Here is a 72,089-nt window from a genome sequence, read left to right on the forward strand (position 1 = left end):
ATATCAGTTATTATGGGAAACTGAAGTAACCGACTTGATTGTCACGGAGTACCATTATTCGCCACTTCACCGGAGTAACAAACTAAAGCACACAAACAGAAAAACAAATTAAAACACACAAAGAAAATTAAAATCGTCCTCTTATTGAATTTACCTCAAGCTCCAACTGGATGTCGCAAACACTTCTCTCAATGTCTCTGAGTTGGCTTTCTAAACCCTCAACATAGGCTACTAACTCTGGTGGTTGTAGAGCCCAAATGCGATGTGTTTTACAAAATTGAATCTGCCTTTTGAGATGAGTTTTGACACGTTGAAGTGGTTTAAGAATGTTCAGGAGGAACGGTCTAAGTAAGGTACTCATGATTAAAAACGATAAAAGATTAATAGTTAAACAAACACACTTATGCAAAAATAATTTCAATTACCAGAAGAATAATATAAAGAAAGAAAAAAAAATCAAATCAACGAAAAGAAAAAAAAATCAATTCAAATCTGGTGGGTCACTCAAATTTATTTCGGTGTCCTCTCCATGTGGTTGGTATTCTAGATATGGCTTTAATCTTTGACCAATAACTTTAAACGCGACACCATTCTTCGGGTCCTTAATTTCAATTGCCTCATGTGGAAAAACAGTATGAACAATAAATGGGCCAGACCAACGAGAGCGTAACTTACCTGGGAATAGGTGCAAGCGAGAATTGAATAAAAGCACTTTCTGACCTAGAGTGAATGATTTTCTCATAATTTGCTTATCATGGAAGACTTTCATTCGTTGCTTGTAAATCTTGGCATTTTCGTATGCATCATTGCGAATTTCTTCAAGTTCTGCCAGCTGTAATCTTCTTTCTGAGCTGGCTTGCTGCATGTCAAAATTAAATTTCTTGATGGCCCAATATGCACGATGCTCGAGTTCCACAGGTAGGTGGCAAGCTTTTCCATACACTAGCCTGTAGGGTGACATCCCAATCAAGGTCTTGAAAGCCGTTCTATATGCCCATAAGGCATCATCAAGTCTTAATGACCAATCTTTTCTGTCCGGCCTCACCGTCTTTTCTAATTTGTGCTTTATTTCTCGATTGGAGATCTCAACTTGGCCACTGGTTTGGGGATGATACGGGGTCGCCACTTTGTGTGTGATTGAATACTTTGTCAAAAGAGCTTTGAATGCTTTGTTACAAAAGTGGGCACCACCATCACTAATTATTGCTCGAGGGAATCCAAAGCGTGAAACAATGTTGCTTTTCAAAAATCCTATCACCACCTTGTGATCATTGGTCCTACATGGAATTGCTTCTACCCATTTCGATACGTAGTCAACAGCAACCAATATGTATTGATGGCCAAAAGAAGGAGGAAAGGGTCCCATGAAGTCGATACCCCATACGTCAAAAATTTCAACCACTAAAATTGGATTTAATGGCATCATGTTCCTTCGTGTAATGCTCTCCATTCGTTGACACCTATCACATGAAGAACAAAAAGTGTAAGCATCTCGAAATATAGTTGGCCAATAGAAACCACATTGTAAAACTTTAGTCGCTGTTTTCTTAGCGCTGAAATGGCCTCCACAAGCTTGTTCATGGCAGAATGAAAGGATATTCGGAATTTCACTTTCTGGGACGCATCGTCTAACAATTTGGTCTGCACAATACTTGAACAAATACGGGTCATCCCAAAAGAAATTCTTTTTTTCTGCAAAGAATTTAGCCTTGTCTTGCTCGGTCCAATGCTCTGGAAGTTTACCTGTAACAAGATAATTAACTATATCAGCATACCAAGGTAATACTTCCACATTCATTAATTGTTCATCTGGAAATGACTCATTCAATGGTAATGATTCTGTAATTGTGTCAAAATGGAGACGAGAGAGGTGGTCCGCCACAACATTCTTTGTGCCTTTCTTATCTTTGAATTCTAAGTCAAACTCCTGCAAAAGTAACACCCAACGAATTAGTCTGGCTTTTGCATCTTTCTTTGTGAGAAGATATTTAAGAGCAGCATGATCCGTGAATATAATTATTTTACAACCAATGAGATATGATCAAAATTTTTTCAATGCAAACACTACTGCTAGCATTTCTTTTTCAGTAGTTGAATAGTTCAACTGTGCATCATTTAATGTCATACTAGCATAGTAAATAACGTGGGGAATTCGATCAACTCTTTCTCCTAATACTGCTCCTACTGTATAATCAGATGCATCACACATTAGCTCAAATGGTAAGCTCCAGTTTGGGGCCTGAATGATGGGTGATGATGTCAACAACTGTTTTAATTTTTCAAACGCCATAAGACATGAATCACTAAAGATAAAAGGTACATCCTTAGCAAGTAAATTGCATAAGGGTCTAGAAACTTTGCTAAAATCTTTAATGAAACGTCTATACAAACCAGCATGCCCAAGGAAAGATCTTACTTCTCTGACTGTTTTGGGTGGAGGAAGATTAGAAATGAGATCCACCTTGGCTTTGTCAACCTCAATACCTTGGCTCGAAATGATGTGACCGAGAACAATACCTTGTTTTACCATAAAATGACATTTCTCCCAATTTAAGATCAAGTTCTTCTCGATACATCTCTGCAGAACTAGTGTTAGATGATGTAAACATTGATCAAACGAGTCACCAAAGACAGAAAAGTCATCCATAAAGACTTCAAGGAATCGTTCAACCATATTAGAAAAAATGCTCAACATGCATCGTTGAAATGTAGCAGGTGCATTGCATAATCCAAATGGCATTCTCCTATATGCAAATATGCCAAAAGGGCAAGTGAAAGTAGTTTTCTCCTGATCTTTTGGTGCTATGGGGATCTGATTGTATCCTGAGTAGTCATCTAGAAAGCAATAAAATTCATGACCTGCTAATCTATCAAACATTTGATCAATAAATGGTAAAGGAAAATAGTCTTTACGTGTGACAGAATTCAACTTCCTATAATCAATGTATACACGCCATCCTGTAGTCACTCTAGTGGGTATCAATTCATTATCGGCATTGGTAACTACTGTGATTCCTGACTTTTTGGGGACGACTTGTACAAGACTGACCCATGAACTATCAGAAATTGGGTAAATGATACCTGCATCTAATAGCTTAAGGACTTCTGTTCTAACAACTTCTTTCATGTTAGGATTTAACCGACGTTGCATCTCCCTAGTAGTTTTAGCATTTTCATCAAGGTGAATGTAATGCATGCAGTCTACTAGGTTTATACCTTTAATGTCTGCTATGGTCCATCCTAATGCCCCTTTGTGCTCTTTCAAAACATCCAACAACTTACTTTTTTGTTCGTCATTTAGGGATGATGAGATGATTACCGGCAGAGTACTTTCTTCTCCCAAAAATGCATATTCCAGAGTGTTGGGTAATAGTTTGAGCTCGAGTTTCGGTGGTGATTCTGATGATGGGATGAGTTTCTTCTCTGATGGTGCTAGTTGCTCAACTCTTGACTTCCATTTATTAGTGTCCATAAATGGTGCTGAGTCAAGCAGGGCGTTGACCTCATCGACCGATCTGTCAATATCAAAATTCAAACCAAAGTGAGTTAAACATGTTTATAAAGGATCATCACTAAGGTTTGAAACAAAAGTATCATCAACTAATGCTTCAATTAAATCCACATCAACAATTCCATCATCTGCACTGTGAGGTTGTTTGGCAATGTTGAAGATGTTCAGCTCCATAGTCATGTTGCCGAAAGACAACTGCATATTTCCAGTCCTGCATTGAATGTGAGCATTCGCAGTTGCCAAGAAAGGTCGGCCTAGAATAATGGGGATGTGCTTCCTTGAATCCTGTATTGGTTGAGTGTCAATTACAATGAAATCAACAGGAAAATAAAACTTGTCTACCTGGATAAGCACGTCCTCCACAATGCCACGAGGTATTTTCGTGGACCGATCTGCAAGTTGTAACACCACTGGAGTTGGGTGTAATTCTCCAAGTCCAAGTTTCACAAATACTGAATAAGGCAACAAATTTACACTAGCTCCTAAATCCAACAAAGCATTCTCAATTGTGTGGTTCCCTATGCTACATGAAATAGTAGGGGAGCCTGGGTCTTTGCATTTTAAAGGAATTTTATGTTGGAGGATAGAACTAACATTTTCTGTTAAAAATGCCTTCTTTTGAACATGCATATTTCTCTTTTTAGTACAAAGGTCTTTAAGAAACTTGGCATAAGATGGAACTTATTTAATAGCATCAAGTAAAGGGATGTTAACACTTACCTATTTAAAGATTTCAAGAATCTCACCTGTGGATTTTCCCTTCTTTCCTTTCGCTAACCTCTGAGGAAATGGAGCTTTCAGAATGTATTCTTGTGGGTTGGTTTCTTCTTTCTCCTCCGGTGATGAGTCGTCAACCTTTACAGGTACAATTTGATTTTCTTTTGTCACCGGCATCTCCACTTTGTTGTCGACTTCTTTTCCTTTTCGCAAGGTCATGATTGCTTTGACCTTTCCATACTGCTGTGGTGAACTAGTACTTGCTTCATGTACTCTTTTAGGATTAGGCACTAGTTGACTTGGAAATTTGCCTTTCTCAACAGTCATTGCCAAGGTTTGAACTGAAGAGGCAAGTTGTCCCACCATCTTCTCGAGGCTTGAAACTGATTGGGCTTGTGAATTGAAGCCTGCTCTCAACTCATTTCGTAGTCCATCAATGGTGTGGTTTTGTTGCTCAATTGTGGAGTGAGTAACATTCTTGAGATTCTGGAATGCATCCTCCCATGGTCTGGGTTGAGAGTAGTTCTGATTCTGATTGAATGGTCTAAATGGGGGCTGAGAGGCTTGAGGAATTTGTTGCATTGGTGGAGCTGGAGCTGTTGGTCCATTCTGTTGGAATCCTTGAGACCATGAAAAATTGGGGTGGTCTCTCCATCCAGGGTTATATGTGTTGGAGTATGGGTTGTAGTTTGATGGCTTTCTCATTATACCTATGGCATTGGCTTGGTCTGGATATGAGTCATGGTCATGTGGTTCTGTTGATTTTGCAGTCGATAACGATGTTATTTGTCGAGCAAGACCTTCAACCATCTCCTTAACTTCTTTAATTCCCGAAGTTGACTCGCCAATTTGAACCTCATTCACTCCTTTAATTCTTCTAGTAGTCCTGAGTGATCGACTCCATTGTTGGGAATTATCTGCTTGTCGCTAGAAGAATTCCCAAATCTCTGATGCACTTTTTGACATTAGCTCTCCTCCACTCGTTGCCATTAGCCATTCTTGCACATTCGGCAATAATCCCTCCAAAAAGTATTGGCATTGGTGCCATTTCTCGTACCCATAATGTGGACACTTCAAGAGTAGCCCATTGAATCGCTCCCATGTTTCGAAAAATTGCTCGTCCTCTCTCTGGGTAAACTCCGAGATTTCCCTGCGAATAGCATTGGTCTTATGCACTGGGAAATATTTATTCAAAAATTTAGTTACCATTTGTTCCCATGATGAAATGCTATTAGCAGGTAATGTATTAAGCCATGAGCGAGCTCTATCCTTTAAAGAGAATGGGAATAGTCTAAGTTTAACATCATCGTCTGAAAAATTCTCGTATTTAAAAGTTTGATAAATAGCATGAAAATCATTCAGATGATTATATGGATCCTCATTTTCTAGGCCATAGAATGTTGGGAGACAATTTAGCACACTAGGTTTTAATTCAAAACTCCTAGCAGCTACATTTGGGTATCTTATGCATGATGTGCTCAAATTAGCTAAAGGACTGAAATAATCCTTAAATGGCCTCTCTTGTGGTGCTTGTAAATCCATTCCAAATTTATTTTTAATGTGCTTTTGTGTGCGAAGTGTTTTTTCTAGTTCAAGGTCTATAGGTTCAAGATTAGGAAATAATGACCTACGACCATGCATGCAAAACAAATAAAATAAAAATAAAGATGGGAACAAAATAAATAAAAATAAAGAAGAGGGAGAAATTACGATACTAACCTTATTGCGCTATTAAAACCTTTCTATAAAAATACACAAAAACAAATATGTGAAATAAATTAACTAAAAATAAATTAATAAGATAAACAAAAAAAAATTCCAAAGAAAAATAAATTGAAAATTAAATTACAGAATTTTAAAGAAGAGAAAAAGAAAAGAAATACTAACCTTTAAATATAGATTCACTTTTTTTCTTTTTTTTTTAAATAAAAAAATACAAGAAAACAATTAAATGGAAATATTCACAAAAATTAATTCTATGAATTAAAATTACTTACCTCCCCAGCAACGGCGCCAAAAACTTGTTGTGCAAATTTAATGTACTCGCAAGCGCACAAATCTATTGTAGTATAGATCAATGGTGACGAGTGTCGATCCCACGAGGAGGTGGATTTTAATTATATGTAGAATTAATTTTATAAATGGGTGGTTGAAATTGTGGTGGAAGTGATTTAAATTATCCTAAAATTGGAATTGAGATTCTAAAATTAGAATTGCAATGGCGAGAATAAATTGAAGCGAAATCTATTGAAATGACGTACTTGGGTATCTGGATCCGTATCAACATGCATCATGGGCTAAATAATCCGTATTAATGCCAATTAAATCATGAGGGGGGAATCCACACCTCATGAACCACGCTCTAATCAATATGGTGCTAAGGGCTTATCGTGCCAAATAATAATAACCTTGTACTAGAGGGCCGGTGAAACCAAGGCGGTACTAGACAAGATTAGTATTATTTGTCGACGAGAAGTCAAAACATCCACAAAAACTAGAGAGGAAGAGAAAATAAATTTACCAAATAAAGCCCATGACACATGTTGAGACTTCACCTTCAACCCAAGCTTGAAAGAAAATTAGCCACTCATAATTGAACTAGGGGCAAAATGGGAATTTATTAAAATACGAAGAAAATACAAGATGGAGAGGGAATTACAGAAAATGGATCCCAAAAATGGATTCAGAGATATCAAATTAGGGGGGGAGGCCCCCTTTTTATAGATACATAGAGTAAATCATGGCAATCGGATTAAAAACAGTTTGGACGCTCAGGATTGCGCCACGTCATCAGTCAACAGTCCACGGTTTGACCACGCGGATGAACAGTAACGCGGTTTGACTCGGATGAACAGTAATGCGGTTTGACTCAGATGAACAGTAACGCAGTTTGGTTGAAAATAATCATGTGTGATGCATGTACCTTACGCGAGATTTTTCATCCACTGATATGCTGCCACGTCACCATCAACAGTACATAAGAATTTTAGCCCAACAGGATCGTGACACCTCATCAGTCAATGCCACATCATCAGTCAATGCCACGTCATCGATCCGTCTATGTGAACAGTGTTGTGAATAGTAACGTAGATAGTACCATACACGTGAATAGTACCGTACATATGAATAGTGCCATTTTTCCTTTTATGCTCCTCCTAAGGTTTTCGACCGTCCTGAGTTCAAAAGTGATGTCCGTTTTGCCGTCTGATCTCTCCTTTATTGTGAAATGACTATAATGCCCGTAAAATACATAAAATACTTAATTAAAATAAAACACATGTAATTAAATCACAAGAAGGTTAAATACATAAAAGTAAGGGTTGTTAGTAAGACTTGAAATATAAAATGACGGTTTTCTCCTTTATAAATATGCATTTTCTAACACTCAACACCTATGATAGTTGTGACATTAGGTTTAGTATTAGCAGCCTTTAACTTGTTGTCATCTTCATCACTATTAGTTTGACTAAAAACATTATCCTATGAGTCATTATCTGGAGGTATTGTTGCATTGGTGATAGGAATATAATTAGTATTTGAGGAATTGAGCAAAAGATTAAAAGCTAGATACAATTATGATTTTAGGTTAGGTTCTGTATTGTTGGTTTTGATGGCATTCCAAGTAGGATGGGAGATGAATAAGGCTACTTTTGATGGATTGCCACATGCTCAATCAAAATTGGAGAAATGTCATGAGACAGAACAAAGTTTTACTTTTTTTATCATTTTAAGTATGGCATTGTTATACAAATCTCCATCATCAATAACATAAGTTCAAGTGTGTCTATTGTAGTGATATAGTTAGATGAGTTTTGCTAACAAGTTGGAGTTCTAAAGTAGCTATCAAGGAAATCCTCAAATAAATCACAATTGGTTGTATTATGGTTCTTAATGCTGGGGTTTTGAGTATGGTTCGAAGCTTCAACTTTAACTATTGTTGACTATTATTTGGTGTAACCAATTTCACAATGATGGTAATGTTGGCATTTAAGTGTAGTATCAGTTTGTAAAAGGGTATGTATAGCAGGGTTTGATTTGTTTTATAATGGCAGGTGGTGGTAGTGCAATAGGGTTATTGAGATTTACGGTACTTGGGATGGTGGGTTATGGGTTAGCAAATATGTTTAGTTCTGAAGTGTCTGAAGACTCGAATAAGGCTCTCTTTTTTTTTTAATGATTCATATGATGTGTTAGTTGATCAAGATGGAACTGCATATAGTGGAATATCAACTTGTGATGCTCTTTCAATTGGAAAAATAGATCTTTGTTATCAAAGATTTCAACATTTGTAATCACCAAGGCACTCAAACAGTGAGTTGAAACTGCTCATCAAACTTCATCTTTCTTCCATACAGTCTCACAAGTACTTTGTTGATTAAGGATACCCTATTGAATCTATCTGGATATAGAACACCAAGATTATGTGTGGTGTTCTTAAAAGTGAAATACACGATTGTATCATCTTCATCATTCATTTTCGCTAGAACTATATATTTATTACCAAATTTTCTACTATGACAGTTAGAGCAAGAGAATGTACTTCATTCTCAAATATTGATCATAATACAACACTTAATAAATAGTGAAATAATACTTTTCCACCGAAGTCCATTTTTCCTGGATTTTATGCTTAAAAAACATAAGCTTCTCTAAAAAGCCTAAATCTTAGCAAATAATATCCACATGCATGCCAACCAAATGCCTAATCGAGGCATCTAGGCATAATTTTACACAAGAAATTAATGGTGTGTTTACTTCATGGAAAAAGGAATGGGAATGAAACTCATGTTTACTTGGAAAAATGTAATTTGGGAATGAGAATAAAATGTGTGGGTCCCACACAATTTGGGAATAAATATGAGAGAATGTTAATGAAATATATGTTTACTTTTGTATCCCTCTACTTTTTTCATATTTCCCAAATTACCCCATTCAAATCACAATTAATTTTATTATTTTAAATGTCATTAATAATAATAATTATTATTATTATTATTATTAAATTTTATTAACTTTATTATTTTAGCTATTATTAATTACTGTTAATAAAATTTAATAATAAATGTTAATAATGATAATATTAATAAAAATAATATTAACAGTAATTAATAGTAACTAAAATAATAAAGTTAATAAAATTTAATAATAATAATAATAAATGTTAATAATTATAATATTAATAAAAATAATATTAACAGTAATTAATAATAAATAAAATAATAAAGTTAATAAAATTTAATAATATTAATAATAATAATAAATGTTAATAATGATAATATTAATAAAAATAATAATAACAATAATTAATAATAACTAAAATAATAAAGTTAATAAAATTTAATAATAATAATAAATTTTAATAATGATAATATCAATAAAAATGATATTAACAATAATTAATAATAACAACAACAGTAATGATAATATTGTTAATAATGATAAATTAATTATTTTTATTAATTATTAATACTTAGGGTATTTTGGTAAATTGATTCTCATTCCTCATTCCCATTTATTTTGCCAAGTAAACATTGAAATCTCATTCTCATTCCTCATTCTCATTCCAGCCCATTCTCATTCCCAGCCCATTCTTATTCCCAACCCATTCACATTCCACCCCATTCTCATTCACATGAAGTAAACGCACCATTAGATCAATATAGAAACTAAAAAAGTATTTACCCTTACTTTAAATACAAAATTCGCATTTTAATCATTGATATAATTGTAACATTACTTTTCTAAAAATTAAATTGATGTACTTTTTAGTATGATTTTCTTCCTATAAATTAAACTTTTCATTTTGACAAGAACGAAAAGGCAAAGGCATATGCTAATATTATGTTTTTTTTTATGCAATTTGTAAATTGTGTTTCTTTAATTTATCGATTAAATTCCAACTGTAGCTAGGACCTTAAGGGAATGCTATAAGACAGTGGTAACACGATACTAGAAGGAAGCGCTGGATGAAAACAACTTTCGAATAGCGATGGTAATGGGACATATATGGTTTGGATCTACTCTGCTCTAAATCTAGATCCATAGTAAAAATTGAGCTTCGTATATGCTCTAGATCCACCATAGATCGATGTTTTTTGCTCCATATCCAAATTCCCCAAAAAGGAAAAAGAACAAGAATTATATCTCCTCCGAATCTAAAAAAATAAAAGCCAAATCTCTTCTAGATCTGTCATTAATTCTAAAACTAAATAACAAAAGAGCCATAAATTTTTAGAAAGAAAATTAAAGACTAAAACTATAGAATTTATCTAAAAAATCGAACACATACATCAACGTCTGTAAAATCAAGAGATCCAAAAATCTGATTTAGATATGTGACCTAAGTGCTTGTGCCATAATGAGGCCGAATTTTCTTTCTCTAATTTACTCTTTGTACCTCTAGAACTAAAATGCGGGTTTTCATTGTAACTTGAAATGGTTTCTAGCAAATATGGATTGTCATAAGCATTAAGCAAACCAATTCCAACAACATTAGAATTGATAGATAAACTAAATTGTCAGTTTACAAATGAACAATAATAACCAAATTTGTCCAAAACAGAAACTGAAATCAAATTCCATCTAAAAGACGACACAACAAAAGTATGTAACAAATCCAAATAACAATCAGTTTTCATAAGCAATCTAAAATGTCTAATTGTTTCAACTTATACCGACTTGCCATCTCTGACATAAATACATGTTTCAGCATCACTTGGCGGCCGGTAGCTCAGGCAACCCTACATTGAAACACAAATGTGAGCAGTAGCCCCCGAATCTATCCACCACGTGTTTCTTGGTATCGAAGCTAAATTAATTTCAGAACAAACCAAAGTAAAAAATGCACCTTTCTTCACGCGCCATGCGTGATATTTTTTACATTCCTTCTTCACATGTCCAGGCTTACCGCAGAAGTAAACTTTGATAAACCTGCTGAACGAGGCCACACAAAAAAAAAACATCTTATTAAATCGCATGCACAGTAAAGTTCTGAATACAACTTTAATTGTACTGCTACATTTTTCCTACTGTTTAGCTATTTTGCGGATTTAAAATTGTTGTTTTTGTGGCTTGTTTGGGTTTGCATTTACTATTTTCAATTCCCTAATATCGTAAGAATTAAAGAAAAATTTTGAGTTAGCATCAGTTAAAAAAATAAGGGTACCATTTAATTTCATTAATGACACATGTCAACGGATCCTTAAAAGCGTAGGATGGCTGGGAGAGAAAATGTCTAAGAGAGAATTATTCATTATATAGCATTACTGCCCATGAGAACTATATTCTGCGCCAATTATCGAACAAAAGAGAAAATAAATTGTTTATTTAAATTAAAAAGTGGTTCATTAATTCCACAACTTAAAGAAATATACTTATTCCATTCTCACAATAGACATTCTAAATTTTATTATCTAGGAAGTTTTAGAAAAGCTGGTAAGAATAGTAGTAACATCATGAATATAAATTCTTTATCTATGTAGTACCCTTCCTATTTTGTTTATATATAAAAATAAAGTACGTATTTTCAGTCCTTATTACAAGCCACCAAAGGGGCGTGGCATATTATGACCTACTCCAGGGCTAGGCGCAAATTCATCATCGGTTTCTTCCATGTTATGAATTGCATTACTTGTTTCCATAGGGCTAGGAATACCATGACCTTCTCCAGGGCTTGGCCCAGATTCCTCATCTTTGTTTACCTCGTTATGAGTTGCACGGCTTCTTCTAAGAAGGCTTGGCACGCCATGGCCTTCTCCCGGGCTTGGCCCAGATTCGGCATCAATGTCTTCCTCGTGAATTGCATTGCTTGTTCTTATAGGGTTCGGCACACCATGACCTTCTCCGGGGCTGGGCCCAGATTCAACTTCAGTATCTTCCGCGTTATGAATAGTATTTTTTATTCTACGATGGGTTGGCGCATCGTCACCTTTTCCAGGATTAGCTCAGATCGATCGACACTTTCATTTTTGTTAGGACTTAAACTGTTTGCAGTGGTTAAAGCAGCAAGTATTGCGATGATAAAGAAGAAAGATGAGTACTGCTTGAATGTGACGAAGGCCATTGCGACAAGTGAGAGTCGATGACTTGATGAGGACATGGAGTGCATGCATGCATGCATCATTTATAGTCTCCAGTTTTTTCCATTTATAACTAATTCTATTTGTATAATAATTTCAATTGGATTTTGGCTACAGCTGAGGAACAGATTTGTTAGTTCACCGAAAAATATGCATTTAATTGTAATAATCAAGTAACGTTAAACTAAAAGCATTAGGTTTGTCTCTCTTTTTTTTCTTCTTCTGTTCCGTAGTTATATATATTGGAAAATACCGATTCAATAATAATAAAACTGTCAAACAACATTTTCAAAACATAAAGTCTTGTTAATGATAAATTAAAAATTTTAATTAGTAGAATTATATTATCCACCAATTTTGTCTTTTTTTGTTACATATTTGTTATTTAAAATTGAAATTACATTGTATTGTCGTACAAGATTAAATATGCCATGCCTTAAGAAAATCAATGTCTACGTCCCTGATGGCTGTGACAGTTTTTGTATTATCATTAATGTAATAAAACATACATATATATCAGTTGACACATTATTTTAAAGGGTAAGTATTCGTTTGGGGACTACATTTTGAGTTAAGTATTCATTTAGACCCTATATTAAAAAACAAAACTCAAAATACTTTTGTGGTTAAATATGCTACATTCTTTTTCTTTGGTTTTACAAAAATACCCTACAGCAATGTTCTCAGGAACAATAATGCAAGGAAAAATATGATAATTTAAAAAATTAACCTCGAAATTAACATGTAAATTTACTCAATTTGTTATATTATTTTTTTACTTTTAGGATTAATTATGTATATTAATTTTTTATAAAATAATTATTAATAAGATTGTTGTAAACACATTAAACATTACTTTAACTTACATGATACCAATTTATTTATAAGTAATAATATAGCAAGATTGTTGCACAAGTTCAAAAATCACAAGTTCTTTTACACTGATAATTATTGATTAATTTGCTAATTAGCTTCTTTATAGTTAAAATAATTAATGTTAAGAATATAGTTACAAGGATAATATCATAGAAGAAAGAAAAAAGTACAGTTAAGAATCTAAAAAATTCAATTACGGGTGTGTTTTCAGTTATTTTTAAAATATCAAAGTTAAACAAACACTTAGATCAATATAGAAACTAAACAAGTATTTACCCTTACTTTAAATACAAAATTCGCATTTTAATCATTGATATAATTGTAGCATTACTTTTCTAAAGATTAAATTGATTTACTTTTTAGTATGATTTTCTTCCTATAAATTAAACTTTTCATTTTGACAAGAACGAAAAGTCAAAGGCATATGCTAATATTATTATTTTTTATGCAATTTGTAAATTGTGTTTCTTTAATTTATCGATTAAATTCCAACTGTAGCTAGGACCTTAAGGGAGTGCTATAAGACGGTGGTAACACGATACTAGAAGGAAGCGCTGGATGAAAACAACTTTCGAATAGCAATGGTAATGGGACATATATGGGTTAGATCTACTCTGCTCTAAATCTAGATCCATAGTAAAAATTGAGCTTCGTATATGCTCTAGATCCACCATGGATCGATGTTTTTCGCTCCATATCCAAATTCCCCAAAAAGGAAAAAGAACAAGAATTATATCTCCTTCGAATCTAAAAAAAATAAAAGTCAAATATGTTCTAAATCTGTCATTAATTCTAAAACTAAATAACAAAAGAGCCATAAATTTTTAGAAAGAAAATTAAAGAGTAAAATTATAGAATTTATCTCAAAAATCTAACACATACATCAACGTCTGTAAAATTAAGAGATCCAAAAATCTGATACCAATTTATTTATAAGTAATAATATAGCAAGATTGTTGCACAAGTTCTTTTACACTGATAATTATTGATTAATTTGCTAATTAGCTTCTTTATAGTTAAATTAATTAATGTTAAGAATATAGTTACAAGGATAATATCATAGAAGAAAAGAAAAAGTACGGTTAAGAATGTAAAAAATTTAATTACAGGGGTGTTTTCAGTTATTTTTAAAATATCAAAGCTAAACAAAATTGTTAAAATAATAGTCATCCAAAAAGCAACAAATGTTATTTACAAGATCATGAATCCCAAAATCACGAGCTAAATTAAAGCATGCTAATAGTATCAACATAAATCTTCAAAAAACAATTCAAAAAAAATTATTGAAATAAACCTAGAATAGAATGAGCAAATAAAATTAAAATAAAGATTTCTTTTCTTCAAATAAATAAGATCTAACACACAGCATATTAATTCAAAGTATCTAAAGTTTAGGCACTTGAATAGGAAAGCACCGACATAGTGTTCTCTTTCTCTTTACAAACAAAATCTTTATCATTCAAGCATCCTTATATTACAGATATTTTTGTGGTGGTAGTGATGAAGGTAAGAAAAGGCACCAAAACCAAATCCTAAGGTTACTGTCAAAGTTTGGTTTTAACTCCAAACTAGAGAAGCTGTTGCTATTTTTAAAAGAAATCTCAGTGAAATGATGCATGCTATAGTAACCATCATTAGCACGCATCTTGAAATCTTTTTTTTTTTTTTTTTTAGTATGGATGAAATTTCAAATTTACCTTGGCATCGTTACATTTGACAATTAAATTTATGGTTTGGGATTTTAGATTGAAAATGTTGAAACAAGTGGGTGTGCAGCAAAAAATGTCAAAAGATTTGAGGGTAGGATAGAAATACAAAAAAAAAAAATTAGGGCTGGCCATGGAGGGTGGAGAACTAGAGAAGTAATGGCTGAGAGAAGAGAAAGAAAGAGTGGAAATGAAGAGGTACAAAAATTAGAGCCGATGTGCCCTAATTTTTGTTATTAAATGAATCTTAGACCAATGAATTGTATTCGATTTGTTTATGACTCGTTTATTAAACAAATCCTAAAAGAATAAATAAATCAATGTCCTTAAACTCAAGCTCAATTTATTTATTTAGCGAATCGAATCGAATTCAATTCATTTAAATTAATTAATTTTTTGGAATCCAAACCCGTTTATTCGCATTGAATCAAATCAAATAAGCAAATCATAACCCAGATTGTCACTCATAATTAAAACCACATTTGCATTAACTTGTAATTTGTTATTACATTAAATTTTGTAAAATTATTTTTGTTATTTATTTTTACTAATTATTATCTTGAAACTAATGGTCAACAAATGCAACTCCAATTCAACATTGTTGTTATAGCCACCGCTGTCCGCTGGATTAACGTGTCCATTAGAGTTGATTTTAGTATTTTTAGAATCATCATCGATTAAGCGTTGCAAAGATCATGTTTCATAAACAATGGTTCCACTCACTGTAGATCTATTTAAAATTTTGACCAAAAATATATGGTGAACAGAAGCTCGGTTACTAGTGAAACATGTACTCTTGCGAAGCTCTATCAATGAGCATTTTAGGTGTACGAAATATAATGTCAAATAACGCTTAATCTTATGCCGGCGACATCTCATGATGGTTGATGGTGACTGTGGCAACCATTGGTAAATATTGTAGTCTTATTTTATAAATTTAATTAATAAATTAATGTATTTAAACCTCATACCATTAATAAACATATGCAATATATAAGGTAATAACTACTTTGCAGCTGCTCTAAAGTAAAGTACAAATCACAATTACACACGCAAAGTAATAAATAATAAAAGAATGATGATACAACCACAAATTCTTGTACAAACTTATCTTATACAAATTGACGTAGCATTAATCATTGATTGAATGAAAATATAAAATAATAAAAATAAATCATGTAAGCCAAGTGATATTTAATTCAACTAATCTTATCATACCATTATGAGTAATGATAGAACTATAAATTTATATAAAAATTTATAGTTCTATCATTACTCATAATAAAAAATACATTATAATTTTAATCATATTATTACGAAGGCGTCCTATACTTTAAAGTGATTTCAACGTAACTGCACCTAATATATTATACAATATATCCAACATTAAATAATATAATACTTGAGTCAGCCTTAAATAAACAGAGGACAGTTCGGTAATTAGAGGGAGAACAAACAGAGACATGAGGTACGATCATTCCAAAAAGCAAGGCGTGTATATTTATTCCAAGGAAAATCCCGCCCATTTTCCTTTTTGTTGTCTCTGAATTGGATTGCTGAGTCAATCAATCCATCCCCCATTGATCTCCCTTCGTCTCTCGTTTCAAATGCCGGTTTTCAATTGCTAGGGCTTCTCTTTCAGATCTACAATTCTGCTTTTTTTTTTAAATTAAGGTCAGATCTCAAGTTTGTCTTTTTTATTTCTCTTTTCAGCTTTATTTCAATTAGCAAATGTTTGTTGCGCCTAGGCTAAGAAAGGAGAGAGAGGTTTAAAAACCTGAAACGTAGATATAATAGAAGAGGTTTTCATATTAGAATTGAGCTAATAAATGTTTATGGAATTGATTGGGATTGCTTAAAAACTGACTTTATATTGTTATTATTATTATTATTTGGTGTACTTCCATTATTAATATATTTGATTTTTGTAGACATAATGAACAAAATTTAATAGGTAGCAATGATTGAATTGAGCACTTCACTCCTAAGATTGCTAACAAGCTCCAATGTCTACGGCTATGGTCCTTTCTTTTTTGGATCTTTTGGGCTACTGGCAATCTTGTATGCATCTTTTAAGTGGCAAAGAAGAACATCTCTAAATTGGATTAAAGATGCTGCTAGAGCAAAGAAGAAATTCTGGAAAAAACTTAATGTCCCTCTTTCTCATCATACGTGGATGGAGGATTTTTCTAACGGCGAACAACCGTCCACATGTTGTGTTTGCTTGACTTCTTTGGTTTTACCTCAAAGTGTAGGAGCTCATTTTCCTGTTCATCGCTGCGCTGTTTGTGGAGTTGCAGCTCATTTTTTTTGTTCTGAGTTCACAGCAAAGGATTGCAAGTGTGTGGCTCAAGCTTGCTTTAGTCATGTTAAACATCACTGGTCAGAGAGATGGGTTAATATGGATGATAATGCGGAGTTGTCTGCCTTCTGTTTCTACTGTGATGAACCATGTGGTGTTCCTTTTATCAATGATTGCCCTACATGGCATTGTTTGTGGTGTCAGCGTCGTATACATGTCAAGTGTCATGCTATAATGTCAAAAGAATCTGGTGATGTTTGTGATTTGGGTCCTCACAGAAGGCTTATCCTTTCTCCACTATGTGTGAAAGAAAATGAAGAGAATATTGGAGGTCGAATGTTAAGTTCTATCAAGGAGGGAATCAGAGCTTCTTCTGTTCGTGGGAAGATAAAAAGAAAGCGTCATCAGGGTAAGGCTGGAAAAAGCCATTCTGTGAATGAAAAGTTGCAAGATACCACATCAACCAATTCTGCCCTAAAATACATGTTCAATGGGTTTGTTGGATTGAAGTCTAATAATGAGAAGAATATTGAATGTTCAAAGGTGGATGGCAGCATACACAGTAATAGCACCCACAATGAGTCTATACAAAAAACTGGTGGAACTGTCATCTGTGGTCAAGTGAAGAAGTACAGTCTGGTTGATGTGCCACAGGATGCCAGGCCGCTTTTGGTGTTCATTAACGCTAAGAGTGGGGGTCAACTTGGGCATTATCTTCGGAGGAGACTAAACATGCTTTTGAATCCTGCCCAGGTGATGATAAGAGTTTATTAGAAGCAATGACAGGTTATATGAATTATAGTTACCCATAAGTTTTAGAACTAATAATTGAAATTCCTAATTTTCCCTAGTATTTTTGTTGTTAAACTACTTTGTTGCTCCTGCCAGTTGTAGTCCATGACACATATTATAGTTAATTAGCTAAATTGAAAAATTGATGAGTGAATAAATTATAGGTCAAGTTTGGATGTATTTCAAGGTTTGCCTGTTATATTCAACTGTCTTTTCACGCTAAAAATTTTGGCTTTCTTTTAGTCCATTATTCTCAACTGTCTATTTAAGCACTAAATATGACTTTAAACGTTTTTAATTCATTTTCATTTTTCCTTCATCTTTTCTGTTACATTAAGGACTGATTTTTTTTTTTTTGGTCTTTTACTTGGGTAAGCTTACGGAAAATCGCTTGACTGCTACTTGATGACACTTTTTCCTATGGAATGCTTTTACCTTCTGTCCCACTCCTCTTTCCAACCCCATAAACAAGTGCACACTGACAAAATAGTTATAGGATCCAAATTTGAAAATTAATAATTAGTCAATTCGAAGAAATGAAAAGATAAGTCATTGATTGCTCTAATGGGAGCTTAAATGGAATACAAATTTTTTGGTTGTTTGATCATGGTGTTAATATACTTCCAGAAAATGGTGATCAGCTCGGATTATTGTCAATTTGCTGACTTTAGCAGTTCTTGTTTTCAGATTAATTATTCTAATTTGGGCCTGTAAATTTTCCATTTTGTCAACTGATTGTCTGCTTCATAATTTATTGAAAGCTTCAGTATTGCTAATGGAGTTGGATTAGCATAGAAATCTTGTGCGTGCTAATTTGTGATTAAGAATCCTACAATTGTCACATTTTTTTCTAGATGCAAATTTGATGACCTTGAGTTTTCTATCTTTCACTATCTTGTCGGTATACAGAAGTATTAACAACGAGTCAAGAAGAGCTGAGCGGCAGCTTTTGCTTTGGTTTTCCTCTGGTCTGTTTTATTTTTTTCAATTTTTTTCTGTTTTTTTTTTTTTCTCTCTTTCCTTATTTGCATGGAAACAAAATTCAGGTTTGTTTGCAACTCCACTGGATGTTGTTGAAACTGAATAGGCCATCTAGATTATCAGACTCTGGGTCAGTTAAAGTCCAATCCGTATTAATATGCCAATCTGCTGGAAAGCCAAAGGATATAAGAATTTTAGTAAGAAAGCTAAGCAAAGGGATAACCTTTCACTAGCTAGGCGTCCCAGAAGGAGGGATCCCACGGAGTTCTTCCCCCCGAACGTCAATCCCACGAGCTACCCATTCTGGTTTGAATTCTATTCTTTTTCTGACCAAATTTAGGCTCTAGTTCAGTTCGTTACTTACTTGACTTGGTTGACTGGCGCAATTTATCCTTCTATGTGCATCCGCTCCTTTCCCTTTCTACAGAGGCTGGCATTGTGCAAGTATCTTCAAACAGCCTAAGTGTGGCTATGTTAAGTTGATAAACTATATGTATAAGACTGCAGATTCTAATTTAGATCTCCCCTTTCTAGGAATGATTCCAGAAAATAGATGTTTGAATTTATTGATTTATTCACCTTACCTGCTCTGCTATTTTTATCCGAATGCTTTACATGCTTTTGAAACTATTGTCATTACTTCTTATGACTGCTTTTGGACTTGTATCATGCTTCAAAACTGTCGTGCTAATTAAAGAAAATTATTCAGTATAATGAAGAAAATCCTCATCTTCTCTTTCCCTTTTCTTAATTGTCAATGACTGCAATCTTGTGTTCAGAGGCCAATGAGAATATTTGGTATTGCTGTATTTTCTTTGACCATAACTTCTTTCATGTGTGTTTGGCTGAATATAGTAATTTACCTCTGCAGGTTTTTGAACTCAGTGCGTCCCAGGGTCCTGAGGTTGGTTTGGAGTTATTTAGTAACTTCCAATATTTTAGAGTTTTGGTTTGTGGTGGAGATGGCACTGTTGCATGGGTCCTTAACGCGATTGAAAAGCGTAATTTCGAATCTCCTCCACCAGTAGCTGTTCTCCCACTTGGCACAGGAAATGATATGTCAAGGGTTTTGCAGTGGGGAAGAGGTTTCTCAATGGTTGATGGACATGGTGGCTTAAGCACAATTTTGAATGACATCGAGCATGCAGCAGTTACAATGCTAGATCGCTGGAAAGTAAATATCAGAGAAGAAAACTCAGAATATGATCAAAGAAAAGAACAATCCAAGTTCATGTTGAACTATTTAGGTATATATTTTTTTGGAAGTTATTGATGCTAGTGATTGTTTCCAGGAACCATTAACCATCACTGTTTTTTATTTCATAGGGATCGGATGCGATGCAAAGGTTGCATATGAATTTCATGTTACTCGGCAGGAGAATCCTCAAAAATTCTCTAGTCGGGTACTTATTTTTCTTTCTGGTCATTCTATTTGTTAAAGCCTTTTGTCCATGCCAGAATAATTATAGTTATTTGCAATATATGTTTGTTTTATGCTGGAATCATTTTCCAACCTATAGTTATTTGATTGCATTTCTATTGTTTCATCTCATTTCTTATAAAAAAATAATTAAATAATTGTCTTATTCCAGAATCCTTTTTCCAGTTTTTAGACAATCATGTTTTTCATCTACTTAATTTTTGTACTTCCACTGACTCACACAATCAAAGCATTTCTTGTTTCATTACTGAGTGGTGGAAGTGGCTAATGGTCATTGAGAGAAAATTCTGGCCTAATTTTACTAGTTTTAGAATTTAATCAAATGCTAACATGTTTTCAGAATTAGATCCATTAAAATCTCACTTCTAGATATAGAAGTGCATATATATGTGTGTGTACAAGGTAGTTTAGGAATCGCATGCTTTCCTGGATTTTCCTTTTACGATTTCGGCATTCTGTTAACTGTAGTTTGTGAACAAATTGCTATATGCTAAAGAAGGTGCTAGGGATATAGTGGATAGAACATGTGCCGAGTTACCATGGCAAGTTTGGCTTGAAGTTGATGGAAAAGGCATCGAGATTCCCAAGGTAGGATAAGTATAATACTTCATTATTCACCACCAATTTTTGTATTTAAATTGCTGGTTATGCTTGGGTTAATTCACCCCATCATTTATTCACAAACCTCAACATGCCCCAACTTTTCTGTATGTCTACAATGCACTCCTACTGTTATTCTCTATTATAAATTTAATTAGTTTAGGAGTAGTAGTCCCTGTATTACTTTGTTAGGGAAAGTATTTTTAACTAACATTTTATTGTTTACAAGATATTTCGGTTTTGTTTCCTATCAGTTATTACAAAAATGAAAAATACCATTGCAAAACCATTTCATTTCGCCTGCAGCTGCACTTGTCCACCATTGACCGTTATTGACCGTCATCATTTAATGTCACCATTGACCCGCATCATTTGAGGTTGCTATTGGCACCTTTGGATTCCTTGTTGGCTACTCTTCTCAACCATGCAAATATTAGTTGATGACCTCAATCAAAGACAGTCAATTGAAGCTAGTGCTCGTCAATGACAGCTTCTGTGAAATGATGTTGTCTAATAACATTTGATTAACAAGTAGAGGATATATATTTCTAGTTTTCTACATCGAGCTTATATCACATCATGGGAAAAAATGTTCTATAAATGGTCATCCTTGGAAAACTATCCTTTTTAATGGCAGAGCAACAGTGTAAACATTTTGATACATTGGTGGCACTATAAGGTGTGTCAAAAATGATGGGGCACCCTGTAATTAACCTGTTAATTTTGATGTTTTAAATGCATTTTTTATTTTGTTTCATCATTAAATGCTTTTTTAAATTTTCTTTCTTTTTTATTTTCTATGCCTCCAGGATTCTGAGGGATTAATTGTCCTGAACATTGGCAGCTACATGGGTGGAGTAGATCTTTGGCAAAACGACTCTGAGCATGATGATGATTTTAGCCCTCAGTCTATGCATGATAAGGTGCTTGAGGTTGTATGCGTCTGTGGAGCATGGCACCTTGGCAAACTTCAGGTTTAAGATTTTCTGCAACTTTTCTTTTCTCTGCCTGTTTTAATGCTTTGATTTTTTGTTGTGATTTTCTTTCTGACTTAACTATTTGAAGAAGTCAATATCCACTGCCAACTTGTTAATAAACACCATAGGATAGAAAAAAAGAAGAGTCAATTAAAGTGGAATATAGGTACTTTCCCTAGATCCTCTTCCTTTAGGCGAAAAAGTTCTTAAGAGATGCAAAAATGAAAATCTTGAGGTTCTACTCTTTTTTGTTCCTTTTTTTTTTTTTTCAAGAAAGCTCCATTACCTATATATTTTTCTTTTGATTCTGTGCAAATTTATTAACTTAAATAGGACAATCCTGAAGATGATTGATCATTGTTCCTTATATTGGAAAAAAATTGGAGGTGGTGGCATTTACATGTTGTGTTTTGTTGAAGCTCCAATTTTTTTTTATTGGTGGTGGATTTATCTCTTAATTATACATCTATATTTAGTCCCCATGGGGCTGTGCCCTTTGTATAAATTAATAAATTATTAATTTATTTATTCCATAGAAGAGCACGTGATTTAGTCAAGTTTGTAGTCTCAAGGCTATAATCAAAGTATTTGACCAGCATTAAAAGATAGTCAATGTGCTTCATATTGTTGGCATGTAAATATTGCATATATTTATATTCTTGGCATAATCTTTTTATTTTAGGCTAGAATTGTTCATGCTTATATTAGTGTAATATATTGTGCACAATTCATAAATAGTAAATCATCCTTTGCACTTAGGTTTTGTTGTATCATGAGATACTACATGCTTCACTCAATCTAGCTTATCATGTTGGCCTATTGCTCATGTACCTGCAATACGGTGGGGGAGTTTTTCTCAAGTCTTAAAGATCATCTCCACCCCCCCCCCCCCCCCCCCCACCACCACCACACAACCCATACTGGCAATTGGGAATTTTAGTTTAATGCTTGATTTTTGTGCAGGTTGGACTTTCACAGGCTAGAAGGCTAGCCCAGGGTAAAGTAATAAGAATACATTCTTCCAGTCCTTTCCCAGTTCAAATAGATGGGGAACCATTTATACAACAGGCTGGATGTCTAGACATAACACATCATGGGCAGGTATTTTACTCATTGTTTTCTATACGATCTGAATTGTTATGACACATTATATATATATTAGTGCTTATCTCAGAATAGTTGTTTGCTGCTGCTTGTACTTTAATGATGAGTGCACGTACACCGAAGAAACTAACATTTTTACGATCGAAAGTTAAAGAAGAAAAAACAGAGGTAAAAGAGAAAAACGACATTATTTACTTAAAAAAGAAAAAAAAAGGAGAAAAAAAACTCGCATTTATACAATGGAAATGGTTTCATCTCCATGCTGCAGCAACACTAGTCAACTCATAGTATGTTGCAACCAAACTTTCAAACTAACTAGTGAAATATTAAGTTTTTGTTTGTTTGGTTTGCTTTGTTCGTTCAGGTGTTCACATTGCGTAGAGCGCCAGAGGAGCCCAGAGGACATGCTACTGCAATTATGACAGAGGTCTTACTAGATGCTGAGTGCAAAGGAATTATCAATGCATCTCAAAGGAAAGTCCTTCTGCAGCAAATTGCCCTCCAGCTTTCATGATTTTAATTCTCGAAACAGTTCTGTTTTTCTCTCATATCCACAAATCTATCACAACTAACATTATTCATTTTTCTTCTTATTCCTGGGTCCTTGCAGGCGCCTTTGCAGTTGTGTCCATAAGTTTTCTGATTCTGTAACTCAATATTCTTATCATTCTTGTGAATTACGAGATAGACTAATAGAGAATGAATTACACGAGAGCCACTAACATAGGACTAAGGGATTTTGTAGAGAGGTATTATGTGATTGTCAGGGATGATTGGTTCAATACTTAGATGGGTGTGATTTGGGTCTAAATTTCCACTGTTAAGCACTTAATTTTCTATATAGCAACCACATTATTACTGATTACTGGAGTCTCTCTGTTTTTTTTTTAATTATAACTTATTTATTGAATGAAATTAGAGAAATTCTTCAAGTTTATTTCATTGAAGGTGTGCTAGAGAGTTTTTCTTTCTTTTCTTTTCTTTTGTAATTCGTTCTAAAATTATAAAATTAACAACTAACTCTACTTGAAACTAAATTTTTTTTTAAATAACATAACATTGATTGCCCTCTCATATGTTTATTTAAATTACTAGATTTTATGTAAAAGGAATGGGGCTCCCCTAAGTTAGTAGTTTCATGAAACCACATACCAAACCACTAAAGGGTAGCTAACTGTCATTTATTTCAACCAAATAAAAGAATGAGTGAGAAAGTGTTAATCGACTCAACCAGAAGAGTATTACTTCATCTTAATTGTTCTAGTTTTAGGACCCAACTTTAGTCCACGACGGCGCTTAAACATGTGCCACCAATGCAACTTCTTTACCACAATCCCTCCCTTTGGCAGCTTTGATTTCTTGGAATGTCTAGCTTGCCTTCTCAGTAACCCTTGCACAAGTGTACGAAAATAATTAGCTTGCTGCTGCTGCTGTGTACACCTAGTCGCCGCGAAGTATTGTTTTCCACAAATCTCATTTTTGTGTCTCTTATTTTTATGATGTAACATATTCTTCTGTATGTGCTTCCACATAGTATGACTGTGGCGTACCTTTGAGAAGTCACGGTCATGATCATAGTGATGGTGATGGTGATGATGATGATGATGATGAAAGATGAGAGCCAGCTTGTTCTTGAATCTCCTCAGCCTTCCTATTGCTGGTTTATCTTCTTTAGGATTTAATCTGCTACGGCTAGTCACAAAAGAAGAAGAAGGAGAAGAAGGAGAAGAGTTGCCGCTTCTCTTAGTGTCAGTTTCCGAGTTACTCCCATAGTCTCCATTCTGTCCATATGCAAAACTTGCTCCTGACAATGACTTTGCCTCAGTACTGTCAGTGTCCGTGGTGTTCGTATGCTGAGTTGTCCAGCTTGCTGAAGCTGAACTACCATTTCTTTCATCCGACTCTGATTCTGATTCTGATTCTGGCTCCAGCAAAGTAGGCCTCACAATTACTTGGCGGCGTGGTGGTGGCAGCCTTTTCTTCGCGGATGGTACAGGCCTGAGCCTACTAAGCCTGACTGTCTCTTTTTGAGCCATTTTCATGGAAAGTTGATCGACTAGCTGCTGCTCTTTATTATTCTTCTTCTTGTTGTTGTTGTTGTTGTTATTATTATTATTATGGCAAGGTGAGCATTCACTAGCTGTCGCAACCCCAACCCCCTTCCCACGTCTCGAATTAGCACGATCCACATCCGAAGCACCGCACGCAATCCTTCTGATTGCCATTGCATTACCCACACGCGAACCAGGTGCAGCTGCAATGTGATTGACATCCCTACTTTGAACATGATTGATTCTTTTCCCCCGCCCGCTACTTTTTACTGACTCTCTCATTTTTTCATTTTCTTTCACGCATCCATTAAAACGATCGCGTCGCTGTTGCCCATCATGTGCACCACTTTTGCTTGGTGCAGTCCCTGAGCCCTGCTGCTTCGTGCCCCTTCGCAAATCATCTCTTGAAGTGAACTTGTTATGGCAATTGGTGGCGTCTTTTTTCATGTTTGGGGCAATGTTGAATTGTTGTTGTGCCATAGACACACTTGATTGTGCTGCTGTAATGATCTGTGAGTTGAAGAACAAGATGATGCACTGAAATGAAATGCTTAAAAATTGGAAAATTAATCACTAATGATACTTCATCAATTAAAAAAAAAACTTTAATTGACATTACCTTCGTATGAGTTTCTAAAGCCTTCTCCGTAGCGCCATCGAGTAAATTCTTTAATACAATCTTCGCTCTCTCATCCAACTGCAAGTTTTACCAGCAAATTACTGATATAAAAATTTCACAAATTAAATATATATATATATAAGAATCAAACTTTGCTTGAAATTTTCTTACTTCTTGTGTGCCATCCTCGCTGCTATTTTGAAGGAGGCCATATAATTTTCTTAAGGCCTCGAGATCGGCATGTACATCTACAAGTTCCGTAGCCATTCGTTGGGACAGCCTGCAAGTATCAATTCAAATTTAGAATGGAAATTTAAGCTTAAAGTCCAATATCATCTTCCACTATTATCATGAACAAAATCTCTACATATTAAAAATGAAAATTAATATACGTGTGTGTGTGCGTGCGCCAATGATTTTGTAAATAGAGATCAGATTATGGAATAAATACAGAGATGAAATTCTTTTGCTGATAAACATCACTAGGTTTGTTAATTACAATAAAATTTGCATTATGGAATGAACCTGTCTCTTCCAATATGAATGAATAACATATAAATTTTGCTTTTATTTTTGGTTTTTTCCCCTCCTACTTGTCTAGTTTTTGGATTTCTTCACAAACGAACCAAAGTCTCACAGAGATCTGTACGAGTAATTGGTTTTGAGGAGTTTCGGAATACACTGTAAATGAATAAAATCAATTCTTTTTTATCTTTTATTTTTTTTAAAAAAAACACTGTTTCATAATCTATAATAACCGTTTATAACGATTTCCTATAACTACTTGTGCTTAAAAGTAAATAACAAGTAATAAAATTTTAAAAATAAAAAATTCACGACAATCAACAAATTTAGATATGCACGAGCAGGAGCGAATGGGAAACTTTCAAAGGCCATCCGGATTTTGGAGAATTTTCAATTTTACTTGACGGGTTTCACATTTTCACTTTCGAAGAAGAGAGAAAATATTAAATGTAAAGAAAGATGAGAGAAATAAAGATGAAAAAGGAAGAGAGAGAGAGAGGGTAGGGATGGCAAACAACATGTTTGGGCCAGGCTTTTTCAAGTCCAAGTTCAGGCTCATTGTCAGTTAAGCGTACGGGCTTGGGTCGGGCTCAGGCCGGATTTGGACTTTATTTATTTATTTTAAATTTTTTAAATTATTGTAAATTTGAAATAAATTAATAATCAACAAGCTATTACAATAATAGATAAATTAAAGAAAATGAATATTTTAAATTAAAATAATAAATAAAGCAAATAAAATCTCATAACTTTAATTTCTTTAATACTGGATTTTCTAATTCAAACGCTCTCTTAATTAATTGATACAAAAGAGAGAATTTAGTATCATAATTTTAACTTTTTTGAATCATAATTGATTTATAAGTTAAGAATTTAAGTTTTTTTTTAAATTACTTTTCAATTTTAATTATATTATTCTAATTTATAAAATTATTTTTTTAAAAAAAGTAGTGGACCTGAACTTTGTCCAAGTGTTTTTTTCTTGGGCCCTTGTTCAGGCCCTCATGTGTGAGGGCCAGGCCTAAGCCCGCAGGCCGGGCTTTTTTGCCACCCCTAAGAGCGTGGATACAGAGAAGACAAATTCTCTCATCTCTCTACATCAAGCACAAGTCATTAATGATTTTGTAAGTTACATAATTGACTTTTTTAATACATAATTGACTTTTTTAATACTTAGAAGAGGACGGCTACGGTGCAAGGACTCAAAGTTCTTGTATCATAGATTGAGCCCTCATTGGCAGCAACTGGTTTTCGAAACCGGTTGTTGCCATTAATTTGTATTTTTAATTAAAATAATTAAAATAAAAATTTTATAAGACAAATAATTTTTTTTAAATATTAATAAGAAGAAAAAAGACAAGTAAAAATGAAAAAATATTTTTTATTTATAAATATTATGAAAATAAAATAAAATGAGTGTTCACAAAAAGACAAAAGTTTAATTCATGTTCTATAAAATGTGTCTCATATTTAACATTTAAAGTTTCATATATTTTGTTATATTTTTCATGTAGCATATTCTAAATGCCCTCAAAAAAAAATTTTCCCCGTTTCATGTTTAGATTTAAGTTTCATTTTGTCAGTTTAGAGTTTCATGTTAAATGTTAAATGTTTTATGTTTAATGTTACAAAAGTACTCATATTTTATATTCATTATTGCATATTTTAAGTAAAGTATTTCATGTTTATTATTCTATCTTCATGTAAGCCCGCGGGCCGGGCTTTTTTGCCACCCCTAAGAGAGTGGATACAGAGAAGACAAATTCTCTCATCTCTCTACATCAATCACAAGTCATTAATGATTTTGTAAGTTACATAATTGACTTTTTTAATACATAATTGACTTTTTTAATACTTAGAAGAGGATGGCTACAGTGCAAGGACTCAAAGTTCTTGTATTATAGATTGAGCCCTCACTGGCAGCAACTGGTTTTCGCAACCGGTTGTTGCCATTAATTTGTATTTTTAATTAAAATAATTAAAATAAAAATTTTATAAGACAAATAATTTTTTTAAATATTAATAAGAAGAAAAAAGACAAGTAAAAATGAAAAAATATTTTTTATTTATAAATATTATGAAAATAAAATAAAATGAGTGTTCACAAAAAGACAAAAGTTTAATTCATGTTCTATAAAATGTGCCTCATATTTAACATTTAAAGTTTCATATATTTTGTTATATATTTCATGTAGCATATTCTAAATGCCCTCAAAAAAAAATTTTCCCCGTTTCATGTTTAGATTTAAGTTTCATTTTGTCAGTTTAGAGTTTCATGTTAAATGTTAAATGTTAAATGTTTTATGTTTAATGTTACAAAAGTACTCATATTTTATATTCATTATTGTATATTTTAAGTAAAGTATTTCATGTTTATTATTCTATTTTCATGTAATTATTATCCAAATACTTCGAAATTTTTATTTTTTCCCCTCGTTTCATGTTTACGCTTAAGTTTCATATTAAAAGTTCTGAGTTTTATGTTTAATGTTACAAAAGTACTCATATTTTATATTTATTGTTGCATATTTTAGGTAAACTATTTCATGCTTATTGTTCTATATTTTATATCATTATTATCCAAATACTCATAAATATTTCCCCCCATTTCATGTTTGGGTTTAAGTTTCATATCACAATTTCAGAGTTTAATATTTAATATTTTATGTCTAGTGTTACAAAGTACTCACATTTGATTGTTACATATTTTAAGTAAGCATTTCATGTTTATTGTTTTATGTTTCATGTAATTATTATTTATTGACCCCCAAATTTTTCCTTTTTTCCCCTGCTTCATTTTTCTGTTCAAGTTTCATATTACAAGTTCAAAGTTTTATGTTTAATGTTTTATATTTAATATTACAAAGTACTCATATTTTATGTTAATTGTTGCATATTTTAAGTAAAGTATTTCATATTTATTGTTCTATATTTCATGTAATTATTATCTAAATACTCTTAAATTTTTTCACCAACTTGAATAGTACATTTATTACTGTATTTATAACTCACTTTCTCTTTTTCAATTAATGTCATTGTCCCTTCATAAATTAAGGTATTTATTTTTTCATTTTTCATTTTAATTATTATTAAAATCATTATTTCAATGAATGCCCCCTTCCCACCATAACTCACTCACCTTGGACCAAGTTTCTGTTTTGCCTCCATTGTTGATGCAAGTGCAACTAAACGTTGGTGAAAGATTCTAGTGTTGTTCCTGATGTAAGTGTTTTACAGTAAAATACTTGCTTTTTTCTTTACACTTAAGTTCTGTTTTTATTTTTTTGTCATGTAAATTAGATTTTCATTTTTCTATACACTAGTAGGACACTATGCTATAAATAGAACAAGTAGAGCAGTTGTGCATCAATGACAAAGTATGTAATAAATTGAAATAGCTTAAATGTAAGAAACAAGTAAAAAAAATATTACATTTTTTCCAATTAAACATACTTTTAAGAAAAACATGCAGCCACTAAAAAAGCTCACTTTATTTTCTTTAAACTTTTGCACACCTTCCCATAAAAAATAAAGCACAAACTAACACAATTTTTTTCTCCAATAGAATTTATATCTTTCAGTATACGAAGATACAATGGATTAATGTTTGTTGCACTTACGGGACATAATATGGTTCGCAACACAAAAAGACTAAAAAATATCTTAAATTCATCATCAGAACTTGTACTACTCATAAGCCTTTTTTTCACCTCTAGGTCCATTGTTATACATAACACACAAATCAGTTATATCAATAGCTTGGTCATTTAAATCCACACGTGTGCCTCCATTTCTAACCCCCATTGTGGTTGTAAAAGTTGTAGGACTTAAATTGTATTATTTCCCATGCAGGATTATGTTTTTCCTAGCTATATCACATTATTCAATTAATGCTGCACATAACTCTTGTCTTAGACGCCCTCATTTTAGATCGAGTGGACTTTCAAAGCCAATTTATTTTACTGTTGCTTGTTAATCAATTGAGAAAGATGAAACTACCACTGAGAAAGAAGCTATAAGACAACGAGCATCAGACTTGTCCTCATCAAATTCCTCAATATTTTTACTCACACCACTATTTTAACCAATCATTGAAGTAGAGATCTCATTCATATTACTAAGCATCCATTGATGTCTCTCCTTAGGAGTTAGTTTCTTGTGATGATAATATATATATGTTCAGTGGCATATTTTTTTAAGTAAGAGAAAATGAAATATCTAGAAGGTCATAATTAGATTACATATAGTTTTATCCACCTTTTCAACCCTTAATAACCTTAGTCGTTTAGTTTCTGCCTTACTGTAATTAATATTGAAAGTTACATTAATAAAAAAAATTAAACCTTTAAATATAATGGGTATATAAATACATATAATTTATATTTTCAAATAGTATATCCATGATTTTTTATCCATTCCTTGCTTTTTCTGTCATATTGATTTTTCTTTCGATTTTTTTGTCTTGCCATCAATAGATTCCATGTCTTTCTGTAAAAGTTACAAGAAAGCAGTTAATAAAGAACACAATTACTGTCCATCACATTTGTGTTTAGTGCGACAGGTGTCTATCGCACCAGAGCATAGCCCATAGGTGCAATAGATATCAATCGATAAGCATCTAAACAAAGGCACGCATGATGTCTATCGCACCACATGAATTTATACACCAACCCACACAAAACTACCACACTCAAACGACCAAATCTAATTTCTATTCATTATAAAATTATTATTAAAAAAAAAACACAGGTGCAACATTTTTTCAAACAAAAAGAAGGCAACCTAGAACCTTAAAAGAAGAAACCAAATAATTTTTTGTGGCATTTCATCAACATTGTGTGTGCATTATATTTCTACACTATATCATTAACAAATCATTTTCTCCATACACAAATCTAATAACTTTGATAATTATAAGATTAAGTTTAAAGCTGAGTAACCTTAATGAGAAGAGCGAAAGTGAGAGTCGGGAGTAAGAGCAAGAGTGAGAGCGAGGTAGAGCGTGAGTGTGAGTTTGGACCAAGAGCAAGAGCAACAGTAAGAGTAGAAGCATGAACGGGAGTGTGAGCAAGAGCAGGAGAGTGAGAAAGAGCAAGAGCAAGGCAAGGTGTGGGCGATCGAGAGGGAGAGAGGAGGCTTTTGTTTTATGACCCAAAGGGAGAGAGAAGACGATTTTGTGGTTATGATCCAGAGCGAGGGACAATTTTTTTTTTTTTTACTTTTATCCATTTTTTTTATTTTGTTAAATTTAAAACCCCAACCGTTGGATTCCAATAAGCTAAATCTAACGGCTTAAGGGCACCTTCTGCACCATAGAGGGGTTTTTAATCCCTGCATTGTAGCCACAGTCTACTTAGAAAGTGTAACATCATTCACTTCTAATTGATAAAACGGAACATAACTAAATAGTGTTAATATATAATTTAAGAAATTTTGACTAAGGACAAGAACTTGCCCTCAACAATAAAGTAGAAAAAAATAAGTCTTTAATTTTAAAAAAAAAAGGAACAGATTAAGATAAAACTACTGATTTTAAGAAGGAAAAATTATTATTATTATTAATGATGATGAAGAACAGATGAAGGACATCATATAAATCAGAAGATATCCAGTCTACTCCAAGATTGAATAGCTTCGGCTTTTTGTCTCATCAAAGTTCTCTTAAATGAGAATTCAGTTACAGTACATCTGAAACACAGATACAATATATGTTAATCCCTTTTCAGCTAAGACATGACATTCATTCTGCTACCGTAATTGTACTCATTTATCATTTGTATATACCACTTCAGGTCTCTATGGTCATTTGAAATGAATTAGTTTTTCAGCTTCAGCTTTCCAAAAGCTCGGCCCAGCAAAAATCTCCAAATGGAAGTGGAGACCTTGATAAGTCAACTTGATGACCTAAATATCTTTCCTTTTAGAAAAGCAGCATGACCTCATACCCTAGAGCGCTTCATGTAGACCAACAGCCCGATACTTGTCAGAGCAACTGCACCTACCAAGATACCAGTGTGGAAAGATGACCATCCTGTTCGCTGGACAGTGGCTGTACTCAAACTCGACTTGGATTTGTTTTGCTGGCTTGATTCAGAATTGTCCAGGTGCAGCCTTAAAACCTAAAACATGAGAAACAGAAAGAATAACATATAATATCAGCCACATAGGATAATCTAGCATTAAATCTCAATAATGAGTTCAACCCAGATTCAGCTCTTATAAATCATATCCCATACATGTGCTTTCTGTGATAGTTGGAAATCTAAAAGATAGCCAAATATGAAATTTACGAGATAAATTTTAAAAGAGAATAATCAATGGAACTGTTATATAATGCTTTCGAATATCAGCCACATAGGATAATCTAGTATTAAATCTCAATAATGAGTTCAACCCAGATTCAGCTCTTATAAATCATAATATCCCATACATGTGCTTTCTGTGATAGTTGGAAATCTAAAAGATAGCCAAATATGAAATTTACGAGATAAATTCTAAAAGAGAATAATCAATGGAACTGTTATATAATGCTTTCAACTTATTTCAGATGACTGATAGAGTTTGTAGGATCATCACTCAACACCCCTTTTATAAAAAAGTCTCATTTGTTTGAGAAATTATCAAACACAGTTGTTTGATATAAAATTTGCATTTTAGTACAACAGCAAAACTTTTTGTTTTTTCACTTTCCAAATAAATGCGGATAAAGAGCAAAATTCTGTTTCCTGTTTGTCACATTCTGTAAAAGGGGCGTGAATTTAGCAACCGTATAAACTTGGAAGGGACTAGGGCTGCCATCCAACTATTAATATGAAAAACCAGAGCATTATGTGCTCTTATTAATATGTGCTTTTAGTTAAAATATTACTCGTTCAACCATGGCACAAGGATGGTTAAAATAAGGATGTCAAAATCCTCCATGGATTTGGAGTCCCATGGGCCCCACCCCAAATGGGGTGAATTCTGAATATTTTTTAGAGAATAGGGTGGGTAATGAGGGAAAAATGATCTCCGTTTCTTAATGGGGTGGGTTTGGAAGAAAAGTTGTTAAACAACAATGAAATTGATAAAACAAAAATTAAAAAATATTCATATATAATAGGAAATGGGGTGGGAGTAGGGTTTGGTTCTCCCCACCCCAACCCCAACACCACCCCAATCCCAATACATATGAATTTTTTTTTCTAATTTTTGTTTTATCAATTTCAATGTTGGTTAACAAATTTTCTTTTTATTTTTACCTAATATAAATAAGTTATACCTAAAGAAAACCCTACATTATAATTCTTATTCAACCCTAAAACATTGCTATGTTTTCTTTTCTCTCTCAAGGTGCTATTCTCTTCAAACATTTTTTAATTTTGATATTATTTCAACCTTTTAGAGATTTTTTTAAAAATAATTTAAATACTTTATAATATAGTAATGATTTTATTTAAGTCTCTATTTTTTAATTTAGAGAAACCATTTATTCATACTTATTATAAAATAAGTAAATGGGGTGAGGATGGGGAAATGATTTCCCCACATGAGGATTCCCCATCCCATCCCCACCCCACTAAATTTATTGGGGCATGGGGTGGGGAATCGAGGTGAAATTTTTAATGAGGTGGGCAATGGAGTAGGCCTCCTCACCCCCACGGCCCCACCCCACCCCACCTCATTGCTATTCCTAGGATAAGAATAATTCTTGATGACTTGGGAATAATGTGGGAAGGAACCATGAAATCTATTGTGGCAATAAATCAGCAATATCTTAACCTGTCCAATATGATCCAACAAAGCATGTTGAAGTGGATAGCCACCTGATCAAAGAGAAGCTTGAGAGTGGATTGACTTGTACTCTTTATATTTGAACAGATGGCAAACTTGTAGATATTACAACTAAAGAAGATATTACCAACTTATTAGGAATGGACCACTTAATCAAAGAGAAGCTGGAGAGTGGATTGACTTGTACTATTTCTTTGAAAAGACAGCCAACTTGCAAATATTACGACCAAAGGCTTAAAAGTCATTCTTTTTAAGGCATTACTAACAGTGGAAAGGAAAAAATATACTCCCCAGAGAAATCAGAATATTGGAAAATCCTATTTCATGATCAATTAGCCAGTCTTTAGGAGCATAGTTTGTTTGATTTGATAGTGCCTTTCAAAATTTTAACATAATTATTCTGTTTCAGGAGATTTTTTTACATATAACTTCACATGTGATGATTCAGGAGTAAGAGAAACTCAGTCAATTTTTCTCAACAGTTCCCTTATCACACACATTTATCTTAGGTCAATTATCTTTAAGTAAATTATTACTGATGGTGGGATCTTTGGTTTCAAAGAATCAGTAGTACCAAGCTACATATAATCTCTTCTTTCATGTCAACAACTCAATTTCTATTTTAATTTTAGTTACCTAGAGATCAAGCCTTAAGGTGCGGAACATGATAGAGCTTGACATATTTTAACTAACCGAGAAAAGCTAAGCTTCAACCAATACCCCTATATTTTGTCAAAATAACGGACTTCATGAAAACTCACTAAGATCAGAAGTCTTGAAAGAGAAAGAGCCCAAAAAGAGAGAATAAAACTCAAAGAGTATAAAAAACAAGGGTAATTAATTACCTTCAGTCCCACCGATCTGGCATGACTGATTGCACCAACAAGATCCGCGTCAGTTGCAAGGAGTACTTTATCACCCTCGTCATCTTCATACTAAAGGAAATAAAAGATATTTAAAGAAAATAAATAGATAATAAAAGAACTCCAACCAATTACTGTTACATCAACAAGGAAAGCACATCTGACTTAAACAATACTAAAGACCAACCAGAAGCTGAGGGCGGTCTCCATCATTGCCAGCACCAATCCTTTGCATGACGGTAGATAGCAGCTCGTCTACATTCTCAGTACCTGGAGAAGAAAGATGAGAGATAACTTATAACTCAGGGAGAGGCATCCATTCTGTTTTTCTTACATCTATATGAACAAATTGAGATACCCATATCAACAGATATATCAAATTTAAAATACAGGGAAATTTCCTAAGCAATATTGCCAAAACAAGTTTCCCTATGATCTCAATTTAGAAACTTAAGGAACATTATACCACAAATTTTCCATGGTATTTGTTAACAAATTTAAAATTTTAGTCTCTACTGCTTTAAATGAAGAAAAACAATAATATTTTTTCAAAGGAAATTTTAACTTTTCAAACTTGCTAAACAGAAAAAATAATAATAATAATAACATTTAAGTCACACAGTGCAGGATAAATATTGGTATGACAATCCTGAGAGTCCAAAAGATGTTTTAATTTGAGGGCATAATGCGGCTAGGGCATCCTTATCTTGTGTTGCGGCCAATTAACATGGATCATGTTGTCCTCACACAAGGTTCAAACCTTTGAAGTACAAACTCCTACACTTAACAATCAAGTATATGGGAAAAAAAATATTAAAAATATTATATTTGGTGTAATATAATGCCAGAACGCAATGAATGCAATTGTTTAGTATGATAACCGATATTTCAAACGATTAGTAAGGTGATATTTAAGAAACTACTTGTAGTCTTCCAGAACATATATGATATCAATAGTTAGTATAGGAAGATATGAAGGTAAAGGTTCAGGACCCAGGTTCTCACAACCCACCACAATTGAATCGATGTACTCGACCCTTACGATCCTCAAATTTGAAGGCAAATGAGTTTCCAAGACCAAGAGACGGATATGTAAACTTCCCTTGTTCTGTTCCCTCGGAAGTCATCAGTCCAGACATTTCACTGAAATTCACATCCTAATAGAATTAGGGATGGAATTAACCAGGACAGCATACAATACAGTAATAAAAGCAGCAACAGTTATACCTGTGAGTGTCATAATCTTCTGGTGGCTCTAACGCAAGAGCTGAATCCCAGAACTTTTGCATCATTGTGTTTGCCATATCATTAACAGCTCCAGAACCACTTTCAACCTAACAAAGATCAAAACAACTTGCTCGAAACTACAAACCACTTGCTGTAACATAAGATGAAAGCTATTAAAACAAAATGATTATACTTGCATTATAAACTTGGCTTGCTATCAATTCTAGGTGAGGTTTTCCCATAAGTATTTTCTAGTTTGATATTTTTTACATGTATTTGCTTGATGATATCCCTAGCATGAAAATACTTTCAGATTTCCCAAAATCGTCCACGAATAGATGAAAATGCACGGGCATAGTCTGTGTCAAAAGAATGGAAATGATGCAGGACATCCTACAGACCCATGTGCATACTAAACTTGAGGCAAAAGACTCGGTATTTGTTAGGATGTCTTGAGACATATTATTGTAATAAGCTATCTTTATGGGATATTGTATTGCTAAAACATTAGTTTTTGGTTTACTATTAAAACAAATCATTTTCTTAAAGGCCAAAGCTTTAATTATAATAATATTTCTTTCTAGGATTTTTTAACTTATAAAAAATAATTCTCGTTTCATAATAGGTAAGTTCTCACCCCCCCCCCCCCAAAAAAAAAAACATATATAAGAAGCCAGTGAATGAATTAAATTTTGATTATTTCCTTCCCGTTATAGATTTTCTTTGAATTTCCCCCATTTCTTCTCTTCTACCCTTTCACAGTATCTCCCTTTCTGTATAAAGTTCTTTATTTTTATAGAAACATTTAAGTTCGTTCACTAGATGCCTTGAAGTTTACAAATGTCCTAAACCCATTATACAATTATACACAAATAGATTATGACAAAAGGTGTTGAATCCGTGGCTATGATCATGATTAATGTACTCCAAATTGAAAAAGCTTACCCATGAACCTATATCTTCAAGTAAAACCAAGATTCCCAACTTCACTTTCAGTTGGTCAGTGAAACATTGAGATATCTTTGTAATCAATTTCACCAAGTAATGAACAGAAACAAATATGACACTGTTGCACCACTTCAACCATTCCGACCAAGGCAGCCACCAACAGCAGAAATTCACTTTTTTTTTTAATGACTGAATAATTACTTTATACCAATGCTTCATTGAAATACCAAGTTTCATTCTATTCCAATGTTTAAAATGCCCACTAGAAAAACAAAGAAAGCAAATATCTACTATGGGATTAAGTTGAGAGGTCAAAAACAGAAAAGGAATAAACAAGTTACCACATATAAGACACAAGTTTCACTATGGTCAAAAAACACAAACATAAGAAAAGAAAGGAGTAGCTGTCACACTTATGAAGCATTAGAATAGTCATCTAAGTGGGACAGACCATTCTCACAGCAAAAATGGTCACACCAACAACCTCATAAATGAAATAGAAGAATTCTTTGGAAAAAGTCTTCACCTTCTTTCATGCTAACCTACAATGTACCTTCATAGGTCCTGCTTGTGATTGATGTTGGACAGCTCTAACTTAAAAGCTATAGCACTAAAGTGTTTGGTAAACACTAACTGTTGTAGCCTGAAAGCTAAGTTGATTTGATTTTACACTTGTATGATGAAAAATCAATTATATCTTTACTAATTTTGTTAAAATTATTAAAAGCTCTAGCACTAAAGTGTTTGGTAGACACTAGCTGCTATAGCCCGAAAGCTAAGTTGATTTGATTTTACTTGTATTATGAAAAATCAATTATATCTTTACTAATTTTGTTAAAATCATTATTTAAAAATTGTATTTTACTACATAAACTTTTTTCTATAGCAACTATAGCTTAAAAGCTACAGCACAATACCAAATAAGGCTTTAGCAAGGTGGTAGAAACAACAAGTTAGATCTCTCTCATTACAATAATGCCACTCATAGCACTTAAACATGTATAAAAATAAAACAATTACTACCAAAAAAAAAATGCAAAGTGAAAATATAGGAAGCCGCGGCTCCCTTTTGGTTGTTAGTCCAACACTGCATTCAACAAGTTGATCCAACACGGAGGCCATCATTCAACCTAAATTTTATTGGTAACTTCAAATAATTACATGAAATAATCATTCAACTAGTTTAAGCTCCTAAATCACCTAATCAACACCAAAGTTTTTGCTCAAAAAGAGCTGCAACACAACAATGAAAACTTGATTCATCAGACCAAGAGGATTTTAAATTCCATTGATGAGAATACAGAAATTTTTCAAGTTGCTGATTTCTAATAGGTCCCTATGATTTAGGATTGGCTTCAAGTAGGGTTTCCATGATGTGATTGTATGTTTGGAACCATAGCTGATCTTTGAAATTTGTCAAACACTATCAATACATATTTTGAATAGAGCAGTTTTACATACAGTAAAAGAAAGAAAGTCAGAGATGACAAGATTTGACATTATTAAGTGAATTTACTCAATCATCTCTTAATTTATTTTGATATTATATCCCATAATGTGCTAAGAATAGTGAATTGCGCACCGAAGATACTAATATGATCTATGTTTGGTCATAAATGTATAATTGGTGAGGATGACAGTTAAAAAGGTGGTTGAAATATTGGGAGAGAAAGTGAAGGGAGATGGACTTTTATTATGCCAAGATAATTTTGTTCCAAAAATATGTATGATATATATGAAATGCAGACACCTTTCTATCTTGTTATAATATTATAAATTTGTTCATATTGTTATTAATGCTTTACTAAATTGGCAATAGATATATTCCTTTTAACTTCAGTAGCTTCATCATTAAGTGAGATTTAACTTAAACATATCTTGTTCCATTTCAAGACAACACAAATGGTGACTGCAAAACCATTGCAACAGAAATTAAATGACTTTACCATAGAGATGGCAGCATGAGTTATCTGAAGAACATCTAAACAAGCAGCAACTCCTCCATCTGACAAATTGATGTCAGGAATCAAAACAATAGTAATAATAACAAAAGGCTATTCTGGACCATATTTCAGAAAGCATTGCTCACCTTTGTCTATCACTGGAAGATGTAAAAACTTCCCATCATGCATTATATGCAATGCATCAAGGATTGTTGTTTCCATTGTTGCACATTCAGGGCTCGACGTCATTACCTGAATCATCGAGCAGAAACACAAGAGCAATCATAACGAGCACCAAAATTAAGGTTTTCTGGAGACTCAGCCACACTACTAACAGATTTGGGTATATAGAGGGAGGAGAGAGTATCCATTATAGGCCAAAGATCACCACCACCACAGGAGAGAAAAGAAATCAAACTGACTGGGCATTTTTGTAAAGAATCATGCATTTTGATGACATCGAAAAGTAGATTCGTAAGTGGTATTTTAAGATAAACTTTTGGCTTTGTAAGACTCATTAGTAGTTTTAAGATTTTTTAATAAAAGCAACAGGTTTAATAAAGGGAAGAAAAGAGCAACATAAACCACATGGATTAGCCAATTCATTTAAGGCATAGAGAGATAGGGAAAGATTAAAAAGATAATGTGATCTAGGGATGAAGGATTCAGATACAGATCAATAAAACTCAGGTAATTGAAAAAAAAACACGAGAATCAGTAATTTACATTCAAATCAGAGCAGATCATGGTGATTAAGCATAACAAACAACACATTTGAGCTTACCATTTCTAAGAAATTATGTGTGTCCTAACAAATTCTCACCACATGTGATTTCCTATCATGAAAGGTTCAAAATTCGACCTTATGAGCAAGCTCTATTTTCTAAAATGGTTAGTTCTCATGCATAGGAAGGAAAGGTAACAGGGGCATTGCAAGTTTTGTTATTCATAAATGAATGAAATCAAATGACAATGAAAAATCATTAGCAGCTACCAATCCCTGCAGTTTTAAACATAAATGGTGAGTTCATATTCAAAAACCCTGTTCCTCCTTCAAAATCCATCCATATGAATTTCATGGTATTCCCAGTCATCGATTCTAGTTCTCTCGAATGCATTTTTTTAGGCTCTAAACAGCATTCTCGTTGGCAATATATTAAACCGTTGACTTACTTTGCTCGAATCTACTTAAAACAATGGATGAGTGAGTTCTTATATAATGCCGACAGTTGGAACCATTTATAAATGCAGGAACATGTCAACATAATTGTAATCTCTTACTATGAACAGAAAGAGCCTCATAAGTTGGAAAATGCCAAACAGTTAAGCCTTTGCATTTCAATTTCATATGATACGAACAAGATGGGCCATATGGCTTGAACAGGGTTTTAGTTGGCCATTCACAAGGAAAGGTAGTGTAAAATTCTAACTATAAAGAGCAAAGGCTTTTTTAAACAAGAACAGTCATGAACCAATTGATCCAACATTGAATGCTTAAAAGAGAAGAACCAAAGTATGTCTAAGTTGCACATACATCTCGTCCACAAGAATATAATACAAAAAACCAAGTACAACATAATATTCAATGAGAAAATAAACTAAACATTGACATGGTGTTCTAAAAAACCAGACTAATGACCATGTAGAGAAGTAGAAGAGAATTTTATTTCACATAGAATAAAAGAGGAACAAACTTAAACATTAAATTCTCATAATGAACCTTTTCCACCAGAGTCAACTCAGGAGAAAGATTTTGTGCCACAACTCGCATAAGGACATCTTTTGAACTGCAGCACAAAAGTAAAAAACAACAGTAATCAAATACTATATACCAAAAGAAACGGTAAATGTCACTTTAAAGACATTAATTTAGAAAAATATTCAAAATATTTACTTATAAAAAGCCTGTGAAGACAAGAACAATACGTTAGTATTCCCTGAATTTTGCTTCCTGTCACAATGAGAGCTGAATTACTTCTAAATTCCCGCATCTTTTTTGCAGCAACAGCTACAGGGTCTGATGGAGATACAATGGCAACCCTGAGAAAATAGGAACCCAAAAAGAGTGAAAAAAAATGTAAGAAAAAAACCAGCCAGACATCTAAATAGAAACTTTGTTTCTTCAAAAAGAAGAGGCCAACAGACAACTGAGCCAGAGATTACTTGGCATTTTCAGTGATAATAGTTGACAAGGACGGCTTGAACATCCGCTCCCTCAATGTTTCAATGAATGCATATGGAGCTGAAATAGAGAAAGAGGGGAAAAAATATTAAATTCATACCGCAAGAAGCATAATAAGAGACACCACAACATATATTCAAATAAAACACTTGATAGAATGCTGATGAAAAAATAAATAAATAATTAACTAACCAGAGCAGATACTTCTCTAAAGGAGCTGTACTTATTAATAGTTTTTGCTAGTATGTCATATTTTGAAATCATAATTTGAAAATTGATTTCTAATTAAAAGGATATCCAACTACTCTTCTTCGATATTTCTAAAGACAGTGTTGCTTAAAATACAAAACCATCTTAATATAAAATAGAAATACCAGTGCAAAGAAAAGAAGGAAGAACAAGCATTTTGATACTATAACTGAGAATGATGCCTTCTTCTGTCGATGGTTTCTCCACTTTTCAATTAAAATTGTTTCTTTGAAACAAATTTCAGAAACATTGAACCTCCTCCTCTTTCACAATACTGAGAAACCATGTCCCATTTTACCAAAAGTAATTTTGTCTTACTATCTTCTCTTCCTCCCACAAGAAATCACTCAATTTTTAATCATGTAAGACATCAATAAACTGTATAATATTTACGATAAAAATTAATTCTGCCCAAGGAAGAACGCGCTCCACAAATCTTCATCTTTTCTCCACTTTTTCAACAATGGGATCTCAAAAACCCAGATCATCTCCCAAAACTACAACAAGAAACTTCAAGGCATCCAATGCAACATCCATTCTCCATGGAATAGAAGTACGCTCTTCCTCCGGAGAATTTCTTTCTGTAATTTGCTCTATGTGCCTGACCCGCTCTTTATATAATTACAATGTCCTTTAGTCATTTAATAACCAAAGCTCATAAACAACTCTATGAACCATAAAAAGTCTTAGTGCCTATTTGGTATAGCTTATCTAATGGTTATAAGTGCTTATTTAATTCCATAAAAATTTTTGTTGCTGGTTTTTTTTTTTTTTTTTTGAGTAAAGCTTTTAAAGATTAAATAAGTTATTTTGCCTTTTTTTTGTGAAAACTCTACTTGTCAAAACTCTACTTAAATAAGTTCCATTTGAAAAGCTATACCAAACGGAGCCTTACTTTCACAAATTTTACCCCTTTTGCTATCCATAGCCATGTCTAAAATTTCCAAACCAATTAAAGCAATTTCCAGTCACTGGAACTCAAATTGCGTTAAACCACAAAAGTTCCTAATATAGAAAGCGCAGCCCACCATCCAAAGGTACGTAAATTGGCTAGTCTGTGCCATTTCATATGAACTATGAGACTTTAATGTCCTTGACAATTACTTAACATTTTGATAAATACCAATTTTTTGTACACAACCTTCCCATTCAAGGAAGACTAGAAGACTACGATTTCAGACACATATTCATGGTCAAAAAGGAATAAACTTGACAACATAGAGCATACTCATTAAATAATAATTAAGAAACATCTATGAATATTTTTAATAAAAGCATTCTTCAATCAACAACTATACAAGCAGCAAATGATGTTACCCCAAAGTAAAACATAATAACTAACCCGAAAAATTGCTTCCCCACTGGCGTTCCACCCCTTCAACTGCCGCAGCAATAGCACTCCCCTGTTCAGCAGCCTTCTCCATTCTTGATATGGCATCATAAAGGCACTTTGTGATATCCAAAATGGCAATAACTTCACCATTCTCTACAACAGGGAGATGCCTGAACTTTCCTGTCGACAGAAGGAATCAATTGAAATGCCACCTAGATGATTTGGAATTAGTGCATTTGCCACATTGCAGCATGATGTTTGCAAGACAATCTCGTGATATGTCACATCATAATCAAGCAATATTTTGAATCATTTTACTCAATTTAATTGAAAAGAGAATTAACTATTAGAAAACGTTAGAAACTAGCATAATAAAATGTGAATAAAAAACAAATCACTCAACTTCAAGCTCTTAACAATTTATCAACGAAAACTCCTATAAGCACTAATAACCACCAAAACGACAACAATGAGCACTCAAATCCCCTACAATATAAAATACAGCCACAGTAGCAACTTGTCCAATCAAAATAAAAATAACTAAAGGTGAAAAAGCTATCAATTCCAGCTGTAGCTAACCTTGTACCATCTTCTGAAGCGCTTCAATGGCCAAAGAATCAGAAGTGACAAAGATAGGATTGCGGGTCATGATCTTAGAAACGACTGTCTGATCAGGTCTCAAACCTTCGGCTATAACCCTGGTGGTAATATCCTTGTCCGTGACAATACCAGAGAGCAAAGCATTAGCATCAGTCAACAAAACCGCATCCACACGACGAGATGCCATTCTCCTGCAAGCATCCGACACAATTGTTCCCTCCGGAATTGTGAGAGCTTTCGACAGCCTCAACTTCTTCACCGTCCTCTCCCCGCCGGCCCCGCCAACAGACGACGACGATTCGCCCTGTGGAGAAGGAGGCTTCGACAGATTTCCTCCATTTTCGGACGACGACGTCCTTTTGGACGTGGATGGCGCTCTCTTCTGGCTCCTTCGACTACCCCCTTGACTACTCATTTTCTCTTTTTTTTTTAATTATTTCAACAAAAGAAAGAAAACCTAGAAGAAGAAAAATGATTTTGATGATTTGGTTTTCTCTAGAGGCCTGGAGGGGTTAGGGTTTATTTAGCCTCTTTTTTTGGCGGATAACGCTTGAGGCCTCCTCTCGGTCTCGGGCGTGGGAATGAAAGAATCAAATCCCTCTTTTCCCACCACCTCGCCTCTGGTTGTGGTTTGGTTTTTATTTGAATTAGAAAAACATTCATGATAAAATGGATAATAATTATCTATCCTGCGAATAATAACCAATAACTACCTCATGCCTTCGTGGGATCCACTCCTCTTGTTTTGCTTTCCTTTGCATTTGTATTATTAGTATTATTATTACATGGCGCAATTAAACGGGATTCTTAAGGCAATTGGGGAGAATTGTAGACAACATAAGGCATAATACAATTAATAAATAAATGTGTCACATGTGTAATTTAATTTAGTATATCCATCACTTATATTATTGTATAAAATATAAAGTAGTCAATAAAGCGCGAGGTATTACCCCCAATAAGTATGCTCTCCCAAGAATAGGGAGTAGAAATTCTACCCCCAGTGTTCCATCCTCAGGATTGGGGCCCCAGAAAATATGTTCCCCCAAGAATGAGGGCAGAGGTTTTACCTTCAGGAATGGACCCCAGAAAGTGTGTTCTCCTAATAATGAGAGCAGAGATTCTATCTCTAAGAATGAGCCCCAGAAAGTGTGCTCCCCCAAGAATAGAGAGCAGAGATTCTACCCCCAGGTTCCACTCCCAGGATTGGGGCCCCAGAAAATATGCTCCCACAGGAATGGAGAGCAGCGGTTCTACCTCCAGGAACGAGCCCCAGAAAGTGTGCTCCCTAAGAATGGTGAGCAAAAGTTCTACCTCCAAGAATGGGCCCCAGAAATTATACTCCCCCAAGAATGGAGAGCAGCGGTTCTACCTCCAGGAACGGGCCCTAGAAAGTGTGCTCCCTAAGAATGGTGAGCAGAAGTTCTACCTCCAAGAATGGGCCCCAAGAAGTATGTTCCCCCAAGAATGGAGAGCAGAGATTCTACCTCCAAGAATGGGTCCCAGAAAGTGTGCTCCCCCAAGAATGGAGAGAATAGTTTCTACCTCTAAGAATGGGCCGCAGAAAGTGTGCTCCAACAAGAATGGGGAGCAGAGGTTCTACCTCCAGGAATGGGCCCCAGAAAGTGTGCTCCCTCAAGAATGGAGAGCAGAGATTCTACCCCCAGCATTGGGACCCTAGAAAATATGCTCCCCCAAGAATGGGGAGCAGAGGTTCTACCTCCAGGAATAGGCCCTAGAAAGTGTGCTTCCCGAGAATGGGGAGCAGAGGTTCTACCTCCAGGAATGGGCACAAAAAAGTGTGCTCCCTAAGAATGGGGAGCAGAGGTTCTACCTCTAGGAATGGGCCCCAAAAAATATGCTCCCCCAAGAATAGAAAGCAGAGATTCTACCTCCAGGAATAAGTCCCAGAAAATGTATTCCCCTAAGAATGGGGAGCAGAGGTTCTACCTTCAGGAATGAACCCTAGAAAGTGTGCTCTCCCAATAATGGGGAGCAGAGGTTCTACCTCCAGGAATTGACCCCAGAAAATATGCTCCCCAAGAATGGGGAGCAGAGGTTCTACCACCAGGGATGAGCCCCAGAAGCCATGCTTGCTAGTAGGAATCATGTTTGCCCAGGAACATGGAGCAGAAGTGGAGGATGGCAGAAGTCATGGTTCCAGATAGCCCTTGACCCAGTTTTAGATCATGGATCGCATAAGAAAAGTCAAGTCCAAGTAAATGAGCTATCGTTGAAGGACAATAGAAGGGCATTGCTTGGCGCATAAGCAAATTAATTAGAGTTTGACTTGTATACAACTTATGAAAAGGTAGAGATACTTTGTAATTAAAATTATAGAGGATAGAGGAAAGTTAAATAGAGTTCAAATTAGAAAAAGACTTTATCTATAGAAAATTATAAAAGCAGAGGTCTCTCAGAGTGTAGAGGATCGAAAAAAAAAAAAGATAGCAAAGAGAGAGGGAGTCAAGTTGCAAGTGCAATCTTAATAAAATATTTGCCTTTTTTTGCCCGTGGACGTAGGTCAAAGGCCGAACCACGTTAATTCTCTGTCTTTTCGTTAGATCGCCCCCGCTTAAATTAATTTTCTAAGTTGACTAGAAATCTGCGTCAACATATATGATAGTTTTTTAATATAAATACACATAAGTCATAACATCATTTACTTATTTTATAACTGACGCAATACCTTTTAATATTCTATAGAAATTCTCTGTAATTAGAATTATGAATTTTTTTTTTATGGAAGAGGGGGGCATGGGATCCATAATATGTGAGAAAAGCACCTATTTCATCGAGTATGCTGGCAATAAATTTTTACCTCTTCTTTTAATGTGTGCTTTTGCGGGCATAGGCATGTAAAAAGGAAATTTGAGCTTAATGCAAATGGCTAAAATATTTTTTGCTTCATAAGATTATCAATCAAACAAAAAATGACTCCATGTATCAATTCTTATATCTCCTACAATAGTTAGAGTGATAATATTACTATTGTACTAGGCTATAATAAGTACATCGCCTCATTCCCAACTCTAGTCGTAAAAGAGATGAACCATTTTTGTATATATACATATATAGATGGGTCTCACCAAGTTATATTTAATGTAACTTACAGTTAAGTAAAATTTGTTCATTAGTCCACTTAATCCCATTGTTTTGTTACTCACATTTGTACTGAAATATCTAGTTATAAATTACAATAAATGTAACTTAAAAATAAATCCATATATATAATTCTCGTGGGATTCCCTGTATACATAACGTGTATTGTATTTCATGCAAAAACGGAACTGTACATCCTCTTTTTGCAATATATGCAGGTGTGTCCTCGCTCCTCAGCAGTCATTATTTACAGTATGGTGGTAATGGAATACAAAATGCTGATTCGCCGATCAGTTTTGGCAATGCCAGAAATTCCCTTGCTTGACAATTATAAATAAAACCTATATTTAAGTACTTTGTTTCAATATGATCATTGATTTCCGCGATGAATCATCCTTTTCTGAGGGGAAAAAAACCTCAAAACCCATTTCAACTTCTTTTAAAGGTAATGCTGACGCGAGGCCGATGCCCTCTTAAGGACTTATATAGGTCAATGGCAAACATTTTTAAGTATCCAAGATCTTTATGCCACGAATGTAAATTCAGTAGCTTGCAAATTCCATGATTCCCCACCATTTTTCCCTTCACCTGTATGCTCCAATGGCTTCTCTGAATCAATCAGGAAATCATCCAGTGTAACAAGAGATCTTAACTGCCGGCCAAGTGAAGCAATAGTCTTCTGGCACTCTGCAAATTTACTGGCAGCCACTGCTAGCTCCTCCTCCTGCAAATGCAAAATACCATACAGTAGAAAATTTCCAACTACTTTTGAAACAAACATTATTTACTGCCTGTAATTTTTCCAACTACTTTTTTTTTTTCTATGTCAATAATTTCCTTGGGAATAATCTTCATATGCAGATTGCAGAATCAATTTTCTTGCTTCCAAAGGAAAATTTGTGATGAGTGCATTTATGATAAAGTAGTAATTCAGCTATACCACAAATAAAGAAAGGGAAAAAAAAAGAAAAAAGGAAAAACAGCAGGCAGCTCTTTGCATTTGTCACTCATTATCAAAAATATACATTCCAAATTAGGGGAATTGTTATGCGACTACTCCAATTGTTGTTTCAGATTTGAAATTAAAAACATTATTTACTGCCTATATATTTACATGTCCTGATAAGAAAAGTAGCTCAGGTCATCATCTTTTAAAAGTGAAGACAATAAAAAAGTCGCTAGATTGACACTCTAGTTTAATTCTTATTTTTTTGAGTCCCATTTCCATTTGGGGTAGGCCTATTATCCAGAGCCCAATTCAGTTAACCCCATCAGTGATCAATTCTTACCTATCACAAAACACAAGAAGGAAAAGGTAACATCTAATGTTTATAAGAAGCTAGGACACAATAAAAAGGACAACATCAAAGATTACCCAAGTAAATGATTCAGCGCTATTGTTTTTCTCTCTACAAAATTTCTCTGCTCTTTGTTTACTTTCTCCTTAAATTCCAAGAGTTGCGACTTCAAACTACCAGACTCCGTTTTACCCAGTTTCAACTAAAAGGGTGAGGGCCACCAGAGACTGGCAGCGCAATCAAATTCACCAAGTGCGAAAATGCTAGACAAAGTGGGGGGTGTTTCCCAATTTTGTTTCGCTTGCTGGTAATAGAATGTTTGGTTTGAATACGACTAGGTTGCTCGCTACATATTCTCTCATTTAACCTCGTTCCTCTCTTAAGATGTGAATAATGTGACAAAACGTCATTGGCATCCGAAAATATTCCCACTGGTTCCATCCAAAAGTGTGAAAGGAGAAATGTAAAATATTATTAAAGAAGGGCCAATATACAATACAAAATGGATATATTATGTGTATCCATTCACGCACCATTACATTGATGTATTATGGATTATATAGAACAATCCTTATACGAATCAACACAATAATCTTCACAATGTTATACACTAATTGTGTGTGAATGTGTATTGTTGTTGATCAGAGATGGTGAGGTGCATATGCATGTGTACATGTACACGTCAATACACATATGCATGTGTAATACATCTATACACACCCATTATTGACTTATATGTGCATATAAAAGGACACACTAGTGCAAACAGTCTCTCCTTGAACAACATAGAAAAGAATAGCTTTTGGACAATCTTCAAGCTTCTAGACCCTCAGCCTTACTTAAACTAAGAGTCATTGGCTCCAGAATCTTAAATAATTACATCTCATATCAAGGAGCTACATACTCCGAGTCCGTAATAATTTAACACTTTAGATCACATCATCCTTTATATTTAGTTACTACCACACATTAAAATTTATGAAATCTACTTTCTGAAGATTCAAGAAACAGAATTTCATTTTCAAGACTTCTATTTACTATTTCTTCATGTTTTTTAATTGAACAAAGACCAAAGTTATTGTGCGCGTGTGTGTGTGTTAAAAGACCAAAGTTATTTAGTATAATGAGGATGGTGTGTCAGGAATGCTCAATTGGGAGAGGAAAGCACTGGATAGTCTTGAGTGATCCATTTAAACATAGTTCCAACCATATGATATCAATACATGAGTAACAACTATATTAGTTTTATCAAAGTTGCCTCCCTGAATAAATAGGCTACGTCCCTGACAGCTTGTTTGAAATATATTCTTTAACTACCTGCTAATTTCCTAGGGACTAATGGCAAACTATTAGCCCTAAGAATCCTGATAGTTACTTTTTAAGTGATACCTCACAATAGGCTGTTTTAGGGACATCTCAATCCACTAAGGCAAGAAATCTCTGTTGTTTCCTAAATGCAAAACATTACTCTACTTCAGTGTAAAATATAGCAAGAACCAGCAACCAGTTGGCCAGCAATTACATTAAAATAAACCTTGGTTTTCTTCCTACATAATGATTTGAGCAATGGAATGAACTTATATGATTCAGGTTAACATAAATGACAAGCCACTGACCTGATTGATCTTCAACTCCTGGTTAGAGCCAGCTAAATACTGGAGCTTGACCTCATGCTGAAGCTCGATTTCCTGTTTCACTTTTGAAAGCTCATCTTTTGATTTCTGAAAATTAGCAATGTTTTCTTCTGATAGTGCACGCTCCTTTTCAACCTCATCCTCCAAGGAAATAACTTTTGAGCGCAAAGTTTCCATCTCAGCTTCAACAGCTCTGAGTCGTGACTCCGCCGCTTCCTTTTTTGATTTTGCAGATTTCACTTCTTCCTCCGCAGCTTGCTTCGATTTGTTTGCAAGAGCTAGCTGAGTTTTCATCTCTGCTTCAACAACACTCAGTTTTGACTCTGCTACTCCTCTTGCTGCGATTGCAGCCTTCATTTTGACTTCAACAGCTTGTTTGGATTTGTTTGCAAAAGCTAATTGAGTTTCCAGCTCTTCTAGCTTCAACTCAGCTTCCTTTAGCTGATTTTGTGAAGTTTCCAGCCGCCTTTGGGATTCTTTCAAATCCATCTCTAGTTCTGATTTTTCTTCTCTCATATTTTCTAACTCTTCCTCCAGTTCAGCAGTCCTGTGAATCAAGACTTCAAGTTCAGCTTTTATTGAGGTTTCATCAGCATTTGGTTGGTCAGATGCTGGTCCCACCTCCACACAAAAGCTTCTACTTTCAGTATCTGGCAGTGCTGCGAGCCTTTCCATTTCAAGAAAATCATCCATGAGATTAATATCTACAGAAGGGACCATGACGTTTCTTCCAACAGCCTTCACATCTATGGCTAAAGCAGAAGCCCATGAGGTTGAACTGTTTGGCTCACATTCATTCACTTCCGAGTCACTAATCTTGCAGTTATCCGTTTCATTTCCAAGTGGTCTCTTTCCATTATCTGACTGACTATCTGTGAAAGACCCAACATAAATGGATGAAGGAGTGAAAGACTTGTTTTCAGTATTAGGGGATGCTTTGCGAACCACAGCTTTAAGCCTCAGGCATTCAGCCTCAACCTTAGCTAATTTCTTAATACTCTCTAAGTGTTGCTTGCTGGCTGTTTCAGCCGCTTTCGTGCTTAGGTCCCTCTCAACGATCCTTAGTTCTAGCTCCTTAACTCGAGAAAGAAGCTCAAGCTTAAGGGCCGAATTCTGTTTCTCAGCAGCCTCAAGTTTTGAGCGGAGATCCCGATCAGCTGAGGCAGCGGCTTCACTTTTGGCAGTTTGCAGTTTTTTTTGGAGATCAACAAGCTTACTCTCAAGCTCAGACTTTTTTGATTCCCATTCTAAATTTTGCTTAGAAACAGTTTCCTGGATCCTCTGCTCTTGCTCTTCCCTAGCTTGCCTTAGTTGCCTTACACATTCCTTGAGTGCCCCATCAAGATGACTAACTCGATTTTCAAGTGCTGAATTCTTCTGAGAAGCAGCCTTAAGTTGTTGCTTTAATGTTGACAATTCATTTTCAGCCTTCTCCCAGCCTAGCATTTGAAATGGCAAATAAAATAAGAAGCTGATTACCCACTTATGAAAGCAAGCATGGAGATGTCCTCATCTCCGAAAATGAAGACAAAGATGTGAGAACAGCATATAGAATCACAGCCATAAAAAACAACCCTCAGAGCAGCAGCTGACTATATCCATTGAAGTAAAGGAAAACAGGATTTCAATGACTAAAATCACTTACAAGTAGCTAAGAGCAGTATGCAACTGAAATTAAATTTAAAATTTTTAACCATCCATCAGCAAGCAAACACATGCCTATCAAATTTTATACCAAGGAAACCACTTAGATTTCAAAAGACTCAAGAGGAGAACAAATTGACTTTTTTTTTTTTCGTTCTCTCCTTTGCAGAACAAAAGAACTACTATGTTGACAATTGCAGGAAAAGAAATAATCCATTGACTAACACCAGAAATTAAAAAAAAAAAAAAGTTTATTCTCCAAATAATTTTGTGGTCTTGGATAAATTCATTGCCTGCCCTCAGAAACAAGTCATAAGCGGAGCTAATGATCTCATTTCAAAAAGGAAAATCATGAACCATTAACAAATTCGACCATCGTAATGCCATCTACATACATGCTCCTTTTATTAAGCTAATTACCTTAAGGTCCCTTAAGAACCGGGGGTTACACCAGTTAAGCATCTTCAACTAGTAGTAGCATATCATTTTCCCATTGAATTACGAAGGAAAGTACAAAATAAAAAAGTGAGAAAACCTGATACAGCTTCTTCGGCAACTTTAGCATGCTGCTTTACCAAGTCTTCCTTGGCACTGACGTTGAGAAGAGCAGCGGACAGTTTCTCTGTTAGAGTCTTCACACTGTCATTGACTACTTCATCGAGAGGTGGCGCTTTAGACGTGGCCTCTGATGACTGCGAACTATGAGTCTGTAACCACAAAGGAACCACGAGATTTTCTCAGCAAACAACCAACTTCTGAGGATCTACGTTCAAATTCATGCAATGGAATAGAATTGACTCTTTAAACACTGAGAGCAAGCATCACATTACTTTACTGGTCAATACGGTGGTATCAGTATTGCATAAAAAATAACAAAATTTTGATTGAGTATCACGGAAAAGAGAAATGCTGACCTGATCATCGGAGAACCGTTCAGAAAGGGAAGAAACGGAGCCGGAACTCTCAGTTTCGCCGCCAGCGGCACCGCCACCGGACTTTCTTCGCCAAAGCCAACTACGACGGTCCATCTAATTTCTAATTTTCTAAATTATAATTTAATCTAAATCTAGACGAATATTGATGATCACACACACACACACTCACTCAATTCAATCAATCTCTGCTTTCGATTGAATCCCAAGTAATCCGATTGCTTGCTTCAGATACAAAATAAATTTGTCAACATCTAACTGGCGCTCTATGTAGCTCTACCACCAACTCAATCCCCCAAATTTCACGCCATACAATACGAAGACAGAGACACAGGACCACATAACATTATTATCACTACGTGGATGATTATGAATGATATTATTAAAAAATAAAATTACGAAACAAATATTCTACAATATCTCCAGAAGCAACCGCACGTATATTTATTTATATATATAGGAGACTAAATTCAATTAAATTAAAATGAAATTCAATGCACAACACCTTTTGCAGGGATAGACAGAGAGAGATTTTAGGAAGAATGTCTCTCTCCTGTCAGTCTCAGAGGATATTTTTAGATTTTTACAAATAATGATTTTCTTTTACTTTCCTTATTAATTTAATACCCATTATATACCTCATCTCTCACATCTGTCTTTATTTTTTTTATACAGAAATACTATTAAGTCATAATTGAATAAAGTTGGTGGTCAATTTACTATTAGATTATATGACTTAATAAAATCCGTATTTAATTTGTTATAAAGTTTTATAATTTAATAACATAGTTGAAGACATTTCTACCTAAAAATTTCTTTCATGTAATAATAATTTTTTAGTGAAGATATTTTTATTTTAATAAAATGAGAATATTATCAACAAACAAAAAAAATACATATTTTAATATATTGATAAATAAAAAATAATTTTTAATATATTAAAATTTATATATTTTTTAGTGTTCAAGTGAGAAATCTCTCATTAGATAAATATATATACACACACACACACATACAGTAGTTTTTTTATCTAAGATTTTAAAGAGCGAAAAAAGTCAGAAAAATTTTAAAACCGTACGATTTTAAAAGCTTATATTTTTTAATTTTTAAAATCATACGATTTAAAATTTTTTCTAGACTTTCTCGTATTTTAAAATTTCAAGCTGTAATATTTCTATATATATGTGTGTGTATGTATGTATATATATATGTATGTATGTATATGTATATGCATGCATGTTTATATTTAGGCAATCTCTATCTTACATGCATGTAAGATACATTCCCCTCACATGAATAGTGTATGTATGGGACCCACACACTATTCATGTGAGAGGAGTGTATCTTACATGCATGTAAGATAGAGGGACCCATTTATATTCCAATCTAAGATGTCAGATTTATTAAAATTTTCATATAATAATTGAAACAATTATTATGTTATATAATTTAATAGGGCAAACATTCTTAAATGATTGGAAAGCAAGTCCAGATACCTTTGCCACATGTGAATGCCAAGTGTCAACCATTGAGCTGTGTCTTTTTTTCGCATTTTTCAAACGGTGATGGCGTTATTCCCGCCCATTGTCCGTGGGATGTTCCTGCCTTCCCTGCTTTCGAGTAGCAATAATAATAATAATGCGTATAAGCGTATTTGTGGAAAGGGTAAATTGAAAGTTCAGAAGCGGAATGAGAAAACTAAAGTGAGAGGATGCCAGTCAGTAGCCATCTCACTGCCTGAAAAAATATTTAATAAATAATAAAAATATCTAAATTTTAATTTATCCAATATATTTATAACCATTCTCGAAGTATTTTCATATATTAAAAATAGTTTGTTATCATTTTTAGAACCCTTGTGAACAACTGCACAGCCATTGCCTAAAGTTATAACTCTTGTTACGACCAAACGAGACATAAACTATACCGACAAATATTAATGTGAAATTTAGATAAATAATATGTCCCCTAAAATGTTTTATCCAATATTATACACAGTATGCTCTTGCTGAGTGGTTAGATGTTGCCAAACCCATGGATGAGACTCTCAGCTATTAGATAAGAAACAATTTGGGCTAATTTAATAATACTATTTTTTTTTTAAATACTGATCCTTTTTTATCTTAAAAGAATTGACGACAAAAAAAATGATGTCAGATTCATAACATTTTCCTTTCTAAAAAAAAATTTATTGTTCTCAATAATTCTAGTAACAGTTGGGAAGTTTTAAAAATTATAATTATTTAATTTTTATTTGCCACATAGATTTTACAAAAGTTATTACAATAATTCATATTTATATTAAAATATACTTATGTTTTTAAATCTAAATTAATTTGCAGAATCATGTTATCAAAACTCAAATATTAGACATAATTTTTCTTTTTTTTCTTTTTTTTTTTTTGTGAAGGATGAACATTTATATGGTGTTCCATTTTGTAAATTTCCAAATAAACTTAAAATAATTTTGGTTGTGTATAATCCTTTGGTGGACATGTATATTTTATAGCATCAATAAATATTATATAGACATAAACTAGCGCAATTTGTGTCAAATGGTTTCTAATATTTGATGTAAATAGTATTAAATAGGTATTAAGCGGATTATTGGGTGATACAATTAACTAATTATTAAATGGGTGTATCAGGTCACCCATATATTTTTCATGCCAGGTTCAGGTTTTAGTATTTTGACACGACTGTTAAATGAGTTATATTTAAGCTAACCTAAATTTGACACGATATAAAACTAGCGAACACGACTCAATAGACCGTTTTGCCAACTCTAACTGATTTCATATGTATAATTATGTGCGTATTTATTCTTTCTTTTTGAATATGTTGTTAAACATGAATATGCTTTAAATTGATATGTTTGAATAAAATATCCCATTTAATAATTGTGCATGATTATGATATTATTAAAAAATTAAAAATAAAACAACTAAAATATCTCCAGAAACTACAGCATATTTTTATATAGACTATGACTACCTTGGAATTGCTCTAAGGTAGAGCACAAATCACAACCACACATGCAAAGTGATAAATAGTAAAAAACTCATTATAATTTTGATCGTGTGGTTATGAAAGGGTGCTCTACTTAGAGTGGTTCCAACATAGCCGAACCCTTTTATATATCAGATTAAATTCAATTAAATTAAATTGAAATTCACCGAACAACGCCTTTGGCAGGCATAAAGGGGAGAGATTTGAGGAAGAATGTCTCACCTCTGTCAGTCTTGGGGGACATTTGTAGATTTTTACAAAAGATGTTTTTCTTTCACTTATTAATTTTATATATGAGTTTATTCTTAAGTGCGGATGCAATCATTTTTTTTTAAACAAACACACTATCAAGTTATATAGTTTAGTAGAGTCAATTTTCAATTCATTATTAAACTATATGGTTTAACAAAGTTAGTATATAATTAACTATAAAACTATATTACTTGACAGCATGTACGCACAAAAAAAAAAAAAAAAAAATAGAGGCCGTCTACACTTGACAAATATATATATATATATATATATATATATATATATATTCCAATTTAGGATCTTGAATTTCTTTAAATTTAGGAAAATTATTTAGTCATATATTTAAATGGTGTAATGGTTAGAAAAACTAGTAAATCATATTTTAATAAAGTTTAAGATCTTAGACCAAATCAATTATAATATCTATATAAACCGTCTTTCTCTAGTATAGGCGCCCTTTTATTATACATATATACTTTTAAGGCGTGCGGTTTAATAGAGTCAGATATTAATATTATTAAATCACACGGCTTTATAATGCATTCAAAAATAATTCTATTAAGCTGAATGGCTTACCAACATATTCGCATTACAAAAATGAGAATATAATATAATATGAGAATGATGTGTATGTATAATATAAATTATATAAATAAGATAATATAATATAATATAATATCAAATGATTGGAAAAACAAGTCCAAGTAGCTTAGCGGCTTAGCCCCATATGGATATCAAGTGTCAACTATTGAGCTGTGTTTTTTTTCGCATTTTTCAAATGGTGATGGCGTTATTCCCGCCCATTGTCTGTGGGATCCTCCTATCTTCCCTGCCCTGGATTAATAATAAGGCAAATGCTAAGTTACAATAATTGTAACATATATCCCTCATGTAAACCACACAAATTGTTAATTCTATAATTTTGTGTAGTTCACATAAGGGATGTATGTTACAATTATTGTAACTTAGAGGCTCCCTAATAATAATATTAATAAAAATGCGTATTCGGAGAAGGTAAAATCAAAAGTTTTGAAGCAGAATGATAAAATTAAGGTGAGAGGATGGGAGCCACTATCTAAATTTTTTTTTGATAAATAATAAGTACTGAAATCTTATAATTATGCTCGATATGTCTTCATTTGTTAAAAATATTTATGGATTACATCGTTGTCAATATTTGTTGAAATTATATTTGATTTTGGCTAGATGTTGCCAAAATCCGTGTATGACACTCTCAACTATTGGATAAGAAAACACTTTGAGCTAGTTCGGTGACACTGTTGTTTTTAAAATACTAATGCTATTAGCATTTCTTTTATTTTGTTATCTTAAAAGAATTGATAAAAAATGATATTAAATTCATAATATTTTCGTTTTAAAAAAATATATAAATTCACTGTTCTCACTAATATTATTATTAGTAAGAAGTTTTAAAAAATATAATTAATTTATTTTAATTATTTGTTACATAGATTTTACACAAGTTGTTATAAGATGGTCACAAAGTATTAGTATTATTATAATCATATAGATAATTTTAAAGTTACAAATATATTAATATTATTTTTTTCTATTTATTTTTAAAACTTTCCTTATATAAAGAGGTGCTTATGAATGCATATCGACATAGTTTTGATATAAAGAAAGAAAGATATAAATACATATACTACTCTCAAAGTTATTTTACTTTTTGGAAGCCGTTTTTATCTTTTAATCAGTATTTTTTGTTACTTGTAATTGTCTGTAATTAATACTAGAACTGACAAAATTTGACTCGATCCATTTACTTGACACGAATGTTACACAATTAGATAGGTTTGAGTTGTGAAAATTGACATGATTATTAAATTGATTTGGTTTGGGTTAATAAGATTTTTTTCCGTGTCAGATCATAATTTAATTCCTTGACCTATTTACTTGGTTAATGATACGATTATTAAATAGTCAACCAAAACTAATTTATATTTGTATTAAAATATACTTATGTCTTTAATTTTAAATTAATTTGTAAAATTTTATCATCAAAACTCAAATATTTGGCTCTTTTTTTTTTGTGAGGATGATAGGAAGATGTGAATACATAGTACTTTACATATACTATTGTCAAAGTTGTTTCACTTTTTAGAACCCGATTTTTTTCTTTTAATTATTAATTTTTGTTACTTGTATTTGATATAATTGATACTATGCTAATAAAATTTGACATAATCCATTTACCTGGCACGAGCATGATACAAATAAATAAGTTTGAGTCGTAAAAAAATTTGAGCCAACACGATTTTTTTCTATGTCAAGTTAGGATTCACTTTCTTGACTCATTTGCTTGTTTAATGACACGATTATTAAACAGTTAATCAAAACTTATTCATATTTCCATTAAGATATACTTATATTTTTAATTCTAAATTAATTTGCAGAATCCTATTATCAAAACTCAAATATTAGACATGATTTTTTTTTTTGCGTGAAGAATGAATATTTATATGGTGTTCCATTTTATAAAATTCTAAATAAACTTAAAACTTCAATTTTATAAATGTGTATAATATTTTGGAAGACATATATATTTTATAGCATTAATACATAGTATTATTTACATATAAATTAATGTAATTTCTGTCAAATAATGTGTAATGTTGTTTGATATAAATCGTGTTAAATAGGTATTAAGTGAATTATTGGATTGTATCATGTTGGGGTAGCACGATTAACTAATTATTAGATAATTGTGTCAGGTCACCGTTTATTTGTCGTGTTGAGTTTGGATTTCAAAATTTTGATATGATTATTAAATTGGTCGTATTTGAGTTAACCTAAATTTGATAGAGATGAAGCTAATACAATATAACCATGGCCCGATGACCCATTTTCCTTGCTCTAAATGATACCATATATATAATTGTGTCTGTATGTATGCTTTCTTTTCGAATATGATGCTGGACACGAATATGCTTTAAATTAAGATGTTTGAAGAAAAATATCCCCAACAGTGTCAACCTAAATGTCTCGTGCCAAAGGCCAGAAGCATTCCAAACAGAACATGACAATGGGAAAACAGGAAAGTAATTTATAAAACGACTGGAAACAACCATCATTAAAGATATATCGAACATATAGTTAGAACAATTAGGCTTCAGATAAAAAATGGACTATAACTCTTCATGCATTGATGAGTCTCCAGCCGGGTGCATTTATTCTTTGTAGAGCAGATCATGGAAAACCTTAGGCTTCCTGAATTCTGAGATGCACAGGGCCTGTAAAGTAGCTCACGCATCAGAAGGTTGCTTGATCATTTCATAGAAACAAACGAATATTATGCATCAATAAGCTTAGGGACTGAGTGCTTAAGCGTGTGTGTGCGTGTGTGTGTGTGTGCGCGAAAGAAATTACATTTTAGCCAATGAAATTTCAGATCATCTAGCTAGTAGCTACCTGCATTGCAAATGCTATATGCATTAATGTAGGTTCAGACCATGGCTTCCCTATAAACTGAAGGCCAATAGGCAAGCCTGCCGTGTCATATCCAACCTGTCAACGACACATGACAACGGGTCAAACAAAGATGATGCTTTGGTTTATATAGCTGGTTAATTAAAGACAAGGGAACGATAAGATCATACCGGAACAGTCACTGCTGGCAATCCCAAAAAATTTCCCGCTATCTGATACCGAACAAGTGCAGCTGAAATGGTTTGATCAAGTTCCATTGTGTTAGTTATTCTAAATTCTAATAGTTGCTTAGCTCATATAACGAAGGCTTGGAATGCACAGCAGACATCTATTTCAATCGTTCATTTCATACCTCCATATATGTAATCAAGTTCTCCGGTCTTCAGAGCATCGTCCTTAATCTCGTAGGCCGTCACACTGTAACATGCATAAGATATTACAAACCTTTGGACACCATTACTGGACTAATACAAGATTATAAGACCATATATGTTTCTAAATTATGTAAAAGTCAACCAAGAGAAGAAAGCTGACCCTGTTGTAGGAACAACGATGACATCTGCTTTGGCGAATATGTTCCGGTGAATCTGCATCTGGCGATTCCTGTGGATACACAATTTGGGAAGCCATGCAAACTGAATAAATGAATATCATAAGTTTGTTGGTTGCTGATAGGTGCCAGTATCTAAGGGTAATACCTGATTTTCTGGGCCTTAATATACTCTTGGCTGCTGAAAGAACCATAGACACTAAGGGCTACCCTGGCATCCCATCCTTGATCTGAACAATTTCTGTTTTGATAAGTTTGAGTATTCAGTGTCCTGACCTTAGAATTACACTTAAAAAGACAGCAATGAAAAAGTGGAGGCTCGGAAGAAAATCAACGTACATTTTTTGCAGATAAGAAGAGAGCGAAGTGCTACACTCAGAACCAATAGTCAAATAATGTGCCAGACGCATCACTTCTATATTCGGGATAGTAACCTCTACAACCTTACAAACGACAAGGCGTGGAATGTTAGAAAGTAATAAAATCGAGTGCTTATTGATGTCCAAATAGTGCACTGATGCAGGGTGAAAAACGAAGCATGCTTTATTGCATATACCTTCCAGCCATAACGCTCGCAAAGCTTGTCCACTGCATGAGAGCAGCATACTCTTATATCGTCACTGCAATCGTTGAACCACTAATTTGTCCCAATTAGTGGTTTGAGAATTGAAAGAGAGATTAGAAAAAGCCTTACATAAGTGAAATTTAAATTTTATTGTACACAGAGTAATATGGATACATATGTATTACATATGAACCAGTGTAGTACTAACCGCATCATACTTGGCCAATTTGATGGCTGATATTGATGTTGCAGACTTCAGCAGTGGGAACGATACTTTTGGCTGGTACATTATCCCAAGAAAAAAGAGAATTAAATGAACTAAAATTTCCAAACAGAGATTCGGTTGTTCTTTTTGTTGCTACTACACCTTATGATAGATAAAGAATGGTTGCGTAGATAGAAGAAAATCATACCAATGAAACAGTGGGCTGTTGGGAAGGAAGTGGACCATTAATAGCTGCATAACTGAATATGATAACTATGTAAGAACTCATAGTTTAGTGTTTGATTTAAAAATAAATAAAAATTCAGAGAACACTTACACAACCAATGCATCTTCTACAGTGGCTGCTAAAATTCCAACCATTCCTACTGTCCAGTTCAGTGGAAGAACACTGAAAACAGTATCAATTTAGCAGTTCAAAAAAAAACTTGAAACATAAAGGATTTGGAAATAATATTTCGGCATGAATGCAAACGATCATTTCTTACCCAGAAAGAGGTATGCGCCCGAAAGTTGGCTTAAAACCAACAACACCACAGAGAGCTGCAGGCATCCGCACGGATCCTAGACATACATTTTTATTTTAAAATATTATCTTGCAGAAACTTAACCTTAATGCCTTAGTAAGTGAACAATTTCTATAAAACACTGTAAGTTCTTTATAACGATAATGTATTTCCCGCATAAGCTAGCTACTTTATATAAAATTAGTTTATAAGAAGAGAATATTATGTAGCATTACCTCCTCCATCAACACCAAGGGCGACAGGGCACAATCCTGCAGCCACCACTGCTGCTGATCCACTAGAAGAACCCCCAGTGATTTTGCTGGGGTCGTATGGATTTCTAGCGACCCTATAGCATTCAGGAAACAAGAAAAGAACCATTGAAACTGCTTTAGTGGGGATTGTGCCAAGAGTACCAAATAGTTCAAATGACACAAATTTTTGCTTTAGCACAATGAAACGCAACTAGAGGGGAAAAAAAGGCTCACCCATAATGAGGATTTATCCCACTTGTTCCAGCCCCGAGCTCATGCATATTAGTTTTCCCAACAAGTATGGCGCCGCACAATCTGAGGCGCATAACGCAGCATGCATCACCTGTGCAAGGTCTAACTTTATGCAACCACTTGGTGCCTCCTAAAAGAACCAACGTCAATGTTAGTGAACTGATGAAATAGGTCATCAATAAATAAGCCTAGTGAAAATGAAATAATAGAACATTAGACCACCTGTAGTTGGGTAAGGAGAACAATCAATTTCATCCTTGACTGCAATTAGGACTCCATCTAGAACCGATATTGGCTCTCCTGGAAAAGACCATAATCAAAATCGGATAAATTGGACAAGCAGAATTATCAGATGCTAGCTAGCTCTAGGAGCACCAATTTGAAGATTTTAACATGTTAACATGCTTAATTTCTTCCTTTAGACCCCTAGCATCTATGTCTAGATAAGATGCTGAAAATTCCCAATGCAGTTAAGAGCTGTAAATAACTAATTACAAGAGGACTACAGAGCATTTGTTGCACTATAGTTTGATTATACCTTTTTTATACCGAAGAGTCGACTCTGTAGCTTGCTTTAGAATATCTTCTTCATTGTTGTTAATGAAGAATGACATTTTCATTGGAGGGTTTGAAGACTCACGTACTGCGGTTATAAACCGCTCTGCTACCTACACAAACCAAAAATCTATGTTTATTAGAGAGCAGCTAGCCGTGCAAAGTCCAACAAATTGACTATGCATGCACCGGAAAGCATGCCAACAACAAGTGATCACATATACAAAAGCTTACCATACGAGGAGTAATATCTCCGGAACTGTAGGCTTTTGAATAATCTAATACAGTCCAGCGATGGAAAAACGGCTGCTTTTCTGAAGACAGAGGCAGACAATCTATTGCCTGTTGAACTTTTTCAGGTGGAGATAAATCAGAATCGATGTGTTTGATCTCTTGTTCTTTAAGATCTGCAAGAGTGTTTAAACTGAATTTAGTTAGCTTAGAAGACAAGCTACTGAAATTTTAATGTATTCTTAAAACATGTGGTTTTGGTGTGGAATCAAACATGAGATGAAATTAAGAGACGTGCATGCACGGCGTATTCTTGCACACTGCCTGCCGAATGCATGCAATCATATCTTATTTAATCAGTAATACCAAGTTTTCTTCATTTCAATTAGACTGTTATGGTGCATGAAAAAATAGTGGATCTTGTACTAATCTTAGTTGTGGATTCAGGCCTGCATTTGTAATCAAACCTTCAGAATCATAGGGATGTAAGGGAACATAAAGCGGCGAGTCTTCCAGCTCCGCATATGAAATAAACTGCCAAAGTACAAAGCCTATATATATTAGTGTTTATGAGAGAAGCAAAAATAAAAAATATTTGAATTAATTCTTGAACAATCGATGATGGTTCAGCAATATCTTGAGACATGGAATATGTAAGATCTATGATGGGATTATTCTATTGCACTTGATTATTTGATTACCAAAGACTTGGAATGAGATTTGGTCAGCAAAATGTGATTGGAGTCTATAATCTTGGTGAATTCACAGGCTTTGAGTGAATAAATTGATGCCTTGATAGCGGTGCGGTATGCACGACTAAGTTAATTAGTAATGGAAAATTCAACAACATTTTGCAGCATTTATAACTGCAGAATAATCAGGGATTGAAGAAGAGGAGCCCAACTGGCTAACTACTTTAGCTGCTGGATGATCGAGTTATAATCTACTGAAAACAGTATTCACTATTCATTTTATGATTAGCGACAGTGTCACGTGATACTATGTGAATAATCTACCGTTTTAATATTATTCATAAAAAATTATTCTCTTACATATCTAAGTAATCGCTACAGATCAGCCTCTGGTGCTCACTAAATCATCTTTTACCGGTGATAATAGCCTAATAATTTTTTTTATTGGTTGCTTTTTGCATTTTGCTTTTCCAAATTTGCGTCACATTTGAAAAGAATGTGACATTTTTCTTTTTTGAAAAGAATGCGTGTCACATTCAGTCATTAATGACTCCATTTATTTTGAATATCAAATTCTCAATCAAGGAAAGCGCTGTATCTCCTACCGGCGGTTAAAGAGTTCCTTTTGAGTAATTATTATAGTTAAATTGTTAAATTTTACTAATGGATAATAACTTCTAGTTCCCTAACTTTTTGAATAAATCACATATAGAACACACAGTTTGCAAATTTCTTCTTACGGATCCCTATTGTAACTATAGATTTTAGAAGAAAATAAACAAAGCTCCCAATATTATTTTCCTTACTTTTTCACTTGGGACTTCAGTTTACCTTTTTTTTTTTTTTCGTTTGAAAAGAAGTCTCAAATATATCACTGTTATAGTTACTTCCGAGTCATTAATTATAATGCAATTACTGAGGTTTTTGCATAATTAGAAATAACTAAAGGAACTATTGTATTAGAAAAATGAACAGCTACAAATAACCCATCAGTTCCGTTAATTCAGTCTTAAGTCTTAACAGTGCAAGGGGAAAATCATTTTTTTTTTAATTTTGTTTTTTGGATTATCATTACTCAACTACTTAATTTTTTTGCATAATCACAAAGGATAAAGAGAAGATTCTATTCCAATCTCAAATAGCTTGTCACTCTTCACTACCAAAGTTTTCAAAAATTTTACACAACTATAAATTTTGACAACTCCATTTAAGATTTTGTATGGTTAATTTCACATTTTCACTTTTGCTGTCTACATATGAAATAAGTAGTCATTAATGCACTATTTCACCTCTAAAAATTCAAAGATTAAAAGTTATATTTTCACCCCTCAAATTGTGTAAATTCACCCCACCCCAAAAAGATAATTAAAAAAGTTTACATTTTTTTAATGATTTCAAATAAAAAAGAAATTTGAACAGAAAAAACAATACAAGCAAAGATATTTACAGAAGAAATAAAGAGAAAAGTGAGCAATTTAACCAAAGAGAATGAGTGTTATTTACAAGAATGTGTGTACAACAGTACAATAGAGTTGTTTATACTTCAACATAAAGCACATAGTTCGGACAATTTAGCTATTTTATATCACAAGAAAAATAGTCAAATTACAATAACATTAAAATAATTGTATCGATCAATAATGGTCAAGAACTTATGTAAAGGTAAAGATCTAGTCAGTAAATTATTTACATTTTTTTCATTATCTTAAAATTTGAAAATATAATGTAATTTTTTTGTAAAATAAATTTTTGAAATGGAGTAAATTATAATATCAAATTTAATGTGAATGAATTAACCAATAATAAAAGAAACCAAACATTTTGTCCGTATATAAATATCTATACTATTTAGTTTAATTATAGGTATTACACCAAACATAAGACAATATTAAATATAATCTTATCTTATCTCATCCTATCCATCTTATCTAGCATACAAAACAAACTCATATAGCATAAAAGCACATCTGTTAGACAATCTGGTCATTTTATATCACAAGAGAAAATATTCAAATTAAAATAATAGTATCGGTCAACAATGGGCAAGAAACTGATATAAAGGTAAGGATCTAATTAATAAATTATTTAGAATTTTTTATTATCTTAAAATTTTTAAAAATAATATAAATTTTTGTACAATAATTTTTTGAAATAGAGTGAATTTACGCAAATTATGGGTTGGAAATATCCCCAAACAAAATTTAAACATGGTCTTTCTCAAACTAAATTATCAATGAGGTACTCATAGTCTTAATAACTCAATCAATAGGACACATCTTAAAATCAAGTTGTCAAGTTCAATTAATAAACCAAACCCGAAGTCCAAACCCAAGAATGAAGGTCTCCAATTGTCGATGGTAAAGAATACAACTATGAGTCTATGATTAGAAAAAATGATTATGATTTATTCTGTTGATGGCGGAGAGAAAAAAAAAATTGAAAAGGAGGGTTTTATCTCTCTACCGTAAAGACCAAGTTTATTGAACTGTAAATAGTTAATATTTTCGAAAGATTTTCGTGGTGCATAGTGTCTTTATGGACATGACGGAGTGATTTTTAAAATTTTTTTTAACTAATCATGTAAATTCAAATTCTGAAAAGATATAGGTTAAAAAAATTAATTTAGAATTTATTCATCCCCAAATGTAAAAAAAAAAATTTTTTTTTTTAAAATATAGGAACTAGATGAATATGTAAATCAACATATAGGGACTAAATCACATTAGTAGAACTTAAGTTAATGACAAACAAATCAATCAAATTTATCATTTGCATCTACTATTCTGCTAAAATTTATAGTTATGTGTTCCTTATTTTGAATTATGAATTTTAAATGATTACTTATCTTTCTTATTTGTTATTGGAATTTTATGTTCAATTTTTTATTAAAAAAATAACGAAGTCGATAAAGTCCTATTTAATTTTTTAACTATTACTTTATTTGAAATTCAAATTCACGAAAATAAATAAATAAAATTATTTTAAAACGGCTCCAACAAAGCTTTCTTAATAGTAAATGTTCTCATTAAAGTTTGCGAAAGTGGTATGGACACCAAATGATTTGCAAAATGGTCAGGAATACCCCCATTATTTTAAAAATAACATGGCCCATGTCCAGCCAAACTCTGGTGTATGCCACGTATGCGTGATCATTATTAAGTACCAAAGAAGGTCTATGGAAAGATTTCTACAAATAAGGGCCTCTATGACAATTTCATCGAACCACACGGGTGTTGGAGTGTTGCTATCAATTTTTTCATTGTAATTTACTTTTTATATATCCTTTGGAAAGTATTTAATTTACATTGAAGATTGATATACTTGTTACCCTTGGACTTAAAAATTTAAGATAACGATATTTCCAGCCCATTATTTATATAATAACTCCCAAATTAAAATACATGTCGCTAATACCAAATTTATCCTTGTTTCTTTTCAATTTTCTTATTCACTCACACCTGATTTTTCGGTTCATGAAAAGGAAATATTCATTAAAAGAAAAAAAAACTCACGAAAAAGAAAAGCATAGTAAGCAAGAAAGCTTCTCAAGTTTCCCAAAACTCTAATGCATGAGGAGACAATGTCATTAAACTACTGCAACACAAGAAATCATATCAATGATTTAAGATATGCAAAGAGAGTAAAAAAAAAAATGTCGGATTTGCAGCGAAGTGAAATGAGAGAAATTGACTTTAGACGTTTAAAACTTTTTAACCAAAGAAATCATATCAACCAATTTAACTAGAGTTGGTTGGTGTGAGTGATTCGGTATTCTCACTCCTTAAGAGAGGTCAGGGGTTCAAGCCCCGCTCTCATATGAAGTCACCACTTTGGCCAGCACTTTATTCCTTACGGGCCGACCCGGTGCGAGCAGGGATTAGTCTGAGTTGTGGTACGAGCTTAAAAGTGTCTCCCATAATTAGGGCCCACTCAAGACCACCTCGTGATTCAAACAAAAAAAAAAGAAAAAAAAAAAAGAATGAAGCTGTTGTTTGAGGATAAAATTGTAAATGCCAAAAAAAAAAAAAGTCGTAAGTGGGATGTCACTATACTAAAAGTGGGGGTGTTATTATCTCACCCAAAAATCTATTTATAGGACCCCCCACAACAAACACCTTGTTGGTAGTTTGGTACGTCCTTCCTTCACCACATAGAGTCAGAACACCTGGCCGATGGCCTCCGTCCAGCCAGCCACCGTTTGCGTTATTAGCTTATAAACAATAATCAGATTCATTTATTGAACGTTACTTAATCATCCCTGTCAATTATCTTAAAATTTTCCATTCGGCATAAAAATCGTATAAATTTATTGAATTTTAGGTCGGTATAATATCTGAAATCTTGACGAGTTTTCAATTTTTATTAATTGGGGGAGAATAGAATAGAAAAGAAAACCAGAAAGTAATTAGACACCAACCACAGTTCCTAATCAGTGAATGCAAAGCAAATAATTATCTACTAATTAACCCACCTATTGGTTTATTGAGGTCAGCTTAACTACATAGTAACCAAAACTAAAAGGAAAAATAATATTCAAATACTAGCAAGACAGAAACGACAATACTGTGTATAAACAATGCGTCGTTTTAATGTATCATAGTGTTATCCTATTTGACGGACGGACGGTAAAAATACTATTTCTATCATCCTGGTGGGCTTTTTTCTTTTTCAAATATCAGTAAAAAAAACAAAAAAAAACATGGAATTTTAAAGAATAAATCAAGATAAATAAATATCTATTTTCTTGGAGACGGTGGTATCCGTGAGTTATGAGAAATTAAGGAAGAACAATATCAGCACGTGAAGGATAAGGATGCAAGTACCTTGTGAATTAAATTGTTTCTCTTCAAAATGTAGAGCAGCAATCCTCCGAGGATGGGAGACTCCAATAACCAGACAAATACTTTAACCAGAAATCCCGCCATGCGTGGAGCTTAATTATAAAATTAAACGAAAAAAATTAATTAATTATTCCCGACTCGGGGTCTTCAAAATTAATAAATTTTAAATATATTTATGCCCGCACGCACACACACACACACGTAGGGGTGCTGTTTTTTTTACTAAAAGAATAATAATAAACAGTACAGTAATCATTGTTGTTCAGAAAGGGAAAATTAAAAGAACGAGAAATAACTGCGGCTAGCAGAAGCTGTGCGTGTCAGAAGAAAACTAAAAGATATCACATTTGCATGTGAAGACAAATTGACCCAAAAATTAAAAAGAAAGCAAAACATTTGATGACTGATGATGATGATGAATTGATGATCAAATTATATGCATGTATATTATACCTTTGACATTGGCTGTAAGATAAAATTGATTGGGTTGAGGAGGAGGAGGAGAAGCAGTGTCAGTTTCCTGAACAGGCTTATACACTACACCCTCTGCTCTGAATAAACCCATTTTTTTTTATCTGAATTTTGGCCACACACCACTACTCTTCATATCATCTCTACTCTATCTACCTATATCTATTTATATACATGTCATCTGTGCATATATATATATATATAAACAAATAGATAGATAGAGAGAGAGAGAGAGAGAGAGAGAGAGAGAGAGAGAGAGATTACAGAGCGGTGGGCGGATATGGCAAGAAAAACAAAATGGGGCTTGTACTGTATTTATTGTTATTGTTATAAATTCAAAGCTAACATCAAACTGTTTTCTTGCTTTCTGGTAATGTATTGATTTCTCCCATAAAAAGTTTATAAAATTAACGAAGGAGTCCTTTTCATACTTATCGTTCTTTCATTTCAATATTTACAGGTAAAACTTCACGTCTAATTAATTCATAAATGTTAATTAATTAATTAACTCTTCTTTGTTATTCACTATCCAATCATTTACGTAACTTGCAGTTTTTGGTAACTTAGTCTGTAGTGTAGCTTACCGACAAAATCAATTAAAAAACAAAATTACCTTCAAATAAACTGTTTATAATTAGAATAAATTCTTCCGCCTAATAAATTAGTGTTTTAGATTGAATATCTAAAAATCTTTAGTCTAACCCCGCACAATGAGTTTTCTTCACCAACAGTAGCTATAAAAAGTTTCGAACAAACGAGTTTTAATTCAGATTACAGCACACAATCCAACTATATTTTCGTGCTATATATATATATATTAATAAAAAGCATCCAATTGCAATTAACTTTAGGGTTTGTCTGAGTTAAAATGATTGTAACTTACAATCAAGTAAAGCAATACAAAAAGAATTAAGGGAGCAAAAGGGCCAAGTGGGCTAATATATAGTGAATTTTTATCTTACTGTAAGTTTGATTAGATATAACTTAGGGAGACCGTAATTTAATATTGAAACATTAATGAGCAGTGATCAAATTATAATCATTAATGTAAGTGTCTTTGAAATTGATTGATCTGAAGCTTAAGGCCATAAGCAAGAGTTGTCATGGTGCATGTTAAACGATAAGTCTTATCATTATAATTCATAGCTATAACAACAAACGATGATGTGTGCGTCGGGAAATTATCAGCGGTAGCGAAAATTTGAAAATAAACAAAATATTTAGAAGTTATTTTCAGTCTACGTAAGTCCTGTAATTTTCTCAGTGAGTCAATTTTTCATTAACTCGATAATAATATTTCAAGGAATCTTTGCAAAAAGACTATTATGCCCTTGAAAGTGTATCATTATTATTATTACGTGAATTGTAGGAGACCTTGATGTGTACTCAATAAAACTTTCTCTAAAAAAAAGTTCCCAGGTGATAATTTTCACTCAAAAAGGAAAAAAGAGTTTTGGTACGTAATCAGTATTTCACCCCTACGACCACGGCATTTAATGAAGGTTACTATAAACATGAACCAATGACATAATTGACAAACATTAGGTAGATCTGGATGATAATTTTTAAAGCTTTTATATATTTTAGTAGAACTTTTACTAAAAATTAGGTGGACTGTTAGTAATTTCCTTGTAAATTATATATTTACACCATACCAATTGAATAGTGAAACTAATTAAACTCCAAGCTTTATAACCTCTTTACATTTACTAGAATTTGTGTTTGGTTTTAGAAAATTTTGAGATTAACGTTGGTCATTACTATAAGATTATGTTGTATACAAGTTATTATAAAAAAATACATGGGAAGTCCTACTTAAGTGATAATCAAGAGTTTATTCTTCTTAGAATCAAGGTCTTGAGTTCGAGCCTTACAGAAAAAAAAAAAAAAGGGGGTAAAATCTAATGACATTCTTAAATGCAAGGAAAAAACAAAATAAAGAAAATAAAAATTCAAACTAATAAAAAATGACAACACTCCGATAGTAATTGATGTGATAATTCAAGAAAAACGTCGTGTTAATTAATTGTACATAGAAATCTATATACACCTTAATTAATTATTTAGATTGTTGTCAGATTAATTATGCCTTTTATATCAACTATCAAAGTGCTCCACGAATCGAATGATCTAGACATCTAGTAGCTTTAAAGTCAAGGTCTTGAGTTCGTGTCTCACAAAGAAAACTGAGAGCATGACCTTCTTAAATGGAAGAAAAAATTAGAATAAAGAAAATAAAAATTCAAACTAATAAAAGATGATAACGCTCCGATAGTAATTGATGTGATAATTCAAGAGAAACGTCGTGTAAATTAAAGTACAAAGAAAACTATAAACACCTTAATTAATTATTTAGACTGTTGTCAGATTAATTATGCCTTTTATAGCAACTATCAAAGTGCACAACAAATCGAGTGATCTAGTAGCTTTAAATGGATTGATTAGCCTTTTCAGGGGCTCTAGAAAGACCATTAATTAAGCATATAAATAAGTACATGGGAGTGGTGGGCGCCCACGAAATTATTCCATAATCAATCACTCTTTCAAACCAAATTATGGAGAAGATGAGAAAAGCCTTGATCGAATTGAGGGAAAAAGTAATTAGTCGCACCCAAACCTATACTTTTTAGTGTTTAATGAAATTTTAATTATATAATTTAGGGTTGCCAATTGTAGTGATGACTATTGTCTTCATATATATATATATATATATATATATATATATATATATATATATTGGCAATTTATGAGAGAAGTAAAATAATTTTTGATTTTGTAATATTTAGTTTTATTTAATATAATTTTTTTTTAAATAAGAAAATATATTATAGAACTTTTTTTAAATTTTAATTTAAGTTTTATCCATCAATTTTATTTTATGTATCTAAATTATAAGAAAATGAATAAAAGTTTTTGAAAATCATATAATATTATAAAATTATAATATTAAGGGGATAATTATTAGATTGTGATTAATCACGAGGGAAAGTGACAATTTCCCTAAAAAAAGAAATTAATGAATGCAGGCATCAAGCATTAAAGACATCCACACTATGTCATTCCCGCATCCCCACTAGGGATGGCAATGGGGAGGGGAGGGGAGGGGACCAATCTCCCCGTACCCATCCCCGATATTTTGCGTATGTCCCCGTCCCCGTCAGAATTATTTAAAAGAATCATCATCCCCTCCCCGAATAATAACAGGGGATTCCCGAGGGTTCCCGATCCCCGAATAACTAATATATATATTTTTTGTTTCGATTTTGAGTTAATCATATTAAAATAAAAAATTCAAATAAAAGTCAAGTTCGAAATATATCTTACATTAATATCCATTACAAAAGTCACATACATTAAATTAGTAAGTAACGCAGCATGCAAGGGATACTAACTATCATGAACAAATTAATAGTCTAATACAAAATTGTTACAAATAAAATCAAATTTAGATTCGAAATTAACTTTTCAATGGTGGCGTGAACACTTTATAAATGTGGACTATTTTTTTTACAGCACAATAGTTAAGTCGAAACAAATCAAGAGCAAATATTAAATTAGATTAGATATTAAAATTATGATTTGCTGTGGGCAATTATAACATCTAAAAATAAATAAAAAATAGATTTAAGTTTTAAATATTTAATGAATATTAAAATTAAAACAAAATTTTTTGGCTAATAGAATCTATCCGGTCTTTTTAATGTCCTAAATAAAAATTTAAAACTTTAATTAGTTAATTAGGCCTAAAAGTTTAATAATATAAATATTTTGATATTTTTTTATTTTTACCAATACTTATAATTTTATAATTCAAGTTTTATTATTTATTTACTAGTAATTTTAAAAAATAAAAATTAAATTAAAATTTAAAATGGGGAAATGGGTAGGGGATGGGGATTCCACCTCATCTCCGTCCCCTCCCCGAATAAGAAATTGGGTAAAAAAATTTCTCCGTCCTTTCCCCGAATAAGAAATTGGGTATGAAATTATCCTCATATCCTCCCTGAATAGGGAAAATCCCCAAGAGTACCCGTCCCCGTGGGGATTTTTGCCATCCCTAATCCCCACCCACTCCCCCCCCCCCCAAATGAGTTATGAAAAATCAAGTTGATGGAATATCTTTCCTTCTCGATTTAAACTTAATCATGTCTTGTTTGTCAACTTAATCATCTAATTGCAAATTACATGAACATGGATTAAATAAGATTAATGCTGATTGCAACTTAGCTG

At 33.2% G+C, this 72,089-nt stretch overlaps 5 protein-coding genes across 8 annotated transcripts; 1 reads left to right on the plus strand and 4 right to left on the minus strand.

The window, feature by feature from the left end:
• Positions 1-16,321: 16,321 nt before the first annotated feature.
• On the plus strand, positions 16,322-23,950 carry LOC102620385 (diacylglycerol kinase 2). Of its 2 annotated transcripts, none has more exons than XM_006464885.4 (8): positions 16,322-16,562; positions 16,820-17,943; positions 19,835-20,210; positions 20,290-20,366; positions 20,873-20,992; positions 21,814-21,978; positions 22,945-23,082; positions 23,450-23,950. In XM_006464885.4, the coding sequence occupies exons 2-8, from the start codon at positions 16,849-16,851 to the stop codon at positions 23,597-23,599; spliced, it is 2,121 nt and encodes a 706-aa protein (XP_006464948.1). In that variant the 5' UTR covers positions 16,322-16,562; positions 16,820-16,848; the 3' UTR covers positions 23,600-23,950. The 2 variants fall into 2 exon arrangements, with proteins under 2 accessions (XP_006464948.1, XP_052300077.1); XM_052444117.1 differs by having other exon boundaries at positions 16,843-17,943.
• A 349-nt stretch (positions 23,951-24,299) lies between these two features.
• Positions 24,300-31,777, minus strand: LOC102620104 (protein KOKOPELLI). The gene is made up of 4 exons (XM_025097812.2): positions 31,221-31,777; positions 25,927-26,035; positions 25,756-25,833; positions 24,300-25,646 (listed from the first exon to the last, which is right to left on the minus strand). Exons 1-4 carry the CDS (start codon positions 31,331-31,333, stop codon positions 24,327-24,329), a joined length of 1,620 nt encoding a protein of 539 aa, XP_024953580.2. The 5' UTR covers positions 31,334-31,777; the 3' UTR covers positions 24,300-24,326.
• Positions 31,778-31,845: 68 nt separating this feature from the next.
• LOC102619828 (CBS domain-containing protein CBSCBSPB3-like) lies at positions 31,846-44,086 on the minus strand. Its single transcript, XM_006464881.3, has 12 exons — positions 43,378-44,086; positions 42,808-42,978; positions 41,198-41,276; positions 40,961-41,074; positions 40,755-40,821; positions 39,181-39,286; positions 39,038-39,096; positions 36,144-36,250; positions 35,929-36,059; positions 35,104-35,186; positions 34,899-34,988; positions 31,846-32,399 (listed from the first exon to the last, which is right to left on the minus strand). The coding sequence occupies exons 1-12, from the start codon at positions 43,811-43,813 to the stop codon at positions 32,220-32,222; spliced, it is 1,623 nt and encodes a 540-aa protein (XP_006464944.1). The 5' UTR covers positions 43,814-44,086; the 3' UTR covers positions 31,846-32,219.
• Positions 44,087-46,604: 2,518 nt separating this feature from the next.
• Positions 46,605-52,607, minus strand: LOC102619536 (filament-like plant protein 3). Its single transcript, XM_006464880.4, has 4 exons — positions 51,991-52,607; positions 51,612-51,783; positions 49,415-50,871; positions 46,605-47,224 (listed from the first exon to the last, which is right to left on the minus strand). Exons 1-4 carry the CDS (start codon positions 52,102-52,104, stop codon positions 47,024-47,026), a joined length of 1,944 nt encoding a protein of 647 aa, XP_006464943.1. The 5' UTR covers positions 52,105-52,607; the 3' UTR covers positions 46,605-47,023.
• Positions 52,608-58,206: 5,599 nt separating this feature from the next.
• Positions 58,207-68,154, minus strand: LOC102618838 (fatty acid amide hydrolase). 3 transcript variants are annotated; one of them, XM_006464877.4, is made up of 20 exons: positions 67,842-68,147; positions 67,371-67,480; positions 62,286-62,389; positions 61,859-62,039; positions 61,608-61,737; positions 61,292-61,369; positions 61,052-61,199; positions 60,800-60,912; positions 60,546-60,621; positions 60,377-60,448; positions 60,248-60,299; positions 60,043-60,114; positions 59,826-59,906; positions 59,609-59,712; positions 59,418-59,510; positions 59,254-59,322; positions 59,072-59,136; positions 58,890-58,951; positions 58,702-58,797; positions 58,207-58,523 (listed from the first exon to the last, which is right to left on the minus strand). In XM_006464877.4, the coding sequence occupies exons 1-20, from the start codon at positions 67,951-67,953 to the stop codon at positions 58,461-58,463; spliced, it is 1,881 nt and encodes a 626-aa protein (XP_006464940.1). In that variant the 5' UTR covers positions 67,954-68,147; the 3' UTR covers positions 58,207-58,460. The 3 variants fall into 3 exon arrangements, 2 of the variants coding, with proteins under 2 accessions (XP_006464940.1, XP_006464941.1); XM_006464878.3 differs by having other exon boundaries at positions 61,859-62,031; positions 62,323-62,389; positions 67,842-68,145; XR_008056677.1 differs by lacking the exons at positions 58,207-58,523; positions 58,702-58,797 and having other exon boundaries at positions 58,892-58,951; positions 59,254-59,354; positions 67,842-68,154.
• Between the last annotated feature and the right edge of the window lie 3,935 nt (positions 68,155-72,089).

This window comes from Citrus sinensis, chromosome 7 (assembly GCF_022201045.2).
Source record: "Citrus sinensis cultivar Valencia sweet orange chromosome 7, DVS_A1.0, whole genome shotgun sequence".
In the NCBI taxonomy this organism is placed as follows: domain Eukaryota; kingdom Viridiplantae; phylum Streptophyta; class Magnoliopsida; order Sapindales; family Rutaceae; genus Citrus; species Citrus sinensis.

Bases quoted from the DNA above. Each gene is read 5' to 3' on its own strand.
- LOC102620385 (XM_006464885.4), top strand. From the start codon at position 16,849: ATGATTGAATTGAGCACTTCACTCCTAAGATTGCTAACAAGCTCCAAT. The intron at 20,993-21,813 runs GTAGGATAAGTA...CTATGCCTCCAG, and splicing joins AAGGCATCGAGATTCCCAAG to GATTCTGAGGGATTAATTGT. The intron at 21,979-22,944 runs GTTTAAGATTTT...ATTTTTGTGCAG, and splicing joins GGCACCTTGGCAAACTTCAG to GTTGGACTTTCACAGGCTAG.
- LOC102619828 (XM_006464881.3), bottom strand. From the start codon at position 43,813: ATGAGTAGTCAAGGGGGTAGTCGAAGGAGCCAGAAGAGAGCGCCATCC. The intron at 39,097-39,180 runs GTGAGCAATGCT...TCAATTTGTCAG, and splicing joins TCTTCCAGTGATAGACAAAG to ATGGAGGAGTTGCTGCTTGT. The intron at 36,060-36,143 runs GTATAACTGTTG...TGTGAATTTCAG, and splicing joins GAAGATTATGACACTCACAG to TGAAATGTCTGGACTGATGA.
- LOC102619536 (XM_006464880.4), bottom strand. From the start codon at position 52,104: ATGGACCGTCGTAGTTGGCTTTGGCGAAGAAAGTCCGGTGGCGGTGCC. The intron at 50,872-51,611 runs GTTTTCTCACTT...TTCAAATGCTAG, and splicing joins TGCCGAAGAAGCTGTATCAG to GCTGGGAGAAGGCTGAAAAT. The intron at 47,225-49,414 runs GTCAGTGGCTTG...TTGCATTTGCAG, and splicing joins AGGAGTTGAAGATCAATCAG to GAGGAGGAGCTAGCAGTGGC.
- LOC102618838 (XM_006464877.4), bottom strand. From the start codon at position 67,953: ATGGGTTTATTCAGAGCAGAGGGTGTAGTGTATAAGCCTGTTCAGGAA. The intron at 59,137-59,253 runs GTCAGCTTTCTT...TGCATGTTACAG, and splicing joins ATCGTTGTTCCTACAACAGG to TGTGACGGCCTACGAGATTA. The intron at 58,524-58,701 runs GTAGCTACTAGC...GCTACTTTACAG, and splicing joins ATATAGCATTTGCAATGCAG to GCCCTGTGCATCTCAGAATT.
- LOC102620104 (XM_025097812.2), bottom strand. From the start codon at position 31,333: ATGCTTCTACTCTTACTGTTGCTCTTGCTCTTGGTCCAAACTCACACT. The intron at 26,036-31,220 runs GTTACTCAGCTT...TGATACTTGCAG, and splicing joins CTTTCGCTCTTCTCATTAAG to GCTGTCCCAACGAATGGCTA. The intron at 25,834-25,926 runs GTAAGAAAATTT...TAAAACTTGCAG, and splicing joins GCGAGGATGGCACACAAGAA to TTGGATGAGAGAGCGAAGAT.